Genomic DNA, 69,451 nt, shown 5'->3' on the forward strand with positions numbered 1-69,451 from the left:
GCACCACATAGGCGTCAGTCTGGACTTGTGTACTCCTAAAGAATTATTGCTTCCCTTGTTATCTGTAGCGCATGTGCAGTACCCCGTACTGGAGCCTATCAATTCGCCTTAAACCCACGCCCGACCAAACCTCGCCATGGGCCCATGCTCTGCAGTGCCTGGAACAGCCCGGTTGCTTCCCCGCAAGGTTCCTGGGGTTCCCCTTGAGGTTCAGGGATTTCAAGGTAATAAACATCTAATAACCTTATTCCAGAGTGGTGTCTTCTACCTCTGCGTATTCCAAGTGTCGCTTAGCACCGTTAACAATGGGGGATCCTATCAGTGTGCATAAATACCTGATGGGATTGTGTAAAGACATCGGAGCTAGACTCTTCGCAAGGGTGCCCAGTGACAGCACGAGAGGTAATGGGCACAGATTGAAAAAGAGGATATTCCCTTTAAGCATAAGCACCCACAATAGCTCCTCATTTTCCACTCTTTGCCACACTAGGGAGTTGAAATCAATTTGCACAGAATCACAGAATGGTTGAGGCTGGAAGGGACCCAGTACTCCAGATGGGGCCTCCCCAAGGCTGAGGAGAGGGGGAGGATCACCTCCCTCAACCTGCTGGCAACACTCTTCCTTAGCACAGCTAACAGAGGCAGCGAACAGACACAGCAGTTTGCGCAGCAGGGTGCACGAAGGCATCTTCGTTTCTGATCCCTCCGGTGTGCCCTTCAGGCATGGTCATGACACGCCGCAGAGCACATTCCCCAGTGGCTGTTGGAGTTGCTGCGTCGGCTGTGTCAGAGGTTGGGACCCAGACCGACCCCCTGAGAGCAGATGCAGCCCTACAGGTCTCAGGCTGCAGGGAGTGCTTGGGGCCTCTCCGGGAGGCCTGGGCTGGCAGCCAGCTCTCCTGCAGGAGGTGTGCTGCTGTTGGCGAGCTGTGTCGTCAGCTAAGGGAGTTACGGGAGGAGGTCAGCAGGCTGCGCAGCATCCGAGAAGCGGAGCAAGAGATAGACAGGGTATTCTCGGAGACTGTGCAGCTTCGGGAGTCCCAGCCCCCCGCAGCAGTGGAGTTGCCAGAGGGCTCTGTGCCGTGTGAGACGGTACGTCATAACACCGCAGAAGAAGGCTGGAAAGTGGTCACTGCTCGTGGGAGGAGAAAGGCTCCTACTCCTCCTGAAGACTTGCAGCGAAGAACAGGTTTAGTGCCCTCCAGGATGAGGAGGAGATGGGCATGGCTGCAAGGGAAGTACCTGGGACAACAGACCCTGTGCCTTGCCGTAACGCCTGGAAGAAGCGGTGGGTGATTGTTGTGGGGGACTCCCTGCTGCAGGGGACGGAGGCACCTATCTGCCGACCTGACCTCATGTCTAGAGAGGTTTGTGGCCTGCCAGGGGCTCGCGTACAAGACGTCATGCAAAGACTGCCAAGGCTTGTCCACGCTTTGGACTATTACCCACTGCTGCTCTTCCATGTGGGTGCCAATGACACCAAGGGCAAGCTGGAGACCATCAAGCAGGATTTCAGAGCTCTGGGGATGGTGGTCAAGGGTGTGGGAGCCCAGGTCATCTTCTCCTGAATCCTGCCAGTGAGGGGGATGGATGAGAGGAGGAGGAGAGGGACTTCCCAAGTTAACGACTGGCTGCGCCGCTGGTGTTGGCAACAGGGTTTTGGTTTCTACGACCATGGGACACTGTTTGAAGATCGACAACTGATGGCGAGAGATGGGATCCACCTCACGAGGCGGGGCACGTGGGTCTTTGCCAACAGGTTGGCCAGCCTGGTAAGGAGGGCTTTAAACTAGGAAAGATGGGGGAGGGGGAGAGTTATAGTGACAGGGTAGCTGTGGCTATGTGACAGGGATGTGGCTATGGAGGATCCTCCTTTACCCCTCCTGGGAAACCTGCATGCTCGATCACCTCTCTGAAATGCCTGTACACCAATGCACGCAGCATGGGGAACAAACAGGAAGAACTAGAGATCTGTGTGTGGTTGCAGGGCCATGATCCCATTGCCATTACAGAGACATGGTGGGATAGCTCGCATGACTGGAGTGCTGTCATGGATGGCTACGTGCTTTTTAGGAAAGACAGGCCAGGAAAGCGAGGTGGTGGAGTTGCTCTTTAGGTGAGAGAGCAACTGGAATGTATTGAGCTGTGCCTAGGGGTGGATGAAGAGCGAGTCGAGAGCCTATGGGTAAGGATTAAAGGGCAGGCTAGCATGGGTGACACTGTTGTGGGTGTTTACTACAGGCCACCTGATGAGGAAGAGGAAGTCGATGAGGCCTTCTACAGACAGCTGGAAGTAGCCTCACAATCCCAGGCCCTGGTTCTCATGGGGGACTTCAACCACCCCAATATCCAATGGAAAGACAACACAGCTAGGCACAAACAGTCCTGGAGGTTCCTGCAGAGCATTGGTGACAACTTCTTGACACAGGTGGTGGAGGAGCCAACAAGGAGAGGTGTGCTGCTGGACCTCGTACTAACAAACAAAGAAGGACTGGTGGAAGATGTGAAGGTCGGGGGCAGCCTTGGCTGCAGTGACCATGAGATGGTGGAGTTGAGGATCCTGCGAGGAGGAGGCAGGGCACTAAGTAGGATCGCAACCCTGGACTTGAGGAGAGCAAACTTTGGCCTCTTCAGGGACCTACTTGGAGGAATCCCATGGGTGAGGGCCCTAGAAGGAAGGGGGGTTCAACAGAGCTGGTTAATATTCAAACATCACTTCCTCCAGGCTCAAGAGCGGTGCATCCCTATGAGTAGGAAGTCAAGCAAAGGAGGCAGGAGACCTGCATGGATGAGCAAGGAGCTCCTGGCAAAGCTCAACCAGAAGAAGGAAGTCTACAGAAAGTGGAAAGGGGGACAGGCCACTTGGGAGGAATATAGGAACATTTTCAGAGTGTGCAGGGAAGCGACGAGGAAGGCTAAGGCCCGTTTGGAATCAAATCTGGCGAGAGATGTCAAGGAGAGCAAGAAGGGCTTCTTCAAATACATCAGCAGCAAGAGGAAGACTAGGGAAAATGTGGGCCCTTTGCTGAATGGGGTGGGTGCCCTGGTGACAAAGGATGCAGAGAAGGCAGAGTTCCTGAATGCCACCTTTGCTTCAGTCTTTACTGCTGAGGCCAGCCCTCAGGAACCCCAGACTCTGGAGGCAAGAGAGAAAGTCTGGAGAAAGGAAGACTTTCCCTTGGTGGAGGAGGATCAGGTTAGAGATCATTTAAGCAAACTTGACACCCACAAATCCATGGGCCCTGATGGATGCACCCACGAGTGCTGAGGGAGCTGGCGGATGTTATTGCTAGGCCACTCTCCATCATCTTGGAAAGGTCATGGAGGACAGGAGAGGTGCCTGTGGACTGGAAGAAAGCCAGTGTCACCCCAGGCTTCCAAAAGGGCAAGAAAGAGGACCTGGGAAAATACAGGCCAGTCAGCCTCACCTGCATCCCTGGAAAGGGGATGGAGCAGCTCACCCTGGAGGCCATCTCCAAGCATGTGGTGGAAAAGAAGGTGATGAGGAGTAGTCAGCATGGCTTCACCAAGGGGAAATCATGCCTAACCAATCTGATAGCCTTCTCTGATGGAATGCCTGGCTGGGTGGATGAGGGGAGAGCAGTGGATGTTGTCTCCCTTGACTTCAGCAAGGCTTTCCACACTGTCTCCCATAACATCCTCATAGACAAGCTCAGGAAGTGTGGGTTAGATGAGTGGACAGTGAGGTGGATGGAGAACTGGCTGAATGGCAGAGCTCAGAGGGTTGTGATCAGCGGCGCAGAGTCTAGTTGGAGGCCTGTAGCTAGCGGTGTCCCCCAGGGGTCAGTACTGGGTCCAGTCTTGTCCAATTTAGTCATCAATGACCTGGGTGAAGGCACAGAGTGCACCCTCAGCAAGTTTGCTGATGATACAAAACTGGGAGGAGTGGCCGATACCTCAGAGGGCTGTGCTGCCATTCAGAGAGACCTGGACAGGCTGGAGAGGTGGGCGGAGAAGAACCTCCTGAAGTTCAACAAAGGCAAGTGCAGGGTCCTGCACCTAGGGAGGAATAACCCCATGCACCAGGACAGGTTGGGGGCTGACCTGCTGGAAAGCAGCTCTGCGGAGAAGGACCTGGGAGTGCTGGTGGACACCAAGTTAACCATCAACCAGCCATGTGCCCTTGTGGCCAAGAAGGCCAATGGTATCGTGGGGTGCATCAGGAAGAGTGTTGCCAGCAGGTGGAGGGAGGTGATCCTCCCCCTCTCCTCAGCCCTGGGGAGGCCACATCTGGAGTACTGCGTCCAGTTCTGGGCTCCCCAGTACAAGAGGGATGTGGCACTACTGGAGAGAGTCCAGCGAAGGGCTACAAAGATGATTAGGGGACTGGAGCATCTCTCTTATGAGGAAAGGCTGAGAGAGCTGGGCCTGTTTAGCCTGGAGAAGAGAAGGCTGAGAGGAGATCTTATCAATGTGTACAGGTATCTGAAGGGAGGGTGTCGAGAGGATGGGGCCAGACTCTTTTCAGTGGTGCCCAGCGATGGGACGCGAGGCAACGGGTACAAACTGAAACACAGACGCTTCCATCTGAACATGAGGAAAAACTTCTTCACTGTGAGGGTGACAGAGCACTGGAAGAGGTTGCCCAGAGAGGTTGTGGAGTCTCCTTCTCTGGAGATATTTGAAACCCGCCTGGACGCGATCCTTACAGTGTGCTCTAGGTGACCCTGCTTGAGCAGGGGCGTTGGACTAGATGATCTCCAGAGGTCCCTTCCAACATCAGCCATTCTGTGATTCTGTGATTCTGTAATGTACCCCAGGATACCATAGGCCTTCTTGGCACCATCAAGATCTTCCTGCCTGAACCCAAGTTCCAGTGTCAGAGAGAGTGTCCTGGCCTTATTTTGTTTACTGTGTAGTCATAGCCTTGCCTTCACAATTGGATACCTTGTCCAGAGAGGTGCATCACATCAGATACAAGTTATGTGCTGAAGTTTTGTCTTCTCCTGTGGAGGTCATCATTTAGCTGCAATAGGCCCTGCTGGCCATGCTCCACAGGTTAATGCCACATTCTCTCTCCAAAGTCACAACACTCACTTTTTAAAAGGAAACATTTTGACCTTAATGCACATACCACCTCTTCAGTAGGGGGGTTCACCACTCCTAACTTTAGACTTCCACAAGAGAGATGCCATCTTCCGAGATCTGGGTTCCCCTGAGCTTTGGTTGCCTTAAGTTGGGTGAGAAAATTAGGAACATTTGAGAAATAGGTTGTGTGGCCTGTTTTGGTTTCTGATTTGGGGAGAGAAGAACGGTGCCTTCAACGTGCTTTTTGCCCTCTATTCTCTATAAAGGAAGCCGTGGCTATTAGGTCAATGCAGACCTCATCACTTGGTCAAATTAGTCTCACCCTACCTTTCAATCTGTTTTGAACGCTGACTAGTTCAAAGATCTGTGTGCCTCACTAAATTATCTGGCTAGCTCAGAGGAGCTTGCTGTTAAGCTCGGCCTTTCCCGAGCGCTTCTAGTCAATGCACCTTCCACGCTGACGAGTGAGTGAAGAGTTAACAGGATTGAAGAATTTTGCCAACTGATTTGCGCAAGGCTGTGGAACAGAAGAGTTAACAGGATTAAAGTCTGCCACCTGATAAGACTGTGGAATCACAACTGCACAGATCCCCAGGGAGGGAGGAAGCGATAGGGAAGTGTTGCAGCCTTGCCTCGCTAGCAGGGACTTCCAAGCAGAAGAACAAACAGCCCTCTGGTTGTGAAACTCACAAAGGCCAGCAAAAGCAGTGTTTGCCCAGAGCCCCAGCCGTATATAAAGACTTGGAAGCTAAGAGACTTTGAGCAGGGGACGGGAACGTGACCTGATCATCCTCTCCGTCTGGACCGTGAGTATTCCCCTCCCTCCCCTTTTCCTGGGACTCTGGCTTAAGGTAACTCCTCGAGGTTGAGAGTCCTCTCACTAAGAGAGTGAACAAGCTAGCTTTCAAGTTGGGATAAGCAGCATTCCCAATTAATAGCGCAGTAGCCATCAGTTTGGGGTTATCCTTTCTAAATTAGTAATCGCATTATTTTAATGGGTGTTACTAATCCAAGAGCTTGCGTGAGGAAATAAACATATGTTTATTACATTACTGTCTCAGTTGTTACTAGCGAACCTTCATAGCGTGACACACACCAACACCCACAGTGCCTCCAGGTTACTCCAGAGGAATTTTTACAATCGCCCCAGCTCCCCAGAGCTTCTCTTCAGGGGAAAAGAAGCTTCAAAGCTGCAAGCAGCTTTACAGAGAAAGATGGAAAAGTGGGGGGATGACAAGAACTTAATTTGCAGGATACAGCGCAATGCAATGCATAGTGTATACAAACACAATTTTCTGATGGTAAAAAATAGAGAGCCCTTTCCCCAGAGGAAAGTGTGGATAGTTTTAAAGAAGACGTTGAGACAGCAATGTCTAAGAGCAGAGCCCTTAACTGCTAGGGATAACCCCTGGGTACCCTTTGCAGACCTGTTTCTCAAGGTTTCAATGTCTCTCTGGTGTCAACTACTGCTTTAGATATGAACTTTCACCCTCCAAGTTCAAGGTGCTGCTTGGTTTGCTGTTTCTGAATTGGACTGATGCCCCCAGACTTATCCACCAACGCACAAGACTAGTTTAGAAAGCCACATGCCTCCCATTAAACATTGACCAGCAGAGAGCAAAGAAAAGCAAAAGAGCACGCCTGGTGCAGAGAGTGCCTAGTGAGGCCATTACCCAGTGAGGAGAACCCAGAAGAGAACTCCTGCCATCTGTTAGCACTGAAGCTCTATCTCTATTAGTATATGAGTGTCATCAGTGCTTCAGACTCTTAACTTCTGACAGCAGATTGCACTTTGGCTTACATTTTGGCTTGCTGCAGCTAAGCCCCTGCTGAACGACAATGGATTGGGCCAGCCTCGCTCCTGCAGGCTTAGTGCTTATCCTCATTCTCCTGCTGGTTCTGAAAAGAGACGGTTTCTGGAAGAACCACGCAAGAAGGGGCTTTCCCCCCGGACCCAGGCCTCTACCCATCATCGGAAATCTGCACATCCTGGATCTGAAGAGGCCTTATCGGACAATGCTAGAGGTAGCCTCTCCTGTTGTTCTTTTTCTTACATCTCCCTGCCCGGCTAAGGAAGCTTCTGAGCCACAATCAGGGCTACAAAAAGTTCTCTGAGCAGAGAGCTTCAAATGCAAGATTCACTCGTTCTTCTAAATGCTCCTCCCATCACTGGAAGTTCATGATAGGGTGTTGGTGTGGGTGATGTGAGCCCTGGCATCGTCCCCCTAAAAGCAGCAGCTCTGGACTCAGTGAAGTGCAACTACTCATGGTGTCAAGTGTTTGACCATGAGCTGAACAGCTCTCACAACAATTGCTGAAAAATTCTCTTTGTGTTTATCTCTTTTAAGCCATGCATAGCTAAGCACATCTGCTGTCCTACGTTAGCCTAAAGAGCTCTGAATTACCTGAGTTACCAAGTCAGGGCCCTAACATGCTTCTCTGCAAGGGCTTCTCAGCTCTGCTACCTCCCAAAACCAAAATTGCCAAATCGTTTCATACCCTTAGGCCTTCTCCTGCCATGGCAGCGTCCAGGCCCTAGTCTGTACTTTGTCCTTCCATTGCTGGGCGCTCCCCAGGCATGGTCCTACTCTACCATGCCATTCTCACTTACACGCACACTCAGAGGGGCAGAGCCAGCCTTTAGGCTCTTCTCTTCCAAAGGGATCCTAGCAGAGGATTGCAGACCCCTTTATGAGGCATTCTCTTCATAACAGTTCCAGCATTTCTGTGCGTACTTCCGTGACCTCTTCTCCACATTCTGGACAGAGAGGGAAATTCCAGTGCTGTGTGGGAAGGTGAACAAAAGAGTCTTGAGCTGGCTGAGAATTAATTATTTTGGGCTTTCTGGTCATCATCTGACACCATTGTCTCCCTTCATCCCGCTAGCTGTCCAAAACGTATGGCCCAGTCTTCAGCATTCAGATGGGACAAAATAAAATGGTCGTGCTGTCAGGATATGAAACAGTGAAGGAAGCTCTGGTGAATCAGGCAGACGCATTTGCAGGGAGACCTGAAATCCCACTCATTGAAGAAGCAGCAAAAGGACTCGGTGAGTTGGCTGGTGAACAAGGATGGACCCTTTTGTATCTGGTGACCAACTGTGAGTAACCAACGTGTTGTTAAAAGTCAGCCCATGCTTACATGCTGTCTTTCCTCAGGAGGCACTTGAACAAGGTTTCTTGTCCAAGACTCTCAGCAAGATTAAGAGAGAATGATAGGGATAGGTGCAAGGAAAGTAAATTGCAGCACCTGCTTGACCGAAACTTCTCTGCAGATGCCCCTGAGAATTCTCTGCAGGTTTGCTAGGATGCACAAGGGTGGGACTTCCTTGACCAAGTGGGGAAATTTTCCACACAGATGCCCACATCACAGCTTGTCCTTTAGTTCTTACAGTCTATCAAGAACATGGGCACTCCCAAGGGGCGATGCATCTATTCCCAAAGAAAACATCTAAGATGACGAGCACACTCACCTCACACAGAGGAGACACAAATTCAGCTCTCTGCTCTAATCTGGGCTGAACAAAATCCCTAGTCTCTCGGAAGGCACCAGCAATCATGTGAACTCTGAGCAGTGGCTGCTCCTCTCATAGCTTGCACCCAGCATTTCTTTCCTGTCTAGTTTCACTCTACGTGAGGACATAATGTACCTTGAGAGTCTGAAGTGTTTCCTAGCAGTGCTCACCATTACCAGGATTCAGAGTGGCTAAGGGATCTTTGCCCTGTTTCTGAAATCTCTAATTCTGTACTGTCGCAGGACGACAGATTATCTTACAGTCCCGGACCGTGTGGGTTTCATGTGGCGCGAGGGAGGGGAGGAGGTGGAGAGGAGATTTACTGCATGACTCCACAACTTGTTTCAAAGACCAAAATTTACTACAGAAGCTGCAATGGCACAAAGCAAGAATTCTTGTTAACAGAAACTTAGCTCAACTACAATACTTATTTCTAATTACACTAAAAGTTATGCTAACAGTAACTACTTAGTGAGCAGGAAAAGATAGCTAATTTATACTAACTATAAATACCCGAATGAATGAACTAGGCAAACCAATTCTGATCGATCTTACCCACGCGTTGCCTCAGCGGCCAACGTACACTCAATCCCAGGGAAGTAACTGCAGGAGGGCGTTCCCGTCCCGAGGGGTTCTGCGAGTTGGCAGACCCGCTGTCACCCATGAAGAGCCAAAGACGGCCTCCGGGACCAACTTATTTATACCCTTCAGGGGAAGGTGGAGGTGGAGTCGCTAGGCCAGCTACAATTCCCTTCACGCAGGCGCAGTCCCTGGCTCTTGACTGCTGTGGGCTTCAACTCTCCTCCGTCCTTGTTATGACCATCGCACCTACAGTCATGGGCTGGGGGGGGGGTGGGTGGCCGAACACCCCCAAGGGCAGGCTAGCTGCCTCGCGCACTCTTCAGCACTGAAGAGAGGAGTTTGAGTGACTGTGAATGACTGCTTGACTCTTGCAGTGGTGGTCCCAAGGAGAGATCCCAAAGCTGGGCTAAGAAGGAGTTAATTCCAGTCTGCAATGGGGCCCCAGCAGTGAAAGCAGGTGTTATCTCTCAGGATCCTGATGAGGAGGAGACAGTCCTGACCACAGCAATTAACACTGCCCCAGCAGTGAGAGGAGGCTTTTGTTTTTCAAGGTCCTGGGGCCGAGGCAGGCCTTATCTCAAAGTCTTGACATCCTCCCTTTTGGAGTGTAAAACACAGGAATTCAGGCTACTTGTAACTGGCACCAAATGTGTATGGGGGAGGGGGGGAAGCTGGGAGCATCCCCCCACATGTGCTTTCATTTTCCATTTCAGGAATTGTATTTTCTCGTGGAGAAAACTGGAAAGTGATGCGAAGATTTACTCTCACAACCTTACGAGACTTTGGAATGGGCAAGAAGGCCATAGAGGATTTCATTGTGGAGGAGTATGGATGCCTGGCAAACACCATTGAGATGCATAAAGGTGAGCAGACTTTTACTTTCATAAAACTTCTCTGATTTTCCTCAAATCTCCCACAGGAATACCAAGGATGAGGAGGAAGTGGCTCATAGCTCCCTCAAAGATATACTGTTTTCCAGCATCAATGACATCATGAGTTTACATGGTCTATCTGTCTACCTGTCTCTCTGACTGTCTACCTGGCAATTTGCCTGATGTGCAAATGAAAAGCATTCAATGAGGTAACGGAAGCCGAACAGGGAGTCAAACACCAAACAGCACATTTGGGGAAAGGAACATTTCCCTCCATGTGCAATGCCACCATAAATGACAGTCTTTGACAAATTTAGAGGCATGGCAGTGGAGGCAGCAGGCAAATGCAAGGACTTGCATACCTACCAAAACTTTGACTGTGCTTAAATGTGCATGGCTGGGAAATCCTTTCCAGCAGGAGACAGAAGATCCGGTTACACATTTCACCAGCGTCAGCCAGGACTATTTCTCACTAGGCTAGTATACCAACAGCAGGAATTTCAGCAGGTGGGTGTACCAGGTTGGCAGTAGCCAGCTTTGTGCAGCCAGAGACTTCTCTGTGATCTGAAGCACTCTCCATGCTTAATCTCTTGTGGCCACGCATTGCTGTGTTCTTGCAGATTTCTTTCTCTGCAAAGCAGCAGTGAAATCAGTACCTAAAGGTGGATTCACCTCACCCTCTTGTGGCCATCTAGTTATTACACGTCTTGTCTAAGCACTTGGTCTAGGTTAGAGTCCTCCTCAGTGAAGGAAGAGGTATTAAAAAAGGCTAATTCGTGCAGCTTATTTTACCTACCCGGTTTGGGATGTTATGCAGAGGCTTCTCAGGTCTTAAGTTCAGCAGCAAGCAAAGAAGTCTCATTAGCATGTTCTCTACTAGCTGTGGAGTTCAGCACCTGCAGAATTAGATTCAACCCTTCCTACTGGAGAAAACTCTGATGCAAACTGGATGAACCCTCGTCTGGAGGCCTCTCTCTCTGTATCTCTCTCTGGTGAGGATGGAGGAATACCAGAGGAGGTGGCTTAGAGCTGATGCTCAACTTTTGGGTGGATACACTGCGAGGAGGACAGAAGATGCACCAAATCAAATAGGAAGTCAAGCAGCTCCTTATTTGACCAAGTTTTGCCCTAACAGCCTTAGCATAGAATCATATTTCCACTTCATCATGCCAGCCGAGGCTTCTAGGCTCCAAGTATTCCCCTTGACCCCCTGCAAACAAGAGCTATGGCTAGCTGAAAATGGGATGCACCAGAGGGGCCTGACATCTGTAAAAGCAAGAGGAAAGGAAGAGTGACCAGGAGTGAACATGTATGTCCAAGCAGAGAAGCTCCCCTGAAAGGGGAGTCTTCACTCTTTGCTCTGCCCTGATGACCCCCGGGGACATGTGAAATGTTAGTTGGGGGGAGCCTGTTGTTCCTCCTGACAAACCTGGACCTTCTGCTCAGCAGCTTCCTGACTGCGTATCAGTGCCAGAAGTGGGTGCACACAGGTCTCTTCCAATCTTTCTCTCTACCCTGGTTTCCACACAAAGAAAAGCCAGGCTCACATACCCCAGAGGAAACACAGCACGCTCCAGGCATGTTCCTCATTTGGTCAGGTGGAGCATGGAGCACACCTGTCTGACAGGCTAGCTACAACACACTAGCTACTGTAATACTTTGATTTATTAGAGTAAGCATTAACCATGGTGTTTGCACAACCTTCTCCCACACTAGGAAAACCCCTTGAGATGACCCTGATGCTGAATGCAGCTGTCGCTAATGTCATTGTGTCCATATTGCTTGGAAAGAGGTATGACTACGAAGATCCCACATTCAAAAGGCTCCTGTCTTTGGTGAATGAAAATGTCAGGCTTCTTGGAAGTCCATCAGTTTCGGTAATTCGAATCATTTGCATAGTCCTCTTCAAAAGCAGGCATTACACAGAGGGTAACTGCACACCCCCTCACTCCTCACCATCACAACACATCTACCTGCACGTGACAGATGCTTCCCCAAAAGTTTCTCTCACACTGCTTATGAATTTATCCTGCCAGCATGGCCTGAGAGATTACTAGCTCCTCATTTCACAAAGCAGAATTCAAGACCATGTAATACAATGCTAGGAGTGTGCTTCCAGGAGACAGAATCTTGTCGTTGTTCCCCATCTCCCACACTAACGACACGGTCAAGAAACAGCGTGAGGACAACAGGAACCGTCTCTCAAACTGGAGATATACAAGTCCAGCTGGTGTGGAGAGAGAGGGTTGAATTCTCTAGGAGTGTCGAAGTAGGAAATTGTGCTTATAGTCAAGGGCATCTGCAGAAAAAGTGATTTCTAGGCCACTTTTGACAAGGGGGATTAAGACATGGTGTAAGAAGGAATCAATTTTAACCATTTTGCATGGCTGTCCGGGGAGGAGGGAGGACAAAGGGATGTTTTGCCTCATGACCATAAGGATGCACACTATTTTCAGTAAGGACTTTTCTCAATATGCACTGCTGAGCTATGCTACCTCTTCTTAGCAGTTACCTTTGCTTCCTCTCCATCTCTGCATCTTGCAGCTGTACAACACATTCCCAGCCCTTGGATTCCTCCTGAAGGACCGCAAAACCATTGTGAACAACAGAGATGAAATTGGTGCTTTTATCAAGGTCACTTTTATAGAACATCTCAAAACCCTCGACAGAAATGACCAGAGGAGCTTCATTGACACTTTTCTTGTCCGACAACAAGAGGTAATTGCATCCCAGCAGCTTCTTCAAATCTCCTTGGTTTCCTTTTCACACTTGACTGAATAGCTAAAGAACTGTTTTTCAGCAGAGGTCTAGCTTGAGGAAAAGAACTACCAGAACTGTGGCTGGGCTGAAAAACTGTGCAGTCATGTCAGTTAGGAGATCAGCTGATCACAGAGAGACAGCTTTCTGTTGTTGCCCTTGGGTCATAAGAAAAATACAAATCCTTCTTTCACCAAGCAAAGTCAGACATGCTGTCTTGGCTTATAGTTTCACATTTCTTTCCATGCTCTGGAACTTAACACTTCCATGAGGTCTGCATATGAAAATAATCACTGGTTCTCCAGCTTAAAAGGGCTTTCTGGAAGCTTTAATCAGGTAGTATTGTTAATAATTCATCTTTTCCAGGAGAAAGGTAACGCCAACGGGTACTTCCATAATGACAACTTAATTGAGGTTGTGAGAAATCTGTTTGCAGCTGGCATGGAGACCACATCCTCCACTTTGCGCTGGGGCCTTCTGCTCATGATGAAATATCCTGAAATTCAGAGTAAGTGGAACGAGGCAGCCAGCAGCCTCCTTCTCACCGGGTCGCTGTGCATGGGACTCCACACTGGACAGGGCCAAAGAAAAAATGAATTCTCCGCTTCCCATTATTCCTAGCAGGAGAAAGAGACTTTGAATGAGCAATCTGTGTATGATCCATATTCCTTTCACAGAAAAAGTCCAAGAAGAGATAGAGCGAGTGATAGGATCAACCCCACCACGAATCGAACATCGAACACAAATGCCATATACGGATGCTGTCATCCATGAAATCCAAAGGTTTGCCAATATCCTGCCGTTGAACTTGCCTCATGCAACTACTGCAGATGTCAGTCTCAAAGGCTACTTCATTCCCAAGGTGAGAAGCTCTGAGCGCTCCTTCTCTTCCATTTGTTCCCCCTGCAACACGTCCCCTTTTAGGTCCCGCTTGCGTCAAGAGATGCTCGCTCACTCTGGCATTCTCGCAGCTACCTTGGCAGTAGCTCCCCTGTTAAACAAAGTGGGTTTCTGGAGCTCCAGCATTCATCACCGCTGTGATAATCACAGCAAGGCCATCAGCAATGGAATAACTGCTCTGCTCTGCCTTGGCTTCCAGGGAACCTATGTCATCCCCTTGCTGACCTCCGTCCTGCGAGACAAATCCCAGTGGGAGAAACCCGACGTGTTCCATCCCGAGCATTTCCTCAACTCTGAGGGGAAGTTTGTAAAGAAAGATGCTTTCATGCCTTTTTCAGCAGGTATCTTCTCTTCTATTTGTCAGGCTCTGAGGGGAACTGGGCATCTCAGACTCACTCTTTTCCAAGCAAATTGGTGCCCAGGACTGACTGCCCTTGTCCTGAGCTCTCTTGTCTTATGGCCTTCCCCCAGACCCCACCACATTGCCCGTGACTATCCCGGGAACACGGCAAATGCCCTTACTTGAGCGCTCAGTCTGTAGCACCTCTCTCATCAACATATGCTCCTTGCCAAAACTCCTCAGGAGCAGCACAGAGCCAACAATCTGCCCAGCAGAAGGATCTAATCATCCCAACTATGAACTGTGGTTTCCCTGCCTTCCTGGGGGACCGAATGAAGAGCACAGCAGCCAAGAAAGACATCAGCCCTCTTTGCACCCGCTGTCAGACAAGGTCGTTGTAACCCATTCATGACAAGGAAGGCCTTGACATGAATGGTCAGGCCAGGCCTTGTCACTTCAATACCTGTCCAGCCCAATGCATCACGCCACTCCGATTCAGGATATTTTGATGCGGTGTGGGGATAGCTGTTTTCAACAAGGGTCAGTAAAGAAAATACAAGAAGTAACCTGTAAAGGCAAAATCAGCATGGGGGAGGGAGGGTTTCCCTGCCAAATGGATACAGGATGCCCCTCAGACACTTCCCTGAGCTCTCCTCTCCGCTTTTCCACGCACATCTGCTGACTTCACAAGTCCAGCGTTACCAAAGGGCCTGAATTTTGAATTTGCCCAGTCAGAGTTCAAAGCCCCTGACAACAGCCCAAGAAGCAGCAGCTACTGACACTCTTACGGCCGTTCTGCATTTCATTCCAGGGCGGAGGACCTGCGCTGGGGAGACTCTTGCCAAAATGGAGCTCTTCCTCTTCTTCACAAGCCTCCTGCAGCGCTTCACCTTCCGCCCTCCCGCTGGAGTTTCTTCTTCAGACCTGGACCTCACTCCTGCCATTGGGATTACAACCCCCCCAGTGACTCATGAGGTCTGTGCAGTGCCACGTTCCTAGAGCTTTTCTCAGGTATCCTCCTTCTCCCAAGACACCCAGATGAAATAGCGTAGTCTTTCTCTAATCGCACACGGGTAGTTTGGTACTCCAGAATCCAACAGGGGATTTCTAGCACAACCACACTTTGATTTGGTTGACTTCAGAATAATGTACCTATTGATGAGAATGATTAAATCTTGAAAAAATAAAAAATCCTTCTCCACTGAGGAACCAAATTGTTGCCAGTGTTGTCTTCAAAGCTGCAAAGGTCCTCTTGCACACCTTAAAATGGCTTCTGTGGAGGCACCCTTGTCTGGAACAGACCACCAGTGCTGTGCTTCCGGTGGGAAATGGGCGAACTAGTTCTTCTGTGACACCTTGGGGGCGCCCACCATCTCCTTGCTCATACTCCCCTTCTGCAGTGTTTTATGCTAAGAACACCTGCAGAACTACTCACCAGCTCTCTAACACGTGGGACAACTAAACTAAAAGGTGCCTGTTGCAGTACAGGCACAGATTTCTCCTCCGTTACAAAGCACTGAAGGTATCACTTAATGAGAGAAGACTCTAGCAGAACCACTAGCCACTCTGCAAAGAGAAATCATGTCTCCTGTCCTCTCGATGCCAGTGCTGCAAGGCCAGAGACACAGAGGGTGGACTTCATCTCACCTACCTTCAGTCTGCTACAGGTAGACTTCCACATTGCTCTTCTGCTGCCAGCCAAATCAAGCATTTACCCTACGGGAAGCAGCTCACGCTACCATGCACCCCTGCCATCCTCCTTCTTTGTGCAAGTTTCTTAGCAGCAGCAGCTCCCCATGCAGCTTCCAGGCTTGAGTGACACTTCAGTCTTGCCACGACCACAGCTGTGCAGCCAGGTGGGCAGTCTGGATTTGTCTCTGTCTATAGCATGAGCCTGGGGGGACATTCCCATGGAGACAGCCAAGACATGGGGGGGGTTGGTAACATCTTCTGTAATACAGACCACTCCCATGGGAAAAACACAACTTGGCAGGGATCCGAAGGATCGGGTTTCAGGATGGAAATCAGGTGAAACAGAGTATCCTGAGACCTAAGTAGTGTATTTGCCATCTGATGCTAGAGAAATCACAAACTTTGGCCTGAAGCAGGATTGCGAACAAGCTCCCATTCTCTCCTCATCTCAGAATAAGACGGGGGCAAAAGTTCCCAAGCAGGGAGGAAGCACTCACAGCCGGTCACCAGTGCCTGTGATAACGTCACCCCGCTCAGCTCACTCACTAACTGCAGGCCCTGGAGGAACTCAGCAGGACTGAGCAGGCAAGCAGAAGGGAGCAGAGGGTTGGACTCCTACTCCCACTGCATTGCAGGAGACACCTCCAGCTCCCCCAGCTTCCTTCCAAAATGACAGAGTCTTGCACAAGTGGGTAGAGGCAGTGCTTCTTCTGAAACACCACATGGATGTAACCCAGCACCCATCTCTCAGGAAACACCCCAGAATCACCCTTTCACTTCATTTCAAGAGTCAGCATCAGCATCAGCATTGTTAATAATTAAATTGCAAATAGGTGTGGAAGGCATGGCATGCACTGTGCCCTTTTGCCTCCTTTGGGGAGGTGGGGTAGAAACAGGCCAACTGGCGCACAGCTGGACATAAGCCAGGGACTGTTTTCTAGGACACCTTCCAGGTGGGCAAAATGGCCTGGCCTTTGCTCCAGAGACCCTGACAACAGCACAGACTATCTGGTGCAAAAGCCCCTGTGTCACCTGCATTTCTCACGCCTTCAGAGCCTCCCCATTAGCAGTGCTGCATGTCTGGCTAGAGCAGGAGTTCTTGTTGTTTTTCCACTTCCTGAGGTCTCAGAATTTCCTTCAGTGGCTTCACTCCCACAGCACCTGCTCTCCCTCAGGGCCTGAACACTTCACCTGTGCTAGTAAGCTGAGCAGTGCTAGGCTGCTCCCTCTAGCATCAGTGGAAAGTGATGGGCAATTCCAGGGAGACATTTAGATCACGTGGCAGCATTCAGAACAGTCTTACTGTCTGGGCTTTACATCATCCCCTCTTTAGCTTCTGTCTTGCAGCACAAATCTTAGTGGGAGAACCCAGAGATTTTCAGTCCTGAACATTTTCTCACATCAATCCCTGGAAGGTGATGGAGCAGAGAGTCCTGGAAACCATTTCCAAACATAGGCAGGACAAGAAGGTGACTGGGAGCAGTCAGCATGGATTTATGCAGGGGAAATCATGCCTGATCAACCTGACAGCCTCCTACAATGAGATGACTGGCTTGGTGGATGAGGGAAGAGCAGTGGATATTGTTGTTGACTTTAGCAAGACTTTTGACACTGTCTCCCACAGCATCCTCATTGACAAATTCGTGAAGTATGGGGTGGCTCTGAGGTGGATTGAAAACTTGCCAGACTTGGAGCCAAACTTAGCCTGGAGAAGAGGAGGTTCATGGGTGTGGTGGGCAAACAGCGGAAGATTGGCAAGGAGACAGGAGCATGCTGACCAATTAAATATTCCAGCTGCCGAAACACTTGGCATGCAGAACCCATGAGAACAGCAGGTTGTGACTGTTAGACTTGCACCACATAGGCGTCAGTCTGGACTTGTGTACTCCTAAAGAATTATTGCTTCCCTTGTTATCTGTAGCGAATGTGCAGTACCCCGTACTGGAGCCTATCAATTCGCCTTAAACCCACGCCCGACCAAACCTCGCCATGGGCCCATGCTCTGCAGTGCCTGGAACAGCCCGGTTGCTTCCCCGCAAGGTTCCTGGGGTTCCCCTTGAGGTTCAGGGATTTCAAGGTAATAAACATCTAATAACCTTATTCCAGAGTGGTGTCTTCTACCTCTGCGTATTCCAAGTGTCGCTTAGCACCGTTAACAATGGGGGATCCTATCAGTGTGCATAAATACCTGATGGGATTGTGTAAAGACATCGGAGCTAGACTCTTCGCAGGGGTGCCCAGTGACAGCACGAGAGGTAATGGGCACAGATTGAAAAAGAGGATATTCCCTTTAAGCATAAGCACCCACAATAGCTCCTCATTTTCCACTCTTTGCCACACTAGGGAGTTGAAATCAATTTGCACAGAATCACAGAATGGTTGAGGCTGGAAGGGACCCAGTACTCCAGATGGGGCCTCCCCAAGGCTGAGGAGAGGGGGAGGATCACCTCCCTCAACCTGCTGGCAACACTCTTCCTTAGCACAGCTAACAGAGGCAGCGAACAGACACAGCAGTTTGCGCAGCAGGGCGCACGAAGGCATCTTCGTTTCTGATCCCTCCGGTGTGCCCTTCAGGCATGGTCATGACACGCCGCAGAGCACATTCCCCAGTGGCTGTTGGAGTTGCTGCGTCGGCTGTGTCAGAGGTTGGGACCCAGACCGACCCCCTGAGAGCAGATGCAGCCCTACAGGTCTCAGGCTGCAGGGAGTGCTTGGGGCCTCTCCGGGAGGCCTGGGCTGGCAGCCAGCTCTCCTGCAGGAGGTGTGCTGCTGTTGGCGAGCTGTGTCGTCAGCTAAGGGAGTTACGGGAGGAGGTCAGCAGGCTGCGCAGCATCCGAGAAGCGGAGCAAGAGATAGACAGGGTATTCTCGGAGACTGTGCAGCTTCAGGAGTCCCAACCTCCCACAGCAGTGGAGTTGCCAGAGGGCTCTGTGCCATGTGAAATGGTACGTCATAACACCGCAGAAGAAGGCTGGAAAGTGGTCACTGCTCGTGGGAGGAGAAAGGCTCCTACTCCTCCTGAAGACTTGCAGCGAAGAACAGGTTTAGTGCCCTCCAGGATGAGGAGGAGATGGGCATGGCTGCAAGGGAAGTACCTGGGACAACAGACCCTGTGCCCTGCCGGAACGCCTGGAAGAAGCGGTGGGTGATTGTTGTGGGGGACTCCCTGCTGCAGGGGACGGAGGCATCTATCTGCCGACCTGACCTCATGTCTAGAGAGGTTTGTGACCTGACGGGGGCTCGTGTGAGAGATGTCATGGAAAGACTGCCAAGGCTCGTCCACGCTTCGGACTACTACCCACTGCTGCTCTTCCATGTGGGTGCCAATGACACCAAGGGCAAGCTGGAGACCATCAAGCAGGATTTCAGAGCTCTGGGGATGGTGGTCAAGGGTGTGGGAGCCCAGGTCATCTTCTCCTCAATCCTGCCAGGGAGGGGGATGGATGAGAGGAGGAGGAGACGGACTTCCCAAGTTAACGACTGGCTGCGCCGCTGGTGTTGGCAACAGGGTTTTGGTTTCTACGACCATGGGACCCTGTTTGAAGATCGACAACTGATGGCGAGAGATGGGATTCACCTCACGAGGCGGGGCACGTGGGTCTTTGCCAACAGGTTGGCCAGCCTGGTAAGGAGGGCTTTAAACTAGGAAAGATGGGGGAGGGGGAGAGTTATAGTGACAGGGTAGCTGTGGCTATGTGACAGGGATGTGGCTATGGAGGATCCTCCTTTACCCCTCCTGGGAAACCTGCATGCTCGATCACCTCTCTGAAATGCCTGTACACCAATGCACGCAGCATGGGGAACAAACAGGAAGAACTAGAGATCTGTGTGTGGTTGCAGGGCCATGATCCCATTGCCATTACAGAGACATGGTGGGATAGCTCGCATGACTGGAGTGCTGTCATGGATGGCTACGTGCTTTTTAGGAAAGACAGGCCAGGAAAGCGAGGTGGTGGAGTTGCTCTTTAGGTGAGAGAGCAACTGGAATGTATTGAGCTGTGCCTAGGGGTGGATGAAGAGCGAGTCGAGAGCCTATGGGTAAGGATTAAAGGGCAGGCTAGCATGGGTGACACTGTTGTGGGTGTTTACTACAGGCCACCTGATGAGGAAGAGGAAGTCGATGAGGCCTTCTACAGACAGCTGGAAGTAGCCTCACAATCCCAGGCCCTGGTTCTCATGGGGGACTTCAACCACCCCAATATCCAATGGAAAGACAACACAGCTAGGCACAAACAGTCCTGGAGGTTCCTGCAGAGCATTGGTGACAACTTCTTGACACAGGTGGTGGAGGAGCCAACAAGGAGAGGTGTGCTGCTGGACCTCGTACTAACAAACAAAGAAGGACTGGTGGAAGATGTGAAGGTCGGGGGCAGCCTTGGCTGCAGTGACCATGAGATGGCGGAGTTGAGGATCCTGCGAGGAGGAGGCAGGGCACTAAGTAGGATCGCAACCCTGGACTTGAGGAGAGCAAACTTTGGCCTCTTCAGGGACCTACTTGGAGGAATCCCATGGGTGAGGGCCCTAGAAGGAAGGGGGGTTCAACAGAGCTGGTTAATATTCAAACATCACTTCCTCCAGGCTCAAGAGCGGTGCATCCCTATGAGTAGGAAGTCAAGCAAAGGAGGCAGGAGACCTGCATGGATGAGCAAGGAGCTCCTGGCAAAGCTCAACCAGAAGAAGGAAGTCTACAGAAAGTGGAAAGGGGGACAGGCCACTTGGGAGGAATATAGGAACATTTTCAGAGTGTGCAGGGAAGCGACGAGGAAGGCTAAGGCCCGTTTGGAATCAAATCTGGCGAGAGATGTCAAGGAGAGCAAGAAGGGCTTCTTCAAATACATCAGTAGCAAGAGGAAGACTAGGGAAAATGTGGGCCCTTTGCTGAATGGGGTGGGTGCCCTGGTGACAAAGGATGCAGAGAAGGCAGAGTTCCTGAATGCCACCTTTGCTTCAGTCTTTACTGCTGAGGCCAGCCCTCAGGAACCCCAGACTCTGGAGGCAAGAGAGAAAGTCTGGAGAAAGGAAGACTTTCCCTTGGTGGAGGAGGATCAGGTTAGAGATCATTTAAGCAAACTTGACACCCACAAATCCATGGGCCCTGATGGATGCACCCACGAGTGCTGAGGGAGCTGGCGGATGTTATTGCTAGGCCACTCTCCATCATCTTGGAAAGGTCATGGAGGACAGGAGAGGTGCCTGTGGACTGGAAGAAAGCCAGTGTCACCCCAGGCTTCCAAAAGGGCAAGAAAGAGGACCTGGGAAAATACAGGCCAGTCAGCCTCACCTGCATCCCTGGAAAGGGGATGGAGCAGCTCACCCTGGAGGCCATCTCCAAGCATGTGGTGGAAAAGAAGGTGATGAGGAGTAGTCAGCATGGCTTCACCAAGGGGAAATCATGCCTAACCAATCTGATAGCCTTCTCTGATGGAATGCCTGGCTGGGTGGATGAGGGGAGAGCAGTGGATGTTGTCTCCCTTGACTTCAGCAAGGCTTTCCACACTGTCTCCCATAACATCCTCATAGACAAGCTCAGGAAGTGTGGGTTAGATGAGTGGACAGTGAGGTGGATGGAGAACTGGCTGAATGGCAGAGCTCAGAGGGTTGTGATCAGCGGCGCAGAGTCTAGTTGGAGGCCTGTAGCTAGCGGTGTCCCCCAGGGGTCAGTACTGGGTCCAGTCTTGTCCAATTTAGTCATCAATGACCTGGGTGAAGGCACAGAGTGCACCCTCAGCAAGTTTGCTGATGATACAAAACTGGGAGGAGTGGCCGATACCTCAGAGGGCTGTGCTGCCATTCAGAGAGACCTGGACAGGCTGGAGAGGTGGGCGGAGAAGAACCTCCTGAAGTTCAACAAAGGCAAGTGCAGGGTCCTGCACCTAGGGAGGAATAACCCCATGCACCAGGACAGGTTGGGGGCTGACCTGCTGGAAAGCAGCTCTGCGGAGAAGGACCTGGGAGTGCTGGTGGACACCAAGTTAACCATCAACCAGCCATGTGCCCTTGTGGCCAAGAAGGCCAATGGTATCGTGGGGTGCATCAGGAAGAGTGTTGCCAGCAGGTGGAGGGAGGTGATCCTCCCCCTCTCCTCAGCCCTGGGGAGGCCACATCTGGAGTACTGCGTCCAGTTCTGGGCTCCCCAGTACAAGAGGGATGTGGCACTACTGGAGAGAGTCCAGCGAAGGGCTACAAAGATGATTAGGGGACTGGAGCATCTCTCTTATGAGGAAAGGCTGAGAGAGCTGGGCCTGTTTAGCCTGGAGAAGAGAAGGCTGAGAGGAGATCTTATCAATGTGTACAGGTATCTGAAGGGAGGGTGTCAAGAGGATGGGGCCAGACTCTTTTCAGTGGTGCCCAGCAATGGGACGCGAGGCAACGGGTACAAACTGAAACACAGACGCTTCCATCTGAACATGAGGAAAAACTTCTTCACTGTGAGGGTGACAGAGCACTGGAAGAGGTTGCCCAGAGAGGTTGTGGAGTCTCCTTCTCTGGAGATATTTGAAACCCGCCTGGACGCGATCCTTACAGTGTGCTCTAGGTGACCCTGCTTGAGCAGGGGCGTTGGACTAGATGATCTCCAGAGGTCCCTTCCAACATCAGCCATTCTGTGATTCTGTGATTCTGTAATGTACCCCAGGATACCATAGGCCTTCTTGGCACCATCAAGATCTTCCTGCCTGAACCCAAGTTCCAGTGTCAGAGAGAGTGTCCTGGCCTTATTTTGTTTACTGTGTAGTCATAGCCTTGCCTTCACAATTGGATACCTTGTCCAGAGAGGTGCATCACATCAGATACAAGTTATGTGCTGAAGTTTTGTCTTCTCCTGTGGAGGTCATCATTTAGCTGCAATAGGCCCTGCTGGCCATGCTCCACAGGTTAATGCCACATTCTCTCTCCAAAGTCACAACACTCACTTTTTAAAAGGAAACATTTTGACCTTAATGCACATACCACCTCTTCAGTAGGGGGGTTCACCACTCCTAACTTTAGACTTCCACAAGAGAGATGCCATCTTCCGAGATCTGGGTTCCCCTGAGCTTTGGTTGCCTTAAGTTGGGTGAGAAAATTAGGAACATTTGAGAAATAGGTTGTGTGGCCTGTTTTGGTTTCTGATTTGGGGAGAGAAGAACGGTGCCTTCAACGTGCTTTTTGCCCTCTATTCTCTATAAAGGAAGCCGTGGCTATTAGGTCAATGCAGACCTCACCACTTGGTCAAATTAGTCTCACCCTACCTTTCAATCTGTTTTGAACGCTGACTAGTTCAAAGATCTGTGTGCCTCACTAAATTATCTGGCTAGCTCAGAGGAGCTTGCTGTTAAGCTCGGCCTTTCCCGAGCGCTTCTAGTCAATGCACCTTCCACGCTGACGAGTGAGTGAAGAGTTAACAGGATTGAAGAATTTTGCCAACTGATTTGCGCAAGGCTGTGGAACAGAAGAGTTAACAGGATTAAAGTCTGCTACCTGATACGGCTGTGGCATTGCAACTGCACAGACCCCAGGGAGGGAGGAAGCGATAGGGAAGTGTTGCAGCCTTGCCTCGCTAGCAGGGACTTCCAAGCAGAAGAACAAACAGCCCTCTGGTTGTGAAACTCACAAAGGCCAGCAAAAGCAGTGTTTGCCCAGAGCCCCAGCCGTATGTAAAGACTTGGAAGCTAAGAGACTTTGAGCAGGGGACGGGAACGTGACCTGATCATCCTCTCCGGCTGGACCGTGAGTATTCCCCTCCCTCCCCTTTTCCTGGGACTCTGGCTTAAGGTAACTCCTCGAGGTTGAGAGTCCTCTCACTAAGAGAGTGAACAAGCTAGCTTTCAAGTTGGGATAAGCAGCATTCCCAATTAATAGCGCAGTAGCCATCAGTTTGGGGTTATCCTTTCTAAATTAGTAATCGCATTATTTTAATGGGTGTTACTAATCCAAGAGCTTGCGTGAGGAAATAAACATATGTTTATTACATTACTGTCTCAGTTGTTACTAGCGAACCTTCATAGCGTGACACACACCAACACCCACAGTGCCTCCAGGTTACTCCAGAGGAATTTTTACAATCGCCCCAGCTCCCCAGAGCTTCTCTTCAGGGGAAAAGAAGCTTCAAAGCTGCAAGCAGCTTTACAGAGAAAGATGGAAAAGTGGGGGGATGACAAGAACTTAATTTGCAGGATACAGCGCAATGCAATGCATAGTGTATACAAACACAATTTTCTGATGGTAAAAAATAGGGAGCCCTTTCCCCAGAGGAAAGTGTGGATAGTTTTAAAGAAGACGTTGAGACAGCAATGTCTAAGAGCAGAGCCCTTAACTGCTAGGGATAACCCCTGGGTACCCTTTGCAGACCTGTTTCTCAAGGTTTCAATGTCTCTCTGGTGTCAACTACTGCTTTAGATATGAACTTTCACCCTCCAAGTTCAAGGTGCTGCTTGGTTTGCTGTTTCTGAATTGGACTGATGCCCCCAGACTTATCCACCAACGCACAAGACTAGTTTAGAAAGCCACATGCCTCCCATTAAACATTGACCAGCAGAGAGCAAAGAAAAGCAAAAGAGCACGCCTGGTGCAGAGAGTGCCTAGTGAGGCCATTACCCAGTGAGGAGAACCCAGAAGAGAACTCCTGCCATCTGTTAGCACTGAAGCTCTATCTCTATTAGTATATGAGTGTCATCAGTGCTTCAGACTCTTAACTTCTGACAGCAGATTGCACTTTGGCTTACATTTTGGCTTGCTGCAGCTAAGCCCCTGCTGAACGACAATGGATTGGGCCAGCCTCGCTCCTGCAGGCTTAGTGCTTATCCTCATTCTCCTGCTGGTTCTGAAAAGAGACGGTTTCTGGAAGAACCACGCAAGAAGGGGCTTTCCCCCCGGACCCAGGCCTCTACCCATCATCGGAAATCTGCACATCCTGGATCTGAAGAGGCCTTATCGGACAATGCTAGAGGTAGCCTCTCCTGTTGTTCTTTTTCTTACATCTCCCTGCCCGGCTAAGGAAGCTTCTGAGCCACAATCAGGGCTACAAAAAGTTCTCTGAGCAGAGAGCTTCAAATGCAAGATTCACTCGTTCTTCTAAATGCTCCTCCCATCACTGGAAGTTCGTGATAGGGTGTTGGTGTGGGTGATGTGAGCCCTGGCATCGTCCCCCTAAAAGCAGCAGCTCTGGACTCAGTGAAGTGCAACTACTCATGGTGTCAAGTGTTTGACCATGAGCTGAACAGTTCTCACAACAATTGCTGAAAAATTCTCTTTGTGTTTATCTCTTTTAAGCCATGCATAGCTAAGCACATCTGCTGTCCTACATTGCCTAAAGAGCTCTGAAATACCTGAGTTACCAAGTCAGGGCCCTAACATGCTTCTCTGCAAGGGCTTCTCAGCTCTGCTACCTCCCAAAACCAAAATTGCCAAATCGTTTCATACCCTTAGGCCTTCTCCTGCCATGGCAGAGTCCAGGCCCTAGTCTGTACTTTGTCCTTCCATTGCTGGGCGCTCCCCAGGCATGGTCCTACTCTGCCATGCCATCCTCACTTACACGCGCACTCAGAGGGGCAGAGCCAGCCTTTAGGCTCTTCTCTTCCAAAGGGATCCTAGCAGAGGATTGCAGACCCCATTATGAGGCATTCTCTTCATAACAGTTCCAGCATTTCTGTGCGTACTTCCGTAATTATTTTGGGCTTTCCGGTCATCATCTGACACCATTGTCTCCCTTCATCCCGCTAGCTGTCCAAAACGTATGGCCCAGTCTTCAGCATTCAGATGGGACAAAATAAAACGGTCGTGCTGTCAGGATATGAAACAGTGAAGGAAGCTCTGGTGAATCAGGCAGACGCATTTGCAGGGAGACCTGAAATCCCACTCATTGAAGAAGCAACAAAAGGACACGGTGAGTTGGCTGGTGAACAAGGATGGACCCTTTTGTATCTGGTGACCAACTGTGAGTAACCAACGCGTTGTTAAAAGTCAGCCCATGCTTACAAGCTTTCTTTCCTCAGGAGGCACTTGAACAAGGTTTCTTGTCCAAGACTCTCAGCAAGATTAAGAGAGAATGATAGGGATAGGTGCAAGGAAAGTAAATTGCAGCACCTGCTTGACCGAAACTTCTCTGCAGATGCCCCTGAGAATTCTCTGCAGGTTTGCTAGGATGCACAAGGGTGGGACTTCCTTGACCAAGTGGGGAAATTTTCCACACAGATGCCCACATCACAGCTTGTCCTTTAGTTCCTACAGTCTATGGAAGAACATGGGCACTCCCAAGGGGCGACGCATCTATTCCCAAAGAAAACATCTAAGATGACGAGCACACTCACCTCACACAGAGGAGACACAAATTCAGCTCTCTGCTCTAATCTGGGCTGAACAAAATCCCTAGTCTCTCGGAAGGCACCAGCAATCATGTGAACTCTGAGCAGTGGCTGCTCCTCTCATAGCTTGCACCCAGCATTTCTTTCCTGTCTAGTTTCACTCTACGTGAGGACATAATGTACCTTGAGAGTCTGAAGTGTTTCCTAGCAGTGCTCACCTTTACCAGGATTCAGAGTGGCTAAGGGATCTTTGCCCTGTTTCTGAAATCTCTAATTCTGTGCTTTCATCTTCCATTTCAGGAATTATATTTTCTCGTGGAGAAAACTGGAAAGTGATGCGAAGATTTACTCTCACAACCTTACGAGACTTTGGAATGGGCAAGAAGGCCATAGAGGATTTCATCGTGGAGGAGTATGGGTGCCTGGCAAACACCATTGAGATGCATAAAGGTGAGCAGACTTTTACTTTCATAAAACTTCTCTGATTTTCCTCAAATCTCCCACAGGAATACCAAGGATGAGGAGGAAGTGGCTCATAGCTCCCTCAAAGATATACTGTTTTCCAGCATCAGTGACATCATGAGTTTACATGGTCTATCTGTCTACCTGTCTCTCTGACTGTCTACCTGGCAATTTGCCTGATGTGCAAATGAAAAGCATTCAATGAGGTAACGGAAGCCGAACAGGGAGTCAAACACCAAACAGCACATTTGGGGAAAGGAACATTTCCCTCCATGTGCAATGCCACCATAAATGACAGTCTTTGACAAATTTAGAGGCATGGCAGTGGAGGCAGCAGGCAAATGCAAGGACTTGCATACCTACCAAAACTTTGACTGTGCTTAAATGTGCATGGCTGGGAAATCCTTTCCAGCAGGAGACAGAAGATCCGGTTACACATTTCACCAGCGTCAGCCAGGACTATTTCTCACTAGGCTAGTATACCAACAGCAGGAATTTCAGCAGGTGGGTGTACCAGGTTGGCAGTAGCCAGCTTTGTGCAGCCAGAGACTTCTCTGTGATCTGAAGCACTCTCCATGCTTAATCTCTTGTGGCCACGCATTGCTGTGTTCTTGCAGATTTCTTTCTCTGCAAAGCAGCAGTGAAATCAGTACCTAAAGGTGGATTCACCTCACCCTCTTGTGGCCATCTAGTTATTACACGTCTTGTCTAAGCACTTGGTCTAGGTTAGAGTCCTCCTCAGTGAAGGAAGAGGTATTAAAAAAGGCTAATTCGTGCAGCTTATTTTACCTACCCGGTTTGGGATGTTATGCAGAGGCTTCTCAGGTCTTAAGTTCAGCAGCAAGCAAAGAAGTCTCATTAGCATGTTCTCTACTAGCTGTGGAGTTCAGCACCTGCAGAATTAGATTCAACCCTTCCTATTGGAGAAAACTCTGATGCAAACTGGATGAACCCTCGTCTGGAGGCCTCTCTCTCTGTATCTCTCTCTGGTGAGGATGGAGGAATACCAGAGGAGGTGGCTTAGAGCTGATGCTCAACTTTTGGGTGGATACACTGCGAGGAGGACAGAAGATGCACCAAATCAAATAGGAAGTCAAGCAGCTCCTTATTTGACCAAGTTTTGCCCTAACAGCCTTAGCATAGAATCATATTTCCACTTCATCATGCCAGCCGAGGCTTCTAGGCTCCAAGTATTCCCCTTGACCCCCTGCAAACAGGAGCTATGGCTAGCTGAAAATGGGATGCACCAGAGGGGCCTGACATCTGTAAAAGCAACAGGAAAGGAAGAGTGACCAGGAGTGAACATGTATGTCCAAGCAGAGAAGCTCCCCTGAAAGGGGAGTCTTCACTCTTTGCTCTGCCCTGATGACCCCCGGGGACATGTGAAATGTTAGTTGGGGGGAGCCTGTTGTTCCTCCTGACAAACCTGGACCTTCTGCTCAGCAGCTTCCTGACTGCGTATCAGTGCCAGAAGTGGGTGCACACAGGTCTCTTCCAATCTTTTCTCTCTACCCTGGTTTCCACACAAAGAAAAGCCAGGCTCACATACCCCAGAGGAAACACAGCACGCTCCAGGCATGTTCCTCATTTGGTCAGGTGGAGCATGGAGCACACCTGTCTGACAGGCTAGCTACAACACACTAGCTACTGTAATACTTTGATTTATTAGAGTAAGCATTAACCATGGTGTTTGCACAACCTTCTCCCACACTAGGAAAACCCCTTGAGATGACCCTGATGCTGAATGCAGCTGTCGCTAATGTCATTGTGTCCATATTGCTTGGAAAGAGGTATGACTACGAAGATCCCACATTCAAAAGGCTCCTGTCTTTGGTGAATGAAAATGTCAGGCTCTTTGGAAGTCCATCAGTTTCGGTAATTCGAATCATTTGCATAGTCCTCTTCAAAAGCAGGCATTACACAGAGGGTAACTGCACACCCCCTCACTCCTCACCATCACAACACATCTACCTGCACGTGACAGATGCTTCCCCAAAAGTTTCTCTCACACTGCTTATGAATTTATCCTGCCAGCATGGCCTGAGAGATTACTAGCTCCTCATTTCACAAAGCAGAATTCAAGACCATGTAATACAATGCTAGGAGTGTGCTTCCAGGAGACAGAATCTTGTCGTTGTTCCCCATCTCCCACACTAACGACACGGTCAAGAAACAGCGTGAGGACAACAGGAACCGTCTCTCAAACTGGAGATATACAAGTCCAGCTGGTGTGGAGAGAGAGGGTTGAATTCTCTAGGAGTGTCGAAGTAGGAAATTGTGCTTATAGTCAAGGGCATCTGCAGAAAAAGTGATTTCTAGGCCACTTTTGACAAGGGGGATTAAGACATGGTGTAAGAAGGAATCAATTTTAACCATTTTGCATGGCTGTCCGGGGAGGAGGGAGGACAAAGGGATGTTTTGCCTCATGACCATAAGGATGCACACTATTTTCAGTAAGGACTTTTCTCAATATGCACTGCTGAGCTATGCTACCTCTTCTTAGCAGTTACCTTTGCTTCCTCTCCATCTCTGCATCTTGCAGCTGTACAACACATTCCCAGCCCTTGGATTCTTCCTGAAGAACCACAAAACCTTTGTGAACAACAGAGATGAAGTTTGTGCTTTTATCAAGGTCACTTTTATAGAACATCTCAAAACCCTCGACAGAAATGACCAGAGGAGCTTCATTGACACTTTTCTTGTCCGACAACAAGAGGTAATTGCATCCCAGCAGCTTCTTCAAATCTCCTTGGTTTCCTTTTCACACTTGACTGAATAGCTAAAGAACTGTTTTTCAGCAGAGGTCTAGCTTGAGGAAAAGTCCTACCAGAACTGTGGCTGGGCTGAAAAACTGTGCAGTCATGTCAGTTAGGAGATCAGCTGATCACAGAGAGACAGCTTTCTGTTGTTGCCCTTGGGTCATAAGAAAAATACAAATCCTTCTTTCACCAAGCAAAGTCAGACATGCTGTCTTGGCTTATAGTTTCACATTTCTTTCCATGCTCTGGAACTTAACACTTCCATGAGGTCTGCATATGAAAATAATCACTGGTTCTCCAGCTTAAAAGGGCTTTCTGGAAGCTTTAATCAGGTAGTATTGTTAATAATTCATCTTTTCCAGGAGAAAGGTAACGCCAACGGGTACTTCCATAATGACAACTTAATTGAGGTTGTGAGAAATCTGTTTGTAGCTGGCATGGAGACCACATCCTCCACTTTGCGCTGGGGCCTTCTGCTCATGATGAAATATCCTGAAATTCAGAGTAAGTGGAACGAGGCAGCCAGCAGCCTCCTTCTCACCGGGTCGCTGTGCATGAGACTCCACACTGGACAGGGCCAAAGAAAAAATGAATTCTCCGCTTCCCATTATTCCTAGCAGGAGAAAGAGACTTTGAATGAGCAATCTGTGTATGATCCATATTCCTTTCACAGAAAAAGTCCAAGAAGAGATAGAGCGAGTGATAGGATCAACCCCACCACGAATCGAACATCGAACACAAATGCCATATACGGATGCTGTCATCCATGAAATCCAAAGGTTTGCCAATATCCTGCCGTTGAACTTGCCTCATGCAACTACTGCAGATGTCAGTCTCAAAGGCTACTTCATTCCCAAGGTGAGAAGCTCTGAGCGCTCCTTCTCTTCCATTTGTTCCCCCTGCAACACGTCCCCTTTTAGGTCCCGCTTGCGTCAAGAGATGCTCGCTCACTCTGGCATTCTCGCAGCTACCTTGGCAGTAGCTCCCCTGTTAAACAAAGTGGGTTTCTGGAGCTCCAGCATTCATCACTGCTGTGATAATCACAGCAAGGCCATCAGCAATGGAATAACTGCTCTGCTCTGCCTTGGCTTCCAGGGAACCTATGTCATCCCCTTGCTGACCTCCGTCCTGCGAGACAAATCCCAGTGGGAGAAACCCGACGTGTTCCATCCCGAGCATTTCCTCAACTCTGAGGGGAAGTTTGTAAAGAAAGATGCTTTCATGCCTTTTTCAGCAGGTATCTTCTCTTCTATTTGTCAGGCTCTGAGGGGAACTGGGCATCTCAGACTCACTCTTTTCCAAGCGAATTGGTGCCCAGGACTGACTGCCCTTGTCCTGAGCTCTCTTGTCTTATGGCCTTCCCCCAGACCCCATCACATTGCCCGTGACTATCCCGGGAACACGGCAAATGCCCTTACTTGAGCGCTCAGTCTGTAGCACCTCTCTCATCAACATATGCTCCTTGCCAAAACTCCTCAGGAGCAGCACAGAGCCAACAATCTGCCCAGCAGAAGGATCTAATCATCCCAACTATGAACTGTGGTTTCCCTGCCTTCCTGGGGGACCGAATGAAGAGCACAGCAGCCAAGAAAGACATCAGCCCTCTTTGCACCCGCTGTCAGACAAGGTCGTTGTAACCCATTCATGACAAGGAAGGCCTTGACATGAATGGTCAGGCCAGGCCTTGTCACTTCAATACCTGTCCAGCCCAATGCATCACGCCACTCCGATTCAGGATATTTTGATGCGGTGTGGGGATAGCTGTTTTCAACAAGGGTCAGTAAAGAAAATACAAGAAGTAACCCGTAAAGGCAAAATCAGCATGGGGGAGGGAGGGTTTCCCTGCCAAATGGATACAGGATGCCCCTCAGACACTTCCCTGAGCTCTCCTCTCTGCTTTTCCACGCACATCTGCTGACTTCACAAGTCCAGCGTTACCAAAGGGCCTGAATTTTGAATTTGCCCAGTCAGAGTTCAAAGCCCCTGACAACAGCCCAAGAAGCAGCAGCTACTGACACTCTTACGGCCGTTCTGCATTTCATTCCAGGGCGGAGGACCTGCGCTGGGGAGACTCTTGCCAAAATGGAGCTCTTCCTCTTCTTCACAAGCCTCCTGCAGCGCTTCACCTTCCGCCCTCCCGCTGGAGTTTCTTCTTCAGACCTGGACCTCACTCCTGCCATTGGGATTACAACCCCCCCAGTGACTCATGAGGTCTGTGCAGTGCCACGTTCCTAGAGCTTTTCTCAGGTATCCTCCTTCTCCCAAGACACCCAGATGAAATAGCGTAGTCTTTCTCTAATTGCACACGGGTAGTTTGGTACTCCAGAATCCAACAGGGGATTTCTAGCACAACCACACTTTGATTTGGTTGACTTCAGAATAATGTACCTATTGATGAGAATGATTAAATCTTGAAAAAATAAAAAATCCTTCTCCACTGAGGAACCAAATTGTTGCCAGTGTTGTCTTCAAAGCTGCAAAGGTCCTCTTGCACACCTTAAAATGGCTTCTGTGGAGGCACCCTTGTCTGGAACAGACCACCAGTGCTGTGCTTCCGGTGGGAAATGGGCGAACTAGTTCTTCTGTGACACCTTGGGGGCGCCCACCATCTCCTTGCTCATACTCCCCTTCTGCAGTGTTTTATGCTAAGAACACCTGCAGAACTACTCACCAGCTCTCTAACACGTGGGACAACTAAACTAAAAGGTGCCTGTTGCAGTACGGGCACAGATTTCTCCTCCGTTACAAAGCACTGAAGGTATCACTTAATGAGAGAAGACTCTAGCAGAACCACTAGCCACTCAGCAAAGAGAAATCATGTCTCCTGTCCTCTCGATGCCAGTGCTGCAAGGCCAGAGACACAGAGGGTGGACTTCATCTCACCTACCTTCAGTCTGCTACAGGTAGACTTCCACATTGCTCTTCTGCTGCCAGCCAAATCAAGCATTTACCCTACGGGAAGCAGCTCACGCTACCATGCACCCCTGCCATCCTCCTTCTTTGTGCAAATTTCTTAGCAGCAGCAGCTCCCCATGCAGCTTCCAGGCTTGAGTGACACTTCAGTCTTGCCACGACCACAGCTGTGCAGCCAGGTGGGCAGTCTGGATTTGTCTCTGTCTATAGCATGAGCCTGGGGGGACATTCCCATGGAGACAGCCAAGACATGGGGGGGGTTGGTAACATCTTCTGTAATACAGACCACTCCCATGGGAAAAACACAACTTGGCAGGGATCCGAAGGATCGGGTTTCAGGATGGAAATCAGGTGAAACAGAGTATCCTGAGACCTAAGTAGTGTATTTGCCATCTGATGCTAGAGAAATCACAAACTTTGGCCTGAAGCAGGATTGCGAACAAGCTCCCATTCTCTCCTCATCTCAGAATAAGACGGGGGCAAAAGTTCCCAAGCAGGGAGGAAGCACTCACAGCCGGTCACCAGTGCTTGTGATAACGTCACCCCGCTCAGCTCACTCACTAACTGCAGGCCCTGGAGGAACTCAGCAGGACTGAGCAGGCAAGCAGAAGGGAGCAGAGGGTTGGACTCCTACTCCCACTGCATTGCAGGAGACACCTCCAGCTCCCCCAGCTTCCTTCCAAAACGACAGAGTCTTGCACAAGTGGGTGGAGGCAGTGCTTCTTTTGAAACACCGCATGGATGTAACCCGGCACCCATCTCTCAGGAAACACCCCAGAATCACCCTTTCACTTCATTTCAAGAGTCAGCATCAGCATCAGCATTGTTAATAATTAAATTGCAAATAGGTGTGGAAGGCATGGCATGCACTGTGCCCTTTTGCCTCCTTTGGGGAGGTGGGGTAGAAACAGGCCAGCTGGCACACAGCTGGACACAAGCCAGGGACTGTTCTCTAGGACACCTTCCAGGTGGGCAAAATGGCCTGGCCTTTGCTCCAGAGACCCTGACAACAGCACAGACTATCTGGTACAAGAGCAGGCTCTCTCTAACTCCTCTTCCAAGGTTCCTGCCCAGGGGCCTGTCCTGCTCCTTTCCCTGGAGGCCTCCAGATCCCCATCCCTTGGAGCACTGACTCTTCTCCTCTGCCTTTGGTCATATCTTTGCAGGGATCATGACTCTAAGGAGTTAAGGACAAGGAGATCAGCCTGAGCACTTCAGCTTGCACAGGCAACACATTCTCGCCTCACAACCAAGTATGATTCCCCCCACTAATCTCCTGCTAGAAGACTCTTCCAAATACTGTCCTGAAGGCCACAGCTCGTCTGCACCAGTCAGGCTCAGTGAAAACCCTGGATGCTTTCTTCTCCATGTCTTCTTTTCACACCTCCTTCTCTGCTCCTCACTCTGTCAGGCATGAAGACATACAAAGACAAACCGTACCTCAGCCCTCTTTCCTCAGCCAGCCAAGGCCATCTCTTCTCAATTTTCTCTTCAGCCTTGACTCCCCATTCACAGGGAATCCTACAGGCTTTTCTCTCTTTCTCTCTTCCTGAAACTGCTATGGTCAGAAGGCAAAGGCAAGTGCCTCTACTGAAGACACATAAGTGCAGGCCCTACTGTGTGATTGCATAATGTGAAGAGATTGGACTTAAAACATTTGCAGCGTATGCTAGACTTCTTGTCCTCCCAGATGAAGTCTTCCTATGCAACAGATAGGTCACAAGACATCTGTAATGATATCACCTAGAAAAGAAAAACAAAAGCAAGGTGAAGTTCTTTGTTCCACCCAGTCACTAACAAATATCTTGGGTGCAAAATATTGCATCAGTCGCTAATGAATATCTTAGGCGCAGCACACGTTTTTTTCCTTTTGCAGGACATCATTTCCTTTCCAGATTCTCATTCACTCTGAATTCCCTTAGCTTATGTAGCTTCTTTGGGTACAGTTACAACACCCATGTGCTTTATCTTACTGGACTCACTATCAGAAGCTCATAATATTTGCTTGACACCCTCTTTTGCTTGTCACTGGATGGGAGCCAGACCTGGCAGAACGGGAAAGCAAGGATTCAAATAAGCAATAGTGGCTGAAAATGTGCTTCACAAAGAATGGCCCTGAAACCTTAACTTTGATTTAAATAAAAGTAAATTCAGTGGAATAAACATGAAAATTAGCATTTCAAACTTAGCTGCTGAGGTCTCTTCTCCATTAAGGAAGCACTCTCAGTGATTCCACCTCGCTGATAAGTGCAGCAATTATCCCTGACCCTTATTTTTCTATTTCTGAACTTACCTTGGCCAGTTCCCTTTTAATCAGAGCTGCAGTATCTGGAAATTTTGATGAGCCATCCTCAGTCAGCAATTTTCCTCTTCCAGGCACACAATCCAAACAGGGTACTCTTGTAGCTGATACTTTAACTAGCCCCAGAACAGGCAGGAGGGAGCTGTATCTTGAAGCAAATGGCATTTTGCAGCATGGTCCCAGCCTTGCTGCTGGAGATCACAGGGATGCCCAAAACTCAGGCTGCTGCGGTCAGGCCCAGGAGACTCAGCACCAAAGGGGAGATGCAACATCCACTACCTGCTTGATCCAATGTGTGCAATGTCTTTTGAGGGGAAATCTAGAGCTGCTCGGAAGGCAAAGGACAGAGTGTCTTCAAAAGGGAGCATGGCAACGGGATCTGAGGGAAAAGGTGGCTATGAACACCTCTGACCTAGATCTAGCGTGGTGAGGTCTCTCTCTTTCAAAGCGTAAGCCTCTGAGATTGCCTTCTCCCCAGGAAAAGGGGGTTTGCAGGGGAGGAAGAACTTCCTCCATTCCCCACACATGACACACTTTTAGGATTAACTGTCAACAGCTGCTGGGGTGTCAACAGCTGTCAGGGACAGAGACTTGAATAAGGACATCCCTGCTTCTGACAGCTGCTGATTGTCCTGAAGACCTGAACAGCCCTGAGCAACAGCCTCGGGATGTATGGTTCATGTAGCCCTAGCAGAGGACAGTGCTGTACCCTATGGTGCCCCAACAGCAGAGTCAGTAGTCTCATCCAGACTGGTCCTATTCTTTCCCCAGGAACATGCTCTGTTGAGCCAGCCTGGCATCCAGCACATCTCACATCATGACTGCATTGTAAGCCCGCACTGCACTGTTCTCCTCCTTCTACAAGCACAGCCTCCCTTCACCTTACAGGAAAAAATAGCCACTGACAGTTGAATGAGAAAGAGTTTAGAGAGAGTTTGTCATCCTGAAACACTAAAAAAAATCACAGATTAAAAAAAATGTACATCAGTGCACCTGGACTTATTCAGTGTCACAACCCCTGTGTCACCTGCATTTCTCACACCTTCAGAGCCTCCCCATTAGCAGTGCTGCATGTCTGGCTAGAGCAGGAGTTCTTGTTGTTTTTCCACTTCCTGAGGTCTCAGAATTTCCTTCAGTGGCTTCACTCCCACAGCACCTGCTCTCCCTCAGGGCCTGAACACTTCACCTGTGCTAGTAAGCTGAGCAGTGCTAGGCTGCTCCCTCTAGCATCAGTGGAAAGTGATGGGCAATTCCAGGGAGACATTTAGATCACGTGGCAGCATTCAGAACAGTCTTACTGTCTGGGCTTTACATCATCCCCTCTTTAGCTTCTGTCTTGCAGCACAAATCTTAGTGGGAGAACCCAGAGATTTTCAGTCCTGAACATTTTCTCACATCAATCCCTGGAAGGTGATGGAGCAGAGAGTCCTGGAAACCATTTCCAAACATAGGCAGGACAAGAAGGTGACTGGGAGCAGTCAGCATGGATTTATGCAGGGGAAATCATGCCTGATCAACCTGACAGCCTCCTACAATGAGATGACTGGCTTGGTGGATGAGGGAAGAGCAGTGGATATTGTTGTTGACTTTAGCAAGACTTTTGACACTGTCTCCCACAGCATCCTCATTGACAAATTCGTGAAGTATGGGGTGGCTCTGAGGTGGATTGAAAACTTGCCAGACTTGGAGCCAAACTTAGCCTGGAGAAGAGGAGGTTCATGGGTGTGGTGGGCAAACAGCGGAAGATTGGCAAGGAGACAGGAGCATGCTGACCAATTAAATATTCCAGCTGCCGAAACACTTGGCATGCAGAACCCATGAGAACAGCAGGTTGTGACTGTTAGACTTGCACCACATAGGCGTCAGTCTGGACTTGTGTACTCCTAAAGAATTATTGCTTCCCTTGTTATCTGTAGCGCATGTGCAGTACCCCGTACTGGAGCCTATCAATTCGCCTTAAACCCACGCCCGACCAAACCTCGCCATGGGCCCATGCTCTGCAGTGCCTGGAACAGCCCGGTTGCTTCCCCGCAAGGTTCCTGGGGTTCCCCTTGAGGTTCAGGGATTTCAAGGTAATAAACATCTAATAACCTTATTCCAGAGTGGTGTCTTCTACCTCTGCGTATTCCAAGTGTCGCTTAGCACCGTTAACAATGGGGGATCCTATCAGTGTGCATAAATACCTGATGGGATTGTGTAAAGACATCGGAGCTAGACTCTTCGCAGGGGTGCCCAGTGACAGCACGAGAGGTAATGGGCACAGATTGAAAAAGAGGATATTCCCTTTAAGCATAAGCACCCACAATAGCTCCTCATTTTCCACTCTTTGCCACACTAGGGAGTTGAAATCAATTTGCACAGAATCACAGAATGGTTGAGGCTGGAAGGGACCCAGTACTCCAGATGGGGCCTCCCCAAGGCTGAGGAGAGGGGGAGGATCACCTCCCTCAACCTGCTGGCAACACTCTTCCTTAGCACAGCTAACAGAGGCAGCGAACAGACACAGCAGTTTGCGCAGCAGGGTGCACGAAGGCATCTTCGTTTCTGATCCCTCCGGTGTGCCCTTCAAGCATGGTCATGACACGCCGCAGAGCACATTCCCCAGTGGCTGTTGGAGTTGCTGCGTCGGCTGTGTCAGAGGTTGGGACCCAGACCGACCCCCTGAGAGCAGATGCAGCCCTACAGGTCTCAGGCTGCAGGGAGTGCTTGGGGCCTCTCCGGGAGGCCTGGGCTGGCAGCCAGCTCTCCTGCAGGAGGTGTGCTGCTGTTGGCGAGCTGTGTCGTCAGCTAAGGGAGTTACGGGAGGAGGTCAGCAGGCTGCGCAGCATCCGAGAAGCGGAGCAAGAGATAGACAGGGTATTCTCGGAGACTGTGCAGCTTCGGGAGTCCCAGCCCCCCGCAGCAGTGGAGTTGCCAGAGGGCTCTGTGCCGTGTGAGACGGTACGTCATAACACCGCAGAAGAAGGCTGGAAAGTGGTCACTGCTCGTGGGAGGAGAAAGGCTCCTACTCCTCCTGAAGACTTGCAGCTGAAGAACAGGCTTAGTGCCCTCCAGGATGAGGAGGAGATGGGCATGGCTGCAAGGGAAGTACCTGGGACAACAGACCCTGTGCCTTGCCGTAACGCCTGGAAGAAGCGGTGGGTGATTGTTGTGGGGGACTCCCTGCTGCAGGGGACGGAGGCACCTATCTGCCGACCTGACCTCATGTCTAGAGAGGTTTGTGGCCTGCCAGGGGCTCGCGTACAAGACGTCATGCAAAGACTGCCAAGGCTTGTCCACGCTTTGGACTATTACCCACTGCTGCTCTTCCATGTGGGTGCCAATGACACCAAGGGCAAGCTGGAGACCATCAAGCAGGATTTCAGAGCTCTGAGGATGGTGGTCAAGGGTGTGGGAGCCCAGGTCATCTTCTCCTGAATCCTGCCAGTGAGGGGGATGGATGAGAGGAGGAGGAGAGGGACTTCCCAAGTTAACGACTGGCTGCGCCGCTGGTGTTGGCAACAGGGTTTTGGTTTCTACGACCATGGGACACTGTTTGAAGATCGACAACTGATGGCAAGAGATGGGATCCACCTCACGAGGCGGGGCACACGTGTCTTTGCCAACAGGTTGGCCAACCTGGTGAGGAGGGCTTTAAACTAGGAAAGATGGGGGAAGGTGAGAGTTATAGTGCCAGGGTAGCTGGCGAAAGACAGCTCAAGTCGGGATGCCTCCAGCAGGTGAATGCAGCCAGGGAAGTGCGCATGGGATGTGGCTATGGAGGATCCTCTTGCACCCCTCCTGGGAAACCTGCATGCTCGATCACCTCTCTGAAATGCCTGTACACCAATGCACGCAGCATGGGGAACAAACAGGAAGAACTAGAGATGTGTGTGCGGTCGCAGGGCCCTGATCTCATTGCCATTACAGAGACATGGTGGGATAGCTCGCATGACTGGAGTGCTGTCATGGCTGGCTATGTGCTTTTTAGTAAAGACAGGCCAGGAAAGCGAGGTGGTGGAGTTGCTCTTTAGGTGAGAGAGCAACTGGAATGTATTGAGCTGTGCCTAGGGGTGGATGAAGAGCGAGTCGAGAGCCTATGGGTAAGGATTAAAGGGCAGGCTAGCACGGGTGACACTGTTGTGGGTGTTTACTACAGGCCACCTGATGAGGAAGAGGAAGTTGATGAGGCCTTCTACAGACAGCTGGAAGTAGCCTCACGATCCCAGGCCCTGGTTCTCATGGGGGACTTCAACCACCCCAATATCCGATGGAAAGACAACACAGCTAGGCACAAACAGTCCTGGAGGTTCCTGCAGAGCATTGGTGACAACTTCTTGACACAGGTGGTGGAGGAGCCAACAAGGAGAGGTGTGCTGCTGGACCTCGTACTAACAAACAAAGAAGGACTGGTGGAAGATGTGAAGGTCGGGGGCAGCCTTGGCTGCAGTGACCATGAGATGGTGGAGTTGAGGATCCTGCGAGGAGGAGGCAGGGCACTAAGTAGGATCGCAACCCTGGACTTGAGGAGAGCAAACTTTGGCCTCTTCAGGGACCTACTTGGAAGAATCCCATGGGTGAGGGCCCTAGAAGGAAGGGGCGTTCAAGAGAGCTGGTTAATATTCAAACATCACTTCCTCCAGGCTCAAGAGCGGTGCATCCCTATGAGTAGGAAGTCAAGCAAAGGAGGCAGGAGACCTGCATGGATGAGCAAGGAGCTCCTGGCAAAGCTCAACCAGAAGGAGGAAGTCTACAGAAAGTGAAAAGGGGGACAGGCCACTTGGGAGGAATATAGGAACATTTTCAGAGTATGCAGGGATGTGACGAGGAACGCTAAGGCCTGTTTGGAATTAAATCTGGCGAGAGATGTCAAGGACAGCAAGAAGGGCTTCTTCAAATACATCAGTAGCAAGAGGAAGACTAGGGAAAATGTGGGCCCTTTGCTGAATGGGGTGGGTGCCCTGGTGACGAAGGATGCAGAGAAGGCAGAGTTACTGAATGCCTTCTTTGCTTCAGTCTTTACTGCTCAGGCCAGCCCTCAGGAACCGCAGACCCTGGAGACAAGAGAGAAAGTCTGGAGAAAGGAAGACTTTCCCTTGGTGGAGGAGGATCAGGTTAGAGATCATTTAAGCAAACTTGACACCCACAAATCCATGGGCCCTGATGGGATGCACCCACGAGTGCTGAGGGAGCTGGCAGACGTTATTGCTAGGTCACTCTCCATCATCTTGGAAAGGTCATGGAGAACAGGAGAGGTGCCTGAAGACTGGAAGAAAGCCAGTGTCACCCCAGGCTTCAAAAAGGGCAAGAAGGAGGACCTGGGAAAATACAGGCCAGTCAGCCTCACCTGCATCCCTGGAAAGGGGATGGAGCAGCTCACCCTGGAGGCCATCTCCAAGCATGTGGAGGACAAGAAGGTGATGAGGAGTAGTCAGCATGGCTTCACCAAGGGGAAATCATGCCTAACCAATCTGATAGCCAGTCATTCCATCAGAGAAGGCTGGGCAGATGAGGGGAGAGCAGTGGATGTTGTCTCCCTTGACTTCAGCAAGGCTTTCCACACTGTCTCCCATAACATCCTCATAGACAAGCTCAGGAAGTGTGGGTTAGATGAGTGGACAGTGAGGTGGATGGAGAACTGGCTGAATGGCAGAGCTCAGAGGGTTGTGATCAGCGGCACAGAGTCTAGTTGGAGGCCTGTAGCTAGCGGTGTCCCCCAGGGGTCAGTACTGGGTCCAGTCTTGTTCAACTTCTTCATCAATGACCTGGATGAAGGGACAGAGTGCACCCTCAGCAAGTTTGCTGATGATACAAAACTGGGAGGAGTGGCCGATACCTCAGAGGGCTGTGCTGCCATTCAGAGAGACGTGGACAGGCTGGGGAGGTGGGCGGAGAGGAACCTCCTGAAGTTCAACAAAGGCAAGTGCAGGGTCCTGCACCTAGGGAGGAATAACCCCATGCACCAGTACAGGTTGGGGGCTGACCTGCTGGAAAGCAGCTCTGCGGAGAAGGACCTGGGAGTGCTGGTGGACACCAAGTTAACCATCAACCAGCCATGTGCCCTTGTGGCCAAGAAGGCCAATGGTATCGTGGGGTGCATCAGGAAGAGTGTTGCCAGCAGGTGGAGGGAGGTGATTCTCCCCCTCTCCTCAGCCCTGGGGAGGCCACATCTGGAGTACTGCGTCCAGTTCTGGGCTCCCCAGTACAAGAGGGATGTGGCACTACTGGAGCAAGTGCAGCGAAGGGTTATGAAGATGATTAGGGGACTGGAACATCTCTCTTATGAGGAAAGACTGAGAGAGCTGGGCCTGTTTAGCCTGGAGAAGAGGAGACTGAGGGGGGATCTTATCAATGTATACAAATATTTGAAGGGAGGGTGTTAAGAGGATGGGACCAGACTCTTTTCAGTGGTGCCCAGTGACAGGACGCGAGGCAAAGGGCACAAACTGAAACACAGACGCTTCCATCTGAACATGAGGAAAAACTTCTTCACTGTGAGGGTGACAGAGTCTTCTTCTCTGGAGATATTTGAAACCTGCCTGGATGCAATCCTGTACAACATGCTCTAGGTGACCCTGCTTGAGCAGGGGCGTTGGACTAGATGATCTCCAGAGGTCCCTTCCAACCTCAACCATTCTGTGATTCTGTGATTCTGTAATGTACCCCAGGATACCATAGGCCTTCTTGGCACCATCAAGATCTTCCTGCCTGAACCCAAGTTCCAGTGTCAGAGAGAGTGTCCTGGCCTTATTTTGTTTACTGTGTAGTCATAGCCTTGCCTTCACAATTGGATACCTTGTCCAGAGAGGTGCATCACATCAGATACAAGTTATGTGCTGAAGTTTTGTCTTCTCCTGTGGAGGTCATCATTTGGCTGCAATAGGCCCTGCTGGCCATGCTCCACAGGTTAATGCCACATTCTCTCTCCAAAGTCACAACACTCACTTTTTAAAAGGAAACATTTTGACCTTAATGCACATACCACCTCTTCAGTAGGGGGGTTCACCACTCCTAACTTTAGACTTCCACAAGAGAGATGCCATCTTCCGAGATCTGGGTTCCCCTGAGCTTTGGTTGCCTTAAGTTGGGTGAGAAAATTAGGAACATTTGAGAAATAGGTTGTGTGGCCTGTTTTGGTTTCTGATTTGGGGAGAGAAGAACGGTGCCTTCAACGTGCTTTTTGCCCTCTATTCTCTATAAAGGAAGCCGTGGCTATTAGGTCAATGCAGACCTCATCACTTGGTCAAATTAGTCTCACCCTACCTTTCAATCTGTTTTGAACGCTGACTAGTTCAAAGATCTGTGTGCCTCACTAAATTATCTGGCTAGCTCAGAGGAGCTTGCTGTTAAGCTCGGCCTTTCCCGAGCGCTTCTAGTCAATGCACCTTCCACGCTGACGAGCGAGTGAAGAGTTAACAGGATTGAAGAATTTTGCCAACTGATTTGCGCAAGGCTGTGGAACAGAAGAGTTAACAGGATTAAAGTCTGCCACCTGATACGGCTGTGGCATCGCAACTGCACAGACCCCAGGGAGGGAGGAAGCGATAGGGAAGTGTTGCAGCCTTGCCTCGCTAGCAGGGACTTCCAAGCAGAAGAACAAACAGCCCTCTGGTTGTGAAACTCACAAAGGCCAGCAAAAGCAGTGTTTGCCCAGAGCCCCAGCCGTATATAAAGACTTGGAAGCTAAGAGACTTTGAGCAGGGGACGGGAACGTGACCTGATCATCCTCTCCGTCTGGACCGTGAGTATTCCCCTCCCTCCCCTTTTCCTGGGACTCTGGCTTAAGGTAACTCCTCGAGGTTGAGAGTCCTCTCACTAAGAGAGTGAACAAGCTAGCTTTCAAGTTGGGATAAGCAGCATTCCCAATTAATAGCGCAGTAGCCATCAGTTTGGGGTTATCCTTTCTAAATTAGTAATCGCATTATTTTAATGGGTGTTACTAATCCAAGAGCTTGCGTGAGGAAATAAACATATGTTTATTACATTACTGTCTCAGTTGTTACTAGCGAACCTTCAGAGCGTGACACACACCAACACCCACAGTGCCTCCAGGTTACTCCAGAGGAATTTTTACAATCGCCCCAGCTCCCCAGAGCTTCTCTTCAGGGGAAAAGAAGCTTCAAAGCTGCAAGCAGCTTTACAGAGAAAGATGGAAAAGTGGGGGGATGACAAGAACTTAATTTGCAGGATACAGCGCAATGCAATGCATAGTGTATACAAACACAATTTTCTGATGGTAAAAAATAGGGAGCCCTTTCCCCAGAGGAAAGTGTGGATAGTTTTAAAGAAGACGTTGAGACAGCAATGTCTAAGAGCAGAGCCCTTAACTGCTAGGGATAACCCCTGGGTACCCTTTGCAGACCTGTTTCTCAAGGTTTCAATGTCTCTCTGGTGTCAACTACTGCTTTAGATATGAACTTTCACCCTCCAAGTTCAAGGTGCTGCTTGGTTTGCTGTTTCTGAATTGGACTGATGCCCCCAGACTTATCCACCAACGCACAAGACTAGTTTAGAAAGCCACATGCCTCCCATTAAACATTGACCAGCAGAGAGCAAAGAAAAGCAAAAGAGCACGCCTGGTGCAGAGAGTGCCTAGTGAGGCCATTACCCAGTGAGGAGAACCCAGAAGAGAACTCCTGCCATCTGTTAGCACTGAAGCTCTATCTCTATTAGTATATGAGTGTCATCAGTGCTTCAGACTCTTAACTTCTGACAGCAGATTGCACTTTGGCTTACATTTTGGCTTGCTGCAGCTAAGCCCCCGCTGAACGACAATGGATTGGGCCAGCCTCGCTCCTGCAGGCTTAGTGCTTATCCTCATTCTCCTGCTGGTTCTGAAAAGAGACGGTTTCTGGAAGAACCACGCAAGAAGGGGCTTTCCCCCCGGACCCAGGCCTCTACCCATCATCGGAAATCTGCACATCCTGGATCTGAAGAGGCCTTATCGGACAATGCTAGAGGTAGCCTCTCCTGTTGTTCTTTTTCTTACATCTCCCTGCCCGGCTAAGGAAGCTTCTGAGCCACAATCAGGGCTACAAAAAGTTCTCTGAGCAGAGAGCTTCAAATGCAAGATTCACTCGTTCTTCTAAATGCTCCTCCCATCACTGGAAGTTCGTGATAGGGTGTTGGTGTGGGTGATGTGAGCCCTGGCATCGTCCCCCTAAAAGCAGCAGCTCTGGACTCAGTGAAGTGCAACTACTCATGGTGTCAAGTGTTTGACCATGAGCTGAACAGTTCTCACAACAATTGCTGAAAAATTCTCTTTGTGTTTATCTCTTTTAAGCCATGCATAGCTAAGCACATCTGCTGTCCTACATTGCCTAAAGAGCTCTGAAATACCTGAGTTACCAAGTCAGGGCCCTAACATGCTTCTCTGCAAGGGCTTCTCAGCTCTGCTACCTCCCAAAACCAAAATTGCCAAATCGTTTCATACCCTTAGGCCTTCTCCTGCCATGGCAGAGTCCAGGCCCTAGTCTGTACTTTGTCCTTCCATTGCTGGGCGCTCCCCAGGCATGGTCCTACTCTGCCATGCCATCCTCACTTACACGCGCACTCAGAGGGGCAGAGCCAGCCTTTAGGCTCTTCTCTTCCAAAGGGATCCTAGCAGAGGATTGCAGACCCCTTTATGAGGCATTCTCTTCATAACAGTTCCAGCATTTCTGTGCGTACTTCCGTGACCTCTTCTCCACATTCTGGACAGAGAGGGAAATTCCAGTGCTGTGTGGGAAGGTGAACAAAAGAGTCTTGAGCTGGCTGAGAACTAATTATTTTGGGCTTTCCGGTCATCATCTGACACCATTGTCTCCCTTCATCCCGCTAGCTGTCCAAAACGTATGGCCCAGTCTTCAGCATTCAGATAGGACAAAATAAAACGGTCGTGCTGTCAGGATATGAAACAGTGAAGGAAGCTCTGGTGAATCAGGCAGCTGCATTTGCAGGGAGACCTGAAATCCCACTCATTGAAGAAGCAACAAAAGGACTCGGTGAGTTGGCTGGTGAACAAGGATGGACCCTTTTGTATCTGGTGACCAACTGTGAGTAACCAACGCGTTGTTAAAAGTCAGCCCATGCTTACAAGCTTTCTTTCCTCAGGAGGCACTTGAACAAGGTTTCTTGTCCAAGACTCTCAGCAAGATTAAGAGAGAATGATAGGGATAGGTGCAAGGAAAGTAAATTGCAGCACCTGCTTGACCGAAACTTCTCTGCAGATGCCCCTGAGAATTCTCTGCAGGTTTGCTAGGATGCACAAGGGTGGGACTTCCTTGACCAAGTGGGGAAATTTTCCACACAGATGCCCACATCACAGCTTGTCCTTTAGTTCCTACAGTCTATGGAAGAACATGGGCACTCCCAAGGGGCGACGCATCTATTCCCAAAGAAAACATCTAAGATGACGAGCACACTCACCTCACACAGAGGAGACACAAATTCAGCTCTCTGCTCTAATCTGGGCTGAACAAAATCCCTAGTCTCTCGGAAGGCACCAGCAATCATGTGAACTCTGAGCAGTGGCTGCTCCTCTCATAGCTTGCACCCAGCATTTCTTTCCTGTCTAGTTTCACTCTACGTGAGGACATAATGTACCTTGAGAGTCTGAAGTGTTTCCTAGCAGTGCTCACCTTTACCAGGATTCAGAGTGGCTAAGGGATCTTTGCCCTGTTTCTGAAATCTCTAATTCTGTGCTTTCATCTTCCATTTCAGGAATTATATTTTCTCGTGGAGAAAACTGGAAAGTGATGCGAAGATTTACTCTCACAACCTTACGAGACTTTGGAATGGGCAAGAAGGCCATAGAGGATTTCATCGTGGAGGAGTATAGATGCCTGGCAAACACCATTGAGATGCATAAAGGTGAGCAGACTTTTACTTTCATAAAACTTCTCTGATTTTCCTCAAATCTCCCACAGGAATACCAAGGATGAGGAGGAAGTGGCTCATAGCTCCCTCAAAGATATACTGTTTTCCAGCATCAGTGACATCATGAGTTTACATGGTCTATCTGTCTACCTGTCTCTCTGACTGTCTACCTGGCAATTTGCCTGATGTGCAAATGAAAAGCATTCAATGAGGTAACGGAAGCCGAACAGGGAGTCAAACACCAAACAGCACATTTGGGGAAAGGAACATTTCCCTCCACGTGCAATGCCACCATAAATGACAGTCTTTGACAAATTTAGAGGCATGGCAGTGGAGGCAGCAGGCAAATGCAAGGACTTGCATACCTACCAAAACTTTGACTGTGCTTAAATGTGCATGGCTGGGAAATCCTTTCCAGCAGGAGACAGAAGATCCGGTTACACATTTCACCAGCGTCAGCCAGGACTATTTCTCACTAGGCTAGTATACCAACAGCAGGAATTTCAGCAGGTGGGTGTACCAGGTTGGCAGTAGCCAGCTTTGTGCAGCCAGAGACTTCTCTGTGATCTGAAGCACTCTCCATGCTTAATCTCTTGTGGCCACGCATTGCTGTGTTCTTGCAGATTTCTTTCTCTGCAAAGCAGCAGTGAAATCAGTACCTAAAGGTGGATTCACCTCACCCTCTTGTGGCCATCTAATTATTACGCGTCTTGTCTAAGCACTTGGTCTAGGTTAGAGTCCTCCTCAGTGAAGGAAGAGGTATTAAAAAAGGCTAATTCGTGCAGCTTATTTTACCTACCCGGTTTGGGATGTTATGCAGAGGCTTCTCAGGTCTTAAGTTCAGCAGCAAGCAAAGAAGTCTCATTAGCATGTTCTCTACTAGCTGTGGAGTTCAGCACCTGCAGAATTAGATTCAACCCTTCCTACTGGAGAAAACTCTGATGCAAACTGGATGAACCCTCGTCTGGAGGCCTCTCTCTCTGTATCTCTCTCTGGTGAGGATGGAGGAATACCAGAGGAGGTGGCTTAGAGCTGATGCTCAACTTTTGGGTGGATACACTGCGAGGAGGACAGAAGATGCACCAAATCAAATAGGAAGTCAAGCAGCTCCTTATTTGACCAAGTTTTGCCCTAACAGCCTTAGCATAGAATCATATTTCCACTTCATCATGCCAGCCGAGGCTTCTAGGCTCCAAGTATTCCCCTTGACCCCCTGCAAACAGGAGCTATGGCTAGCTGAAAATGGGATGCACCAGAGGGGCCTGACATCTGTAAAAGCAACAGGAAAGGAAGAGTGACCAGGAGTGAACATGTATGTCCAAGCAGAGAAGCTCCCCTGAAAGGGGAGTCTTCACTCTTTGCTCTGCCCTGATGACCCCCGGGGACATGTGAAATGTTAGTTGGGGGAGCCTGTTGTTCCTCCTGACAAACCTGGACCTTCTGCTCAGCAGCTTCCTGACTGCGTATCAGTGCCAGAAGTGGGCGCACACAGGTCTCTTCCAATCTTTCTCTCTACCCTGGTTTCCACACAAAGAAAAGCCAGGCTCACATACCCCAGAGGAAACACAGCACGCTCCAGGCATGTTCCTCATTTGGTCAGGTGGAGCATGGAGCACACCTGTCTGACAGGCTAGCTACAACACACTAGCTACTGTAATACTTTGATTTATTAGAGTAAGCATTAACCATGGTGTTTGCACAACCTTCTCCCACACTAGGAAAACCCCTTGAGATGACCCTGATGCTGAATGCAGCTGTTGCTAATGTCACTGTGTCCATATTGCTTGGAAAGAGGTATGACTACGAAGATCCCACATTCAAAAGGCTCCTGTCTTTGGTGAATGAAAATGTCAGGCTTCTTGGAAGTCCATCAGTTTCGGTAATTCGAATCATTTGCATAGTCCTCTTCAAAAGCAGGCATTACACAGAGGGTAACTGCACGCCCCCTCACTCCTCACCATCACAACACATCTACCTGCACGTGACAGATGCTTCCCCAAAAGTTTCTCTCACACTGCTTATGAATTTATCCTGCCAGCATGGCCTGAGAGATTACTAGCTCCTCATTTCACAAAGCAGAATTCAAGACCATGTAATACAATGCTAGGAGTGTGCTTCCAGGAGACAGAATCTTGTCGTTGTTCCCCATCTCCCACACTAACGACACGGTCAAGAAACAGCGTGAGGACAACAGGAACCGTCTCTCAAACTGGAGATATACAAGTCCAGCTGGTGTGGAGAGAGAGGGTTGAATTCTCTAGGAGTGTCGAAGTAGGAAATTGTGCTTATAGTCAAGGGCATCTGCAGAAAAAGTGATTTCTAGGCCACTTTTGACAAGGGGGATTAAGACATGGTGTAAGAAGGAATCAATTTTAACCATTTTGCATGGCTGTCCGGGGAGGAGGGAGGACAAAGGGATGTTTTGCCTCATGACCATAAGGATGCACACTATTTTCAGTAAGGACTTTTCTCAATATGCACTGCTGAGCTATGCTACCTCTTCTTAGCAGTTACCTTTGCTTCCTCTCCATCTCTGCATCTTGCAGCTGTACAACACATTCCCAGCCCTTGGATTCCTCCTGAAGGACCACAAAACCATTTTGAACAACACAGACGAAATTTGTGCTTTTATCAAGGTCACTTTTACAGAACATCTCAAAACCCTCGACAGAAATGACCAGAGGAGCTTCATTGACACTTTTCTTGTCCGACAACAAGAGGTAATTGCATCCCAGCAGCTTCTTCAAATCTCCTTGGTTTCCTTTTCACACTTGACTGAATAGCTAAAGAACTGTTTTTCAGCAGAGGTCTAGCTTGAGGAAAAGTCCTGCCAGAACTGTGGCTGGGCTGAAAAACTGTGCAGTCATGTCAGTTAGGAGATCAGCTGATCACAGAGAGACAGCTTTCTGTTGTTGCCCTTGGGTCATAAGAAAAATACAAATCCTTCTTTCACCAAGCAAAGTCAGACATGCTGTCTTGGCTTATAGTTTCACATTTCTTTCCATGCTCTGGAACTTAACACTTCCATGAGGTCTGCATATGAAAATAATCACTGGTTCTCCAGCTTAAAAGGGCTTTCTGGAAGCTTTAATCAGGTAGTATTGTTAATAATTCATCTTTTCCAGGAGAAAGGTAACGCCAACGGGTACTTCCATAATGACAACTTAACTGAGGTTGTGAGAAATCTGTTTGTAGCTGGCATGGAGACCACATCCTCCACTTTGCGCTGGGGCCTTCTGCTCATGATGAAATATCCTGAAATTCAGAGTAAGTGGAACGAGGCAGCCAGCAGCCTCCTTCTCACCGGGTCGCTGTGCATGGGACTCCACACTGGACAGGGCCAAAGAAAAAATGAATTCTCCGCTTCCCATTATTCCTAGCAGGAGAAAGAGACTTTGAATGAGCAATCTGTGTATGATCCATATTCCTTTCACAGAAAAAGTCCAAGAAGAGATAGAGCGAGTGATAGGATCAACCCCACCACGAATCGAACATCGAACACAAATGCCATATACGGATGCTGTCATCCATGAAATCCAAAGGTTTGCCAATATCCTGCCGTTGAACTTGCCTCATGCAACTACTGCAGATGTCAGTCTCAAAGGCTACTTCATTCCCAAGGTGAGAAGCTCTGAGCGCTCCTTCTCTTCCATTTGTTCCCCCTGCAACACGTCCCCTTTTAGGTCCCGCTTGCGTCAAGAGATGCTCGCTCACTCTGGCATTCTCACAGCTACCTTGGCAGTAGCTCCCCTGTTAAACAAAGTGGGTTTCTGGAGCTCCAGCATTCATCACTGCTGTGATAATCACAGCAAGGCCATCAGCAATGGAATAACTGCTCTGCTCTGCCTTGGCTTCCAGGGAACCTATGTCATCCCCTTGCTGACCTCCGTCCTGCGAGACAAATCCCAGTGGGAGAAACCCGACGTGTTCCATCCCGAGCATTTCCTCAACTCTGAGGGGAAGTTTGTAAAGAAAGATGCTTTCATGCCTTTTTCAGCAGGTATCTTCTCTTCTATTTGTCAGGCTCTGAGGGGAACTGGGCATCTCAGACTCACTCTTTTCCAAGCGAATTGGTGCCCAGGACTGACTGCCCTTGTCCTGAGCTCTCTTGTCTTATGGCCTTCCCCCAGACCCCATCACATTGCCCGTGACTATCCCGGGAACACGGCAAATGCCCTTACTTGAGCGCTCAGTCTGTAGCACCTCTCTCATCAACATATGCTCCTTGCCAAAACTCCTCAGGAGCAGCACAGAGCCAACAATCTGCCCAGCAGAAGGATCTAATCATCCCAACTATGAACTGTGGTTTCCCTGCCTTCCTGGGGGACCGAATGAAGAGCACAGCAGCCAAGAAAGACATCAGCCCTCTTTGCACCCGCTGTCAGACAAGGTCGTTGTAACCCATTCATGACAAGGAAGGCCTTGACATGAATGGTCAGGCCAGGCCTTGTCACTTCAATACCTGTCCAGCCCAATGCATCACGCCACTCCGATTCAGGATATTTTGATGCGGTGTGGGGATAGCTGTTTTCAACAAGGGTCAGTAAAGAAAATACAAGAAGTAACCTGTAAAGGCAAAATCAGCATGGGGGAGGGAGGGTTTCCCTGCCAAATGGATACAGGATGCCCCTCAGACACTTCCCTGAGCTCTCCTCTCCGCTTTTCCACGCACATCTGCTGACTTCACAAGTCCAGCGTTACCAAAGGGCCTGAATTTTGAATTTGCCCAGTCAGAGTTCAAAGCCCCTGACAACAGCCCAAGAAGCAGCAGCTACTGACACTCTTACGGCCGTTCTGCATTTCATTCCAGGGCGGAGGACCTGCGCTGGGGAGACTCTTGCCAAAATGGAGCTCTTCCTCTTCTTCACAAGCCTCCTGCAGCGCTTCACCTTCCACCCTCCCGCTGGAGTTTCTTCTTCAGACCTGGACCTCACTCCTGCCATTGGGCTTACAACCCCCCCAGTGACTCATGAGGTCTGTGCAGTGCCACGTTCCTAGAGCTTTTCTCAGGTATCCTCCTTCTCCCAAGACACCCAGATGAAATAGCGTAGTCTTTCTCTAATCGCACATGGGTAGTTTGGTACTTCAGAATCCAATAGGGGATTTCTAGCACAACCACACTTTGATTTGGTTGACTTCAGAATAATGTACCTATTGATGAGAATGATTAAATCTTGAAAAAATAAAAAATCCTTCTCCACTGAGGAACCAAATTGTTGCCAGTGTTGTCTTCAAAGCTGCAAAGGTCCTCTTGCACACCTTAAAATGGCTTCTGTGGAGGCACCCTTGTCTGGAACAGACCACCAGTGCTGTGCTTCCGGTGGGAAATGGGCGAACTAGTTCTTCTGTGACACCTTGGGGGCGCCCACCATCTCCTTGCTCATACTCCCCTTCTGCAGTGTTTTATGCTAAGAACACCTGCAGAACTACTCACCAGCTCTCTAACACGTGGGACAACTAAACTAAAAGGTGCCTGTTGCAGTACGGGCACAGATTTCTCCTCCGTTACAAAGCACTGAAGGTATCACTTAATGAGAGAAGACTCTAGCAGAACCACTAGCCACTCTGCAAAGAGAAATCATGTCTCCTGTCCTCTCGATGCCAGTGCTGCAAGGCCAGAGACACAGAGGGTGGACTTCATCTCACCTACCTTCAGTCTGCTACAGGTAGACTTCCACATTGCTCTTCTGCTGCCAGCCAAATCAAGCATTTACCCTACGGGAAGCAGCTCACGCTACCATGCACCCCTGCCATCCTCCTTCTTTGTGCAAGTTTCTTAGCAGCAGCAGCTCCCCATGCAGCTTCCAGGCTTGAGTGACACTTCAGTCTTGCCACGACCACAGCTGTGCAGCCAGGTGGGCAGTCTGGATTTGTCTCTGTCTATAGCATGAGCCTGGGGGGACATTCCCATGGAGACAGCCAAGACATGGGGGGGGTTGGTAACATCTTCTGTAATACAGACCACTCCCATGGGAAAAACACAACTTGGCAGGGATCCGAAGGATCGGGTTTCAGGATGGAAATCAGGTGAAACAGAGTATCCTGAGACCTAAGTAGTGTATTTGCCATCTGATGCTAGAGAAATCACAAACTTTGGCCTGAAGCAGGATCGCAAAAAAGCTCCATTCTCTCCTCATCTCAGAATAAGACGGGGGCAAAAGTTCCCAAGCAGGGAGGAAGCACTCACAGCCGGTCACCAGTGCCTGTGATAACGTCACCCCGCTCAGCTCACTCACTAACTGCAGGCCCTGGAGGAACTCAGCAGGACTGAGCAGGCAAGCAGAAGGGAGCAGAGGGTTGGACTCCTACTCCCACTGCATTGCAGGAGACACCTCCAGCTCCCCCAGCTTCCTTCCAAAATGACAGAGTCTTGCACAAGTGGGTGGAGGCAGTGCTTCTTCTGAAACACCACATGGATGTAACCCGGCACCCATCTCTCAGGAAACACCCCAGAATCACCCTTTCACTTCATTTCAAGAGTCAGCATCAGCATCAGCATTGTTAATAATTAAATTGCAAATAGGTGTGGAAGGCATGGCATGCACTGTGCCCTTTTGCCTCCTTTGGGGAGGTGGGGTAGAAACAGGCCAGCTGGCACACAGCTGGACACAAGCCAGGGACTGTTCTCTAGGACACCTTCCAGGTGGGCAAAATGGCCTGGCCTTTGCTCCAGAGACCCTGACAACAGCACAGACTATCTGGTACAAGAGCAGGCTCTCTCTAACTCCTCTTCCAAGGTTCCTGCCCAGGGGCCTGTCCTGCTCCTTTCCCTGGAGGCCTCCAGATCCCCATCCCTTGGAGCACTGACTCTTCTCCTCTGCCTTTGGTCATATCTTTGCAGGGATCATGACTCTAAGGAGTTAAGGACAAGGAGATCAGCCTGAGCACTTCAGCTTGCACAGGCAACACATTCTCGCCTCACAACCAAGTATGATTCCCCCCACTAATCTCCTGCTAGAAGACTCTTCCAAATACTGTCCTGAAGGCCACAGCTCGTCTGCACCAGTCAGGCTCAGTGAAAACCCTGGATGCTTTCTTCTCCATGTCTTCTTTTCACATCTCCTTCTCTGCTCCTCACTCTGTCAGGCATGAAGACATACAAAGACAAACCGTACCTCAGCCCTCTTTCCTCAGCCAGCCAAGGCCATCTCTTCTCAATTTTCTCTTCAGCCTTGACTCCCCATTCACAGGGAATCCTACAGGCTTTTCTCTCTTTCTCTCTTCCTGAAACTGCTATGGTCAGAAGGCAAAGGCAAGTGCCTCTACTGAAGACACATAAGTGCAGGCCCTACTGTGTGATTGCATAATGTGAAGAGATTGGACTTAAAACATTTGCAGCGTATGCTAGACTTCTTGTCCTCCCAGATGAAGTCTTCCTATGCAACAGATAGGTCACAAGACATCTGTAATGATATCACCTAGAAAAGAAAAACAAAAGCAAGGTGAAGTTCTTTGTTCCACCCAGTCACTAACAAATATCTTGGGTGCAAAATATTGCATCAGTCGCTAATGAATATCTTAGGCGCAGCACACGTTTTTTTCCTTTTGCAGGACATCATTTCCTTTCCAGATTCTCATTCACTCTGAATTCCCTTAGCTTATGTAGCTTCTTTGGGTACAGTTACAACACCCATGTGCTTTATCTTACTGGACTCACTATCAGAAGCTCATAATATTTGCTTGACACCCTCTTTTGCTTGTCACTGGATGGGAGCCAGACCTGGCAGAACGGGAAAGCAAGGATTCAAATAAGCAATAGTGGCTGAAAATGTGCTTCACAAAGAATGGCCCTGAAACCTTAACTTTGATTTAAATAAAAGTAAATTCAGTGGAATAAACATGAAAATTAGCATTTCAAACTTAGCTGCTGAGGTCTCTTCTCCATTAAGGAAGCACTCTCAGTGATTCCACCTCGCTGATAAGTGCAGCAATTATCCCTGACCCTTATTTTTCTATTTCTGAACTTACCTTGGCCAGTTCCCTTTTAATCAGAGCTGCAGTATCTGGAAATTTTGATGAGCCATCCTCAGTCAGCAATTTTCCTCTTCCAGGCACACAATCCAAACAGGGTACTCTTGTAGCTGATACTTTAACTAGCCCCAGAACAGGCAGGAGGGAGCTGTATCTTGAAGCAAATGGCATTTTGCAGCATGGTCCCAGCCTTGCTGCTGGAGATCACAGGGATGCCCAAAACTCAGGCTGCTGCGGTCAGGCCCAGGAGACTCAGCACCAAAGGGGAGATGCAACATCCACTACCTGCTTGATCCAATGTGTGCAATGTCTTTTGAGGGGAAATCTAGAGCTGCTCGGAAGGCAAAGGACAGAGTGTCTTCAAAAGGGAGCATGGCAACGGGATCTGAGGGAAAAGGTGGCTATGAACACCTCTGACCTAGATCTAGCGTGGTGAGGTCTCTCTCTTTCAAAGCGTAAGCCTCTGAGATTGCCTTCTCCCCAGGAAAAGGGGGTTTGCAGGGGAGGAAGAACTTCCTCCATTCCCCACACATGACACACTTTTAGGATTAACTGTCAACAGCTGCTGGGGTGTCAACAGCTGTCAGGGACAGAGACTTGAATAAGGACATCCCTGCTTCTGACAGCTGCTGATTGTCCTGAAGACCTGAACAGCCCTGAGCAACAGCCTCGGGATGTATGGTTCATGTAGCCCTAGCAGAGGACAGTGCTGTACCCTATGGTGCCCCAACAGCAGAGTCAGTAGTCTCATCCAGACTGGTCCTATTCTTTCCCCAGGAACATGCTCTGTTGAGCCAGCCTGGCATCCAGCACATCTCACATCATGACTGCATTGTAAGCCCGCACTGCACTGTTCTCCTCCTTCTACAAGCACAGCCTCCCTTCACCTTACAGGAAAAAATAGCCACTGACAGTTGAATGAGAAAGAGTTTAGAGAGAGTTTGTCATCCTGAAACACTAAAAAAAATCACAGATTAAAAAAAATGTACATCAGTGCACCTGGACTTATTCAGTGTCACAACCCCTGTGTCACCTGCATTTCTCACACCTTCAGAGCCTCCCCATTAGCAGTGCTGCATGTCTGGCTAGAGCAGGAGTTCTTGTTGTTTTTCCACTTCCTGAGGTCTCAGAATTTCCTTCAGTGGCTTCACTCCCACAGCACCTGCTCTCCCTCAGGGCCTGAACACTTCACCTGTGCTAGTAAGCTGAGCAGTGCTAGGCTGCTCCCTCTAGCATCAGTGGAAAGTGATGGGCAATTCCAGGGAGACATTTAGATCACGTGGCAGCATTCAGAACAGTCTTACTGTCTGGGCTTTACATCATCCCCTCTTTAGCTTCTGTCTTGCAGCACAAATCTTAGTGGGAGAACCCAGAGATTTTCAGTCCTGAACATTTTCTCACATCAATCCCTGGAAGGTGATGGAGCAGAGAGTCCTGGAAACCATTTCCAAACATAGGCAGGACAAGAAGGTGACTGGGAGCAGTCAGCATGGATTTATGCAGGGGAAATCATGCCTGATCAACCTGACAGCCTCCTACAATGAGATGACTGGCTTGGTGGATGAGGGAAGAGCAGTGGATATTGTTGTTGACTTTAGCAAGACTTTTGACACTGTCTCCCACAGCATCCTCATTGACAAATTCGTGAAGTATGGGGTGGCTCTGAGGTGGATTGAAAACTTGCCAGACTTGGAGCCAAACTTAGCCTGGAGAAGAGGAGGTTCATGGGTGTGGTGGGCAAACAGCGGAAGATTGGCAAGGAGACAGGAGCATGCTGACCAATTAAATATTCCAGCTGCCGAAACACTTGGCATGCAGAACCCATGAGAACAGCAGGTTGTGACTGTTAGACTTGCACCACATAGGCGTCAGTCTGGACTTGTGTACTCCTAAAGAATTATTGCTTCCCTTGTTATCTGTAGCGCATGTGCAGTACCCCGTACTGGAGCCTATCAATTCGCCTTAAACCCACGCCCGACCAAACCTCGCCATGGGCCCATGCTCTGCAGTGCCTGGAACAGCCCGGTTGCTTCCCCGCAAGGTTCCTGGGGTTCCCCTTGAGGTTCAGGGATTTCAAGGTAATAAACATCTAATAACCTTATTCCAGAGTGGTGTCTTCTACCTCTGCGTATTCCAAGTGTCGCTTAGCACCGTTAACAATGGGGGATCCTATCAGTGTGCATAAATACCTGATGGGATTGTGTAAAGACATCGGAGCTAGACTCTTCGCAGGGGTGCCCAGTGACAGCACGAGAGGTAATGGGCACAGATTGAAAAAGAGGATATTCCCTTTAAGCATAAGCACCCACAATAGCTCCTCATTTTCCACTCTTTGCCACACTAGGGAGTTGAAATCAATTTGCACAGAATCACAGAATGGTTGAGGCTGGAAGGGACCCAGTACTCCAGATGGGGCCTCCCCAAGGCTGAGGAGAGGGGGAGGATCACCTCCCTCAACCTGCTGGCAACACTCTTCCTTAGCACAGCTAACAGAGGCAGCGAACAGACACAGCAGTTTGCGCAGCAGGGCGCACGAAGGCATCTTCGTTTCTGATCCCTCCGGTGTGCCCTTCAGGCATGGTCATGACACGCCGCAGAGCACATTCCCCAGTGGCTGTTGGAGTTGCTGCGTCGGCTGTGTCAGAGGTTGGGACCCAGACCGACCCCCTGAGAGCAGATGCAGCCCTACAGGTCTCAGGCTGCAGGGAGTGCTTGGGGCCTCTCCGGGAGGCCTGGGCTGGCAGCCAGCTCTCCTGCAGGAGGTGTGCTGCTGTTGGCGAGCTGTGTCGTCAGCTAAGGGAGTTACGGGAGGAGGTCAGCAGGCTGCGCAGCATCCGAGAAGCGGAGCAAGAGATAGACAGGGTATTCTCGGAGACTGTGCAGCTTCGGGAGTCCCAGCCCCCCGCAGCAGTGGAGTTGCCAGAGGGCTCTGTGCCGTGTGAGACGGTACGTCATAACACCGCAGAAGAAGGCTGGAAAGTGGTCACTGCTCGTGGGAGGAGAAAGGCTCCTACTCCTCCTGAAGACTTGCAGCTGAAGAACAGGCTTAGTGCCCTCCAGGATGAGGAGGAGATGGGCATGGCTGCAAGGGAAGTACCTGGGACAACAGACCCTGTGCCTTGCCGTAACGCCTGGAAGAAGCGGTGGGTGATTGTTGTGGGGGACTCCCTGCTGCAGGGGACGGAGGCACCTATCTGCCGACCTGACCTCATGTCTAGAGAGGTTTGTGGCCTGCCAGGGGCTCGCGTACAAGACGTCATGCAAAGACTGCCAAGGCTTGTCCACGCTTTGGACTATTACCCACTGCTGCTCTTCCATGTGGGTGCCAATGACACCAAGGGCAAGCTGGAGACCATCAAGCAGGATTTCAGAGCTCTGGGGATGGTGGTCAAGGGTGTGGGAGCCCAGGTCATCTTCTCCTGAATCCTGCCAGTGAGGGGGATGGATGAGAGGAGGAGGAGAGGGACTTCCCAAGTTAACGACTGGCTGCGCCGCTGGTGTTGGCAACAGGGTTTTGGTTTCTACGACCATGGGACACTGTTTGAAGATCGACAACTGATGGCGAGAGATGGGATCCACCTCACGAGGCGGGGCACGTGGGTCTTTGCCAACAGGTTGGCCAGCCTGGTAAGGAGGGCTTTAAACTAGGAAAGATGGGGGAGGGGGAGAGTTATAGTGACAGGGTAGCTGTGGCTATGTGACAGGGATGTGGCTATGGAGGATCCTCCTTTACCCCTCCTGGGAAACCTGCATGCTCGATCACCTCTCTGAAATGCCTGTACACCAATGCATGCAGCATGGGGAACAAACAGGAAGAACTAGAGATCTGTGTGTGGTTGCAGGGCCATGATCCCATTGCCATTACAGAGACATGGTGGGATAGCTCGCATGACTGGAGTGCTGTCATGGATGGCTACGTGCTTTTTAGGAAAGACAGGCCAGGAAAGCGAGGTGGTGGAGTTGCTCTTTAGGTGAGAGAGCAACTGGAATGTATTGAGCTGTGCCTAGGGGTGGATGAAGAGCGAGTCGAGAGCCTATGGGTAAGGATTAAAGGGCAGGCTAGCATGGGTGACACTGTTGTGGGTGTTTACTACAGGCCACCTGATGAGGAAGAGGAAGTCGATGAGGCCTTCTACAGACAGCTGGAAGTAGCCTCACAATCCCAGGCCCTGGTTCTCATGGGGGACTTCAACCACCCCAATATCCAATGGAAAGACAACACAGCTAGGCACAAACAGTCCTGGAGGTTCCTGCAGAGCATTGGTGACAACTTCTTGACACAGGTGGTGGAGGAGCCAACAAGGAGAGGTGTGCTGCTGGACCTCGTACTAACAAACAAAGAAGGACTGGTGGAAGATGTGAAGGTCGGGGGCAGCCTTGGCTGCAGTGACCATGAGATGGCGGAGTTGAGGATCCTGCGAGGAGGAGGCAGGGCACTAAGTAGGATCGCAACCCTGGACTTGAGGAGAGCAAACTTTGGCCTCTTCAGGGACCTACTTGGAGGAATCCCATGGGTGAGGGCCCTAGAAGGAAGGGGGGTTCAACAGAGCTGGTTAATATTCAAACATCACTTCCTCCAGGCTCAAGAGCGGTGCATCCCTATGAGTAGGAAGTCAAGCAAAGGAGGCAGGAGACCTGCATGGATGAGCAAGGAGCTCCTGGCAAAGCTCAACCAGAAGGAGGAAGTCTACAGAAAGTGGAAAGGGGGACAGGCCACTTGGGAGGAATATAGGAACATTTTCAGAGTGTGCAGGGAAGCGACGAGGAAGGCTAAGGCCCGTTTGGAATCAAATCTGGCGAGAGATGTCAAGGAGAGCAAGAAGGGCTTCTTCAAATACATCAGCAGCAAGAGGAAGACTAGGGAAAATGTGGGCCCTTTGCTGAATGGGGTGGGTGCCCTGGTGACAAAGGATGCAGAGAAGGCAGAGTTACTGAATGCCTTCTTTGCTTCAGTCTTTACTGCTCAGGCCAGCCCTCAGGAACCCCAGACTCTGGAGGCAAGAGAGAAAGTCTGGAGAAAGGAAGACTTTCCCTTGGTGGAGGAGGATCAGGTTAGAGATCATTTAAGCAAACTTGACACCCACAAATCCATGGGCCCTGATGGATGCACCCACGAGTGCTGAGGGAGCTGGCGGATGTTATTGCTAGGTCACTCTCCATCATCTTGGAAAGGTCATGGAGGACAGGAGAGGTGCCTGAAGACTGGAAGAAAGCCAGTGTCACCCCAGGCTTCCAAAAGGGCAAGAAAGAGGACCTGGGAAAATACAGGCCAGTCAGCCTCACCTGCATCCCTGGAAAGGGGATGGAGCAGCTCACCCTGGAGGCCATCTCCAAGCATGTGGTGGAAAAGAAGGTGATGAGGAGTAGTCAGCATGGCTTCACCAAGGGGAAATCATGCCTAACCAATCTGATAGCCTTCTCTGATGGAATGCCTGGCTGGGTGGATGAGGGGAGAGCAGTGGATGTTGTCTACCTTGACTTCAGCAAGGCTTTCCACACTGTCTCCCATAACATCCTCATAGACAAGCTCAGGAAGTGTGGGTTAGATGAGTGGACAGTGAGGTGGATTGAGAACTGGCTGAATGGCAGAGCTCAGAGGGTTGTGATCAGCGGCACAGAGTCTAGTTGGAGGCCTGTAGCTAGCGGTGTCCCCCAGGGGTCAGTACTGGGTCCAGTCTTGTTCAGCTTCTTCATCAATGACCTGGATGAAGGGACAGAGTGCACCCTCAGCAAGTTTGCTGATGATACAAAACTGGGAGGAGTGGCCGATACCTCAGAGGGCTGTGCTGCCATTCAGAGAGACGTGGACAGGCTGGAGAGGTGGGCGGAGAAGAACCTCCTGAAGTTCAACAAAGGCAAGTGCAGGGTCCTGCACCTAGGGAGGAATAACCCCATGCACCAGTACAGGTTGGGGGCTGACCTGCTGGAAAGCAGCTCTGCCAAGAAGGACCTGGGAGTGCTGGTGGACACCAAGTTAACCATCAACCAGCCATGTGCCCTTGTGGCCAAGAAGGCCAATGGTACTGTGGTGTGCATCAGGAAGAGTGTTGCCAGCAGGTGGAGGGAGGTGATTCTCCCCCTCTCCTCAGCCCTGGGGAGGCCACATCTGGAGTACTGCGTCCAGTTCTGGGCTCCCCAGTACAAGAGGGATGTGGCACTACTGGAGAGAGTCCAGCAAAGGGTTATGAAGATGATTAGGGGACTGGAACATCTCTCTTATGAGGAAAGACTGAGAGAGCTGGGCCTGTTTAGCCTGGAGAAGAGAAGGCTGAGAGGAGACCTTATCAATGTGTACAGGTATCTGAAGGGAGGGTGTCAAGAGGATGGGACCAGACTCTTTTCAGTGGTGCCCAGCGATGGGACGCGAGGCAACGGGCACAAACTGAAACACAGACGCTTCCATCTGAACATGAGGAAAAACTTCTTCACTGTGAGGGTGACAGAGCACTGGAAGAGGTTGCCCAGAGAGGTTGTGGAGTCTCCTTCTCTGGAGATATTTGAAACCCGCCTGGACGCGATCCTTACAGTGTGCTCTAGGTGACCCTGCTTGAGCAGGGGTGTTGGACTAGATGATCTCCAGAGGTCCCTTCCAACATCAGCCATTCTGTGATTCTGTGATTCTGTAATGTACCCCAGGATACCATAGGCCTTCTTGGCACCATCAAGATCTTCCTGCCTGAACCCAAGTTCCAGTGTCAGAGAGAGTGTCCTGGCCTTATTTTGTTTACTGTGTAGTCATAGCCTTGCCTTCACAATTGGATACCTTGTCCAGAGAGGTGCATCACATCAGATACAAGTTATGTGCTGAAGTTTTGTCTTCTCCTGTGGAGGTCATCATTTAGCTGCAATAGGCCCTGCTGGCCATGCTCCACAGGTTAATGCCACATTCTCTCTCCAAAGTCACAACACTCACTTTTTAAAAGGAAACATTTTGACCTTAATGCACATACCACCTCTTCAGTAGGGGGGTTCACCACTCCTAACTTTAGACTTCCACAAGAGAGATGCCATCTTCCGAGATCTGGGTTCCCCTGAGCTTTGGTTGCCTTAAGTTGGGTGAGAAAATTAGGAACATTTGAGAAATAGGTTGTGTGGCCTGTTTTGGATTCTGATTTGGGGAGAGAAGAACGGTGCCTTCAACGTGCTTTTTGCCCTCTATTCTCTATAAAGGAAGCCGTGGCTATTAGGTCAATGCAGACCTCACCACTTGGTCAAATTAGTCTCACCCTACCTTTCAATCTGTTTTGAACGCTGACTAGTTCAAAGATCTGTGTGCCTCACTAAATTATCTGGCTAGCTCAGAGGAGCTTGCTGTTAAGCTCGGCCTTTCCCGAGCGCTTCTAGTCAATGCACCTTCCACGCTGACGAGTGAGTGAAGAGTTAACGGGATTGAAGAATTTTGCCAACTGATTTGCGCAAGGCTGTGGAACAGAAGAGTTAACAGGATTAAAGTCTGCCACCTGATACGGCTGTGGCATCGCAACTGCACAGACCCCAGGGAGGGAGGAAGCGATAGGGAAGTGTTGCAGCCTTGCCTCGCTAGCAGGGACTTCCAAGCAGAAGAACAAACAGCCCTCTGGTTGTGAAACTCACAAAGGCCAGCAAAAGCAGTGTTTGCCCAGAGCCCCAGCCGTATATAAAGACTTGGAAGCTAAGAGACTTTGAGCAGGGGACGGGAACGTGACCTGATCATCCTCTCCGGCTGGACCGTGAGTATTCCCCTCCCTCCCCTTTTCCTGGGACTCTGGCTTAAGGTAACTCCTCGAGGTTGAGAGTCCTCTCACTAAGAGAGTGAACAAGCTAGCTTTCAAGTTGGGATAAGCAGCATTCCCAATTAATAGCGCAGTAGCCATCAGTTTGGGGTTATCCTTTCTAAATTAGTAATCGCATTATTTTAATGGGTGTTACTAATCCAAGAGCTTGCGTGAGGAAATAAACATATGTTTATTACATTACTGTCTCAGTTGTTACTAGCGAACCTTCATAGCGTGACACACACCAACACCCACAGTGCCTCCAGGTTACTCCAGAGGAGTACGGGCACAAACTGAAAGACAGGAAGTTCCACCTGAACATGAGAAAAAACTTCTTCACTGTGAGGGTTACAGAGCACTGGAACAGGTTGCCCAAAGTGGTTGTGGAGTCTCCTTCTCTGGAGATATTTGAAACCCACCTGGACGCAATCCTTACAGTGTGCTCTAGGTGACCCTGCTTGAGCAGGGGTGTTGGACTAGATGATCTCCCGAGGTCCCTTCCAACCTCAACCATTCTGTGAATCTTTACAATCTCCCCAGCTCCCCAGAGCTTCTGTTCAGGGGAAAAGAAGCTTCAAAGCTGCAAGCAGCTTTACAGAGAAAGATGGAAAAGTGGGGGGATGACAAGAACTTAATTTGCAGGATACAGCGCAATGCAATGCATAGTGTATACAAACATAATTTTCTGAGGGTAAGAAATAGAGAGCCCTTTGATATATATCCCCAGAGGAAAGTGTGGATAGTTTTAAAGAAGACGTTGAGACAGCAATGTCTAAGAGCAGAGCCCTTAACTGCTAGGGATAACCCCTGGGTACCCTTTGCAGACCTGTTTCTCAAGGTTTCAATGTCTCTCTGGTGTCAACTACTGCTTTAGATATGAACTTTCACCCTCCAAGTTCAAGGTGCTGCTTGGTTTGCTGTTTCTGAATTGGACTGATGCCCCCAGACTTATCCACCAACGCACAAGACTAGTTTAGAAAGCCACATGCCTCCCATTAAACATTGACCAGCAGAGAGCAAAGAAAAGCAAAAGAGCACGCCTGGTGCGGAGAGTGCCTAGTGAGGCCATTACCCAGTGAGGAGAACCCAGAAGAGAACTCCTGCCATCTGTTAGCACTGAAGCTCTATCTCTATTAGTATATGAGTGTCATCAGTGCTTCAGACTCTTAACTTCTGACAGCAGATTGCACTTTGGCTTACATTTTGGCTTGCTGCAGCTAAGCCCCTGCTGAACGACAATGGATTGGGCCAGCCTCGCTCCTGCAGGCTTAGTGCTTATCCTCATTCTCCTGCTGGTTCTGAAAAGAGACGGTTTCTGGAAGAACCACGCAAGAAGGGGCTTTCCCCCCGGACCCAGGCCTCTACCCATCATCGGAAATCTGCACATCCTGGATCTGAAGAGGCCTTATCGGACAATGCTAGAGGTAGCCTCTTCTGTTGTTCTTTTTCTTACATCTCCCTGCCCGGCTAAGGAAGCTTCTGAGCCACAATCAGGGCTACAAAAAGTTCTCTGAGCAGAGAGCTTCAAATGCAAGATTCACTCGTTCTTCTAAATGCTCCTCCCATCACTGGAAGTTCATGATAGGGTGTTGGTGTGGGTGATGTGAGCCCTGGCATCGTCCCCCTAAAAGCAGCAGCTCTGGACTCAGTGAAGTGCAACTACTCATGGTGTCAAGTGTTTGACCATGAGCTGAACAGCTCTCACAACAATTGCTGAAAAATTCTCTTTGTGTTTATCTCTTTTAAGCCATGCATAGCTAAGCACATCTGCTGTCCTACGTTAGCCTAAAGAGCTCTGAAATACCTGAGTTACCAAGTCAGGGCCCTAACATGCTTCTCTGCAAGGGCTTCTCAGCTCTGCTACCTCCCAAAACCAAAATTGTCAAATCGTTTCATACCCTTAGGCCTTCTCCTGCCATGGCAGAGTCCAGGCCCTAGTCTGTACTTTGTCCTTCCATTGCTGGGCGCTCCCCAGGCATGGTCCTACTCTACCATGCCATCCTCACTTACACGCGCACTCAGAGGGGCAGAGCCAGCCTTTAGGCTCTTCTCTTCCAAAGGGATCCTAGCAGAGGATTGCAGACCCCTTTATGAGGCATTCTCTTCATAACAGTTCCAGCATTTCTGTGCGTACTTCCGTGACCTCTTCTCCACATTCTGGACAGAGAGGGAAATTCCAGTGCTGTGTGGGAAGGTGAACAAAAGAGTCTTGCGCTGGCTGAGAATTAATTATTTTGGGCTTTCTGGTCATCATCTGACACCATTGTCTCCCTTCATCCCGCTAGCTGTCCAAAACGTATGGCCCAGTCTTCAGCATTCAGATAGGACAAAATAAAACGGTCGTGCTGTCAGGATATGAAACAGTGAAGGAAGCTCTGGTGAATCAGGCAGCTGCATTTGCAGGGAGACCTGAAATCCCACTCATTGAAGAAGCAACAAAAGGACTCGGTGAGTTGGCTGGTGAACAAGGATGGACCCTTTTGTATCTGGTGACCAACTGTGAGTAACCAACGCGTTGTTAAAAGTCAGCCCATGCTTACAAGCTTTCTTTCCTCAGGAGGCACTTGAACAAGGTTTCTTGTCCAAGACTCTCAGCAAGATTAAGAGAGAATGATAGGGATAGGTGCAAGGAAAGTAAATTGCAGCACCTGCTTGACCGAAACTTCTCTGCAGATGCCCCTGAGAATTCTCTGCAGGTTTGCTAGGATGCACAAGGGTGGGACTTCCTTGACCAAGTGGGGAAATTTTCCACACAGATGCCCACATCACAACTTGTCCTTTAGTTCCTACAGTCTATGGAAGAACATGTGCACTCCCAAGGGGCGATGCATCTATTCCCAAAGAAAACATCTAAGATGACGAGCACACTCACCTCACACAGAGGAGACACAAATTCAGCTCTCTGCTCTAATCTGGGCTGAACAAAATCCCTAGTCTCTCGGAAGGCACCAGCAATCATGTGAACTCTGAGCAGTGGCTGCTCCTCTCATAGCTTGCACCCAGCATTTCTTTCCTGTCTAGTTTCACTCTACGTGAGGACATAATGTACCTTGAGAGTCTGAAGTGTTTCCTAGCAGTGCTCACCTTTACCAGGATTCAGAGTGGCTAAGGGATCTTTGCCCTGTTTCTGAAATCTCTTATTCTGTACTGTCGCAGGACGACAGATTATCTTACAGTCCCGGACCGTGTGGGTTTCATGTGGCGCGAGGGAGGGGAGGAGGTGGAGAGGAGATTTACTGCATGACTCCACAACTTGTTTCAAAGACCAAAATTTACTACAGAAGCTGCAATGGCACAAAGCAAGAATTCTTGTTAACAGAAACTTAGCTCAACTACAATACTTATTTCTAATTACACTAAAAGTTATGCTAACAGTAACTACTTAGTGAGCAGGAAAAGATAGCTAATTTATACTAACTATAAATACCCGAATGAATGAACTAGGCAAACCAATTCTGATCGATCTTACCCACGCGTTGCCTCAGCGGCCAACGTACACTCAATCCCAGGGAAGTAACTGCAGGAGGGCGTTCCCGTCCCGAGGGGTTCTGCGAGTTGGCAGACCCGCTGTCACCCATGAAGAGCCAAAGACGGCCTCCGGGACCAACTTATTTATACCCTTCAAGGGAAGGTGGAGGTGGAGTCGCTAGGCCAGCTACAATTCCCTTCACGCAGGCGCAGTCCCTGGCTCTTGACTGCTGTGGGCTTCAACTCTCCTCCGTCCTTGTTATGACCATCGCACCTACAGTCATGGGCTGGGGGGGGGGGGTGGCCGAACACCCCCAAGGGCAGGCTAGCTGCCTCGTGCACTCTTCAGCACTGAAGAGAGGAGTTTGAGTGACTGTGAATGACTGCTTGACTCTTGCAGTGGGGGTCCCAAGGAGAGATCCCATAGCTGGGCTAAGAAGGAGTTAATTCCAGTCTGCAATGGGGCCCCAGCAGTGAAAGCAGGTGTTATCTCTCAGGATCCTGATGAGGAGGAGACAGTCCTGACCACAGCAATTAACACTGCCCCAGCAGTGAGAGGAGGCTTTTGTTTTTCAAGGTCCTGGGGCCGAGGCAGGCCTTATCTCAAAGTCTTGACATCCTCCCTTTTGGAGTGTAAAACACAGGAATTCAGGCTACTTGTAACTGGCACCAAATGTGTATGGGGGAGGGGGGGAAGCTGGGAGCATCCCCCCACATGTGCTTTCATTTTCCATTTCAGGAATTATATTTTCTCGTGGAGAAAACTGGAAAGTGATGCGAAGATTTACTCTCACAACCTTACGAGACTTTGGAATGGGCAAGAAGGCCATAGAGGACTTCATTGTGGAGGAGTATGGATGCCTGGCAAACACCATTGAGATGCATAAAGGTGAGCAGACTTTTCCTTTCATAAAACTTCTCTGATTTTCCTCAAATACTGTTTTCCAGCATCAATGACATCATGAGTTTACATGGTCTATCTGTCTCTCTGACTGTCTATCTGGCAATTTGCCTGATGTGCAAATGAAAAGCATTCAATGAGGTAACGGAAGCCGAACAGGGAGTCAAACACCAAACAGCACATTTGGGGAAAGGAACATTTCCCTCCATGTGCAATGCCACCATAAATGACAGTCTTTGACAAATTTAGAGGCATGGCAGTGGAGGCAGCAGGCAAATGCAAGGACTTGCATACCTACCAAAACTTTGACTGTGCTTAAATGTGCATGGCTGGGAAATCCTTTCCAGCAGGAGACAGAAGATCCGGTTACACATTTCACCAGCGTCAGCCAGGACTATTTCTCACTAGGCTAGTATACCAACAGCAGGAATTTCAGCAGGTGGGTGTACCAGGTTGGCAGTAGCCAGCTTTGTGCAGCCAGAGACTTCTCTGTGATCTGAAGCACTCTCCATGCTTAATCTCTTGTGGCCATGCATTGCTGTGTTCTTGCAGATTTCTTTCTCTGCAAAGCAGCAGTGAAATCAGTACCTAAAGGTGGATTCACCTCACCCTCTTGTGGCCATCTAATTATTACGCGTCTTGTCTAAGCACTTGGTCTAGGTTAGAGTCCTCCTCAGTGAAGGAAGAGGTATTAAAAAAGGCTAATTCGTGCAGCTTATTTTACCTACCCGGTTTGGGATGTTATGCAGAGGCTTCTCAGGTCTTAAGTTCAGCAGCAAGCAAAGAAGTCTCATTAGCATGTTCTCTACTAGCTGTGGAGTTCAGCACCTGCAGAATTAGATTCAACCCTTCCTATTGGAGAAAACTCTGATGCAAACTGGATGAACCCTTGTCTGGAGGCCTCTCTCTCTGTATCTCTCTCTGGTGAGGATGGAGGAATACCAGAGGAGGTGGCTTAGAGCTGATGCTCAACTTTTGGGTGGATACACTGCGAGGAGGACAGAAGATGCACCAAATCAAATAGGAAGTCAAGCAGCTCCTTATTTGACCAAGTTTTGCCCTAACAGCCTTAGCATAGAATCATATTTCCACTTCATCATGCCAGCCGAGGCTTCTAGGCTCCAAGTATTCCCCTTGACCCCCTGCAAACAGGAGCTATGGCTAGCTGAAAATGGGATGCACCAGAGGGGCCTGACATCTGTAAAAGCAAGAGGAAAGGAAGAGTGACCAGGAGTGAACATGTATGTCCAAGCAGAGAAGCTCCCCTGAAAGGGGAGTCTTCACTCTTTGCTCTGCCCTGATGACCCCCGGGGACATGTGAAATGTTAGTTGGGGGAGCCTGTTGTTCCTCCTGACAAACCTGGACCTTCTGCTCAGCAGCTTCCTGACTGCGTATCAGTGCCAGAAGTGGGCGCACACAGGTCTCTTCCAATCTTTCTCTCTACCCTGGTTTCCACACAAAGAAAAGCCGGGCTCACATACCCCAGAGGAAACACAGCACGCTCCAGGCATGTTCCTCATTTGGTCAGGTGGAGCATGGAGCACACCTGTCTGACAGGCTAGCTACAACACACTAGCTACTGTAATACTTTGATTTATTAGAGTAAGCATTAACCATGGTGTTTGCACAACCTTCTCCCACACTAGGAAAACCCCTTGAGATGACCCTGATGCTGAATGCAGCTGTTGCTAATGTCACTGTGTCCATATTGCTTGGAAAGAGGTATGACTACGAAGATCCCACATTCAAAAGGCTCCTGTCTTTGGTGAATGAAAATGTCAGGCTTCTTGGAAGTCCATCAGTTTCGGTAATTCGAATCATTTGCATAGTCCTCTTCAAAAGCAGGCATTACACAGAGGGTAACTGCACGCCCCCTCACTCCTCACCATCACAACACATCTACCTGCACGTGACAGATGCTTCCCCAAAAGTTTCTCTCACACTGCTTATGAATTTATCCTGCCAGCATGGCCTGAGAGATTACTAGCTCCTCATTTCACAAAGCAGAATTCAAGACCATGTAATACAATGCTAGGAGTGTGCTTCCAGGAGACAGAATCTTGTCGTTGTTCCCCATCTCCCACACTAACGACACGGTCAAGAAACAGCGTGAGGACAACAGGAACCGTCTCTCAAACTGGAGATATACAAGTCCAGCTGGTGTGGAGAGAGAGGGTTGAATTCTCTAGGAGTGTCGAAGTAGGAAATTGTGCTTATAGTCAAGGGCATCTGCAGAAAAAGTGATTTCTAGGCCACTTTTGACAAGGGGGATTAAGACATGGTGTAAGAAGGAATCAATTTTAACCATTTTGCATGGCTGTCCGGGGAGGAGGGAGGACAAAGGGATGTTTTGCCTCATGACCATAAGGATGCACACTATTTTCAGTAAGGACTTTTCTCAATATGCACTGCTGAGCTATGCTACCTCTTCTTAGCAGTTACCTTTGCTTCCTCTCCATCTCTGCATCTTGCAGCTGTACAACACATTCCCAGCCCTTGGATTCCTCCTGAAGGATCACAAAACCATTTTGAACAACACAGACGAAATTTGTGCTTTTATCAAGGTCACTTTTACAGAACATCTCAAAACCCTCGACAGAAATGACCAGAGGAGCTTCATTGACACTTTTCTTGTCCGACAACAAGAGGTAATTGCATCCCAGCAGCTTCTTCAAATCTCCTTGGTTTCCTTTTCACACTTGACTGAATAGCTAAAGAACTGTTTTTCAGCAGAGGTCTAGCTTGAGGAAAAGTCCTGCCAGAACTGTGGCTGGGCTGAAAAACTGTGCAGTCATGTCAGTTAGGAGATCAGCTGATCACAGAGAGACAGCTTTCTGTTGTTGCCCTTGGGTCATAAGAAAAATACAAATCCTTCTTTCACCAAGCAAAGTCAGACATGCTGTCTTGGCTTATAGTTTCACATTTCTTTCCATGCTCTGGAACTTAACACTTCCATGAGGTCTGCATATGAAAATAATCACTGGTTCTCCAGCTTAAAAGGGCTTTCTGGAAGCTTTAATCAGGTAGTATTGTTAATAATTCATCTTTTCCAGGAGAAAGGTAACGCCAACGGGTACTTCCATAATGACAACTTAACTGAGGTTGTGAGAAATCTGTTTGTAGCTGGCATGGAGACCACATCCTCCACTTTGCGCTGGGGCCTTCTGCTCATGATGAAATATCCTGAAATTCAGAGTAAGTGGAACGAGGCAGCCAGCAGCCTCCTTCTCACCGGGTCATTGTGCATGAGACTCCACACTGGACAGGGCCAAAGAAAAAATGAATTCTCCGCTTCCCATTATTCCTAGCAGGAGAAAGAGACTTTGAATGAGCAATCTGTGTATGATCCATATTCCTTTCACAGAAAAAGTCCAAGAAGAGATAGAGCGAGTGATAGGATCAACCCCACCACGAATCGAACATCGAACACAAATGCCATATACGGATGCTGTCATCCATGAAATCCAAAGGTTTGCCAATATCCTGCCGTTGAACTTTCCTCATGCAACTACTGCAGATGTCAGTCTCAAAGGCTACTTCATTCCCAAGGTGAGAAGCTCTGAGCGCTCCTTCTCTTCCATTTGTTCCCCCTGCAACACGTCCCCTTTTAGGTCCCGCTTGCGTCAAGAGATGCTCGCTCACTCTGGCATTCTCGCAGCTACCTTGGCAGTAGCTCCCCTGTTAAACAAAGTGGGTTTCTGGAGCTCCAGCATTCATCACCGCTGTGATAATCACAGCAAGGCCATCAGCAATGGAATAACTGCTCTGCTCTGCCTTGGCTTCCAGGGAACCTATGTCATCCCCTTGCTGACCTCCGTCCTGCGAGACAAATCCCAGTGGGAGAAACCCGACGTGTTCCATCCCGAGCATTTCCTCAACTCTGAGGGGAAGTTTGTAAAGAAAGATGCTTTCATGCCTTTTTCAGCAGGTATCTTCTCTTCTATTTGTCAGGCTCTGAGGGGAACTGGGCATCTCAGACTCACTCTTTTCCAAGCAAATTGGTGCCCAGGACTGACTGCCCTTGTCCTGAGCTCTCTTGTCTTACGGCCTTCCCCCAGACCCCACCACATTGCCCGTGACTATCCCGGGAACACGGCA

The 69,451-nt window shown here is 49.6% G+C and overlaps 4 protein-coding genes across 4 annotated transcripts in view; all 4 read left to right on the forward strand.

Moving 5' to 3' along the window:
• The first annotated feature begins 6,888 nt into the window (after nt 1–6,888).
• LOC136991697 (cytochrome P450 2K6-like) lies at nt 6,889–15,202 on the forward strand. The gene is made up of 9 exons (XM_067294859.1): nt 6,889–7,074; nt 7,936–8,098; nt 9,859–10,008; nt 11,734–11,894; nt 12,562–12,735; nt 13,141–13,282; nt 13,452–13,636; nt 13,874–14,015; nt 14,826–15,202. The coding sequence occupies exons 1-9, from the start codon at nt 6,889–6,891 to the stop codon at nt 15,011–15,013; spliced, it is 1,491 nt and encodes a 496-aa protein (XP_067150960.1). The 3' UTR covers nt 15,014–15,202.
• Nucleotides 15,203–24,446: 9,244 nt separating this feature from the next.
• Nucleotides 24,447–31,475, forward strand: LOC136991698 (cytochrome P450 2K6-like). Its single transcript, XM_067294860.1, has 9 exons — nt 24,447–24,632; nt 25,406–25,568; nt 26,287–26,436; nt 28,163–28,323; nt 28,991–29,164; nt 29,570–29,711; nt 29,881–30,065; nt 30,303–30,444; nt 31,255–31,475. The coding sequence occupies exons 1-9, from the start codon at nt 24,447–24,449 to the stop codon at nt 31,440–31,442; spliced, it is 1,491 nt and encodes a 496-aa protein (XP_067150961.1). The 3' UTR covers nt 31,443–31,475.
• An 11,233-nt stretch (nt 31,476–42,708) lies between these two features.
• Nucleotides 42,709–50,256, forward strand: LOC136991699 (cytochrome P450 2K6-like). Its single transcript, XM_067294861.1, has 9 exons — nt 42,709–43,361; nt 44,222–44,384; nt 45,103–45,252; nt 46,977–47,137; nt 47,805–47,978; nt 48,384–48,525; nt 48,695–48,879; nt 49,117–49,258; nt 50,069–50,256. The coding sequence occupies exons 1-9, from the start codon at nt 43,176–43,178 to the stop codon at nt 50,254–50,256; spliced, it is 1,491 nt and encodes a 496-aa protein (XP_067150962.1). The 5' UTR covers nt 42,709–43,175.
• Nucleotides 50,257–62,221: 11,965 nt separating this feature from the next.
• LOC106486288 (cytochrome P450 2K6-like) overlaps nt 62,222–69,451 on the forward strand; it is an 8,247-nt gene continuing 1,017 nt past the window's right edge. Inside the window, exons 1-8 of the mRNA XM_067294414.1 lie at nt 62,222–62,407; nt 63,269–63,431; nt 65,191–65,340; nt 67,000–67,160; nt 67,828–68,001; nt 68,407–68,548; nt 68,718–68,902; nt 69,140–69,281. Coding sequence (XP_067150515.1) covers nt 62,222–62,407; nt 63,269–63,431; nt 65,191–65,340; nt 67,000–67,160; nt 67,828–68,001; nt 68,407–68,548; nt 68,718–68,902; nt 69,140–69,281 — 1,303 coding nt within the window. The remainder of the gene's footprint in view (nt 62,408–63,268; nt 63,432–65,190; nt 65,341–66,999; nt 67,161–67,827; nt 68,002–68,406; nt 68,549–68,717; nt 68,903–69,139; nt 69,282–69,451) is intronic.

The sequence above is a fragment of the Apteryx mantelli genome, chromosome 3, assembly GCF_036417845.1.
Source record: "Apteryx mantelli isolate bAptMan1 chromosome 3, bAptMan1.hap1, whole genome shotgun sequence".
Taxonomy (NCBI): Eukaryota; Metazoa; Chordata; class Aves; order Apterygiformes; family Apterygidae; genus Apteryx; species Apteryx mantelli.

Bases quoted from the DNA above. Each gene is read 5' to 3' on its own strand.
- LOC136991697 (XM_067294859.1), top strand. From the start codon at position 6,889: ATGGATTGGGCCAGCCTCGCTCCTGCAGGCTTAGTGCTTATCCTCATT. The intron at 8,099-9,858 runs GTGAGTTGGCTG...TTTCCATTTCAG, and splicing joins AGAAGCAGCAAAAGGACTCG to GAATTGTATTTTCTCGTGGA. The intron at 13,637-13,873 runs GTGAGAAGCTCT...CTTGGCTTCCAG, and splicing joins AAGGCTACTTCATTCCCAAG to GGAACCTATGTCATCCCCTT.
- LOC136991698 (XM_067294860.1), top strand. From the start codon at position 24,447: ATGGATTGGGCCAGCCTCGCTCCTGCAGGCTTAGTGCTTATCCTCATT. The intron at 29,165-29,569 runs GTAATTGCATCC...CATCTTTTCCAG, and splicing joins TTCTTGTCCGACAACAAGAG to GAGAAAGGTAACGCCAACGG. The intron at 30,445-31,254 runs GTATCTTCTCTT...ATTTCATTCCAG, and splicing joins TTTCATGCCTTTTTCAGCAG to GGCGGAGGACCTGCGCTGGG.
- LOC136991699 (XM_067294861.1), top strand. From the start codon at position 43,176: ATGGATTGGGCCAGCCTCGCTCCTGCAGGCTTAGTGCTTATCCTCATT. The intron at 43,362-44,221 runs GTAGCCTCTCCT...TCATCCCGCTAG, and splicing joins CTTATCGGACAATGCTAGAG to CTGTCCAAAACGTATGGCCC. The intron at 49,259-50,068 runs GTATCTTCTCTT...ATTTCATTCCAG, and splicing joins TTTCATGCCTTTTTCAGCAG to GGCGGAGGACCTGCGCTGGG.